At 31.1% G+C, this 70,294-nt stretch overlaps 1 protein-coding gene across 1 annotated transcript; it reads left to right on the top strand.

Moving 5' to 3' along the window:
* The first annotated feature begins 51,013 nt into the window (after positions 1 to 51,013).
* Positions 51,014 to 59,392, top strand: LOC134693330 (G-protein coupled receptor dmsr-1-like). The gene is made up of 2 exons (XM_063554084.1): positions 51,014 to 51,166; positions 57,500 to 59,392. Exon 2 carries the CDS (start codon positions 57,521 to 57,523, stop codon positions 58,595 to 58,597), a length of 1,077 nt encoding a protein of 358 aa, XP_063410154.1. The 5' UTR covers positions 51,014 to 51,166; positions 57,500 to 57,520; the 3' UTR covers positions 58,598 to 59,392.
* The last annotated feature ends 10,902 nt before the right edge of the window (positions 59,393 to 70,294 follow it).

Below are 70,294 nucleotides of genomic sequence, written 5' to 3' on the forward strand. Positions count from 1 at the left end.
ACATTATTTTTAGGCACCTAAAGAGCACAAGTATTCAAAATGTTTGATTCATAGCTACGTTATATGAAGAAGAAAATATCACACAAAAACTGTACTCCGAGGAATTTTTTTAAACGGAAAGTCCTTAATTAATAGCAAAGTCAAAAGCTCAAACAAATCAAACGAATGGATACCAATCGTCATATTCCTGACTTGGTACAAGCCTTTTGTTATGTTGAAAATGGTGGATTCAACCTAGCTTTAAAGCTAGCAAAACCTATGATTTTGTCTTTTACAGACTTTAATATGGCAGATGATAATAGTGTGTGTTAAATTCTTTTAAAAGTTTTCTGGGTTCAGGCTAATATAGATCTTGAAACATTGTAATGCTAATTGAATATAATACTTCCCTTTTCAGTCGATAGGCTTCTCTGTACATGTCTTACTCATGTTACTGAAGCATCAACCAATTTCACAGGTGAGAAGATTGACAGAAGGTATTTTTTATAATCCTGGTACCTTTGATAACTTTTTACAGTGTGAATTCGAGTTGTTAATGGTTTTTTTTCTGTGAAAGTTTTAATCATGCATAATCATTTGATGATATCAAAACTAAAAGGGCAACAAGGCGTTAGAATTACTGCAATTATAGAAAAGTTTATTGTTGTATCTAATGCACTTTTGTAATATATAGAATGTTTTATGGAAATTATAGAAGTGCATGATCATTTTGTTAATAATTTACCATCATGTTTACCGCGTCAAACTATGTACTTTAAGAATAGATTTTTATTTATTTAACTGATGCTTGTGCATTTTTAATATGTTCAGACGTTGTAAATATGATTGAAGTGTATCAATATTTTTTAACGCCCCTTGATATCACCTCCTTATATCGTATCAAAGAATGACGCAAGTCTTATTATTTAAAAGTAGCACCATTCTTAAGAAAATGAATAATTTTCTAGTTTATAAACCAGATTACTGTACTTGACATTCATAAGATTAAAAAAGAATGATTTGCCTTCACCTAAATGTTAATACATAGCCAGTCAGTAAAGATCTAGGTATGCCTTTTACACTTTGGCGTCAATTTGGGCAATTAGACTATTCACTGTGGTACTTTACGGTTATAGAAATACATTTAAGCTGCATACATATAAAATGTCAACGTCATCTGGTCGTCGTGTATCTGAACTTTAACTTATAAAAGGAATATTTCATTATTCTTTTTGTAAACAGCATATAATTTAGACGACATGAATATGAATATCAAATTATGAGTAACATTATACCTGACGAGATTTACAAAATGGGACAGTGGAAACCTAACTTCATTTGTAAACAGCAAAAAAGAAAAACACAACAAATAGTAGGTTCGGACAAAACTGGTGGTTATCATCTGAACACTTTTTAAATCTTCTGTCAATAACTTTTTAGACAAATATGAAACTGTAATTATATTTTTTTATTGGCATTGACCGAAAACTATCTGCATATGGTGTAAGCCATTTATGGGTTAGAGATCAGCAGTATTTAAATTCGAACGCTTTAAAAGAGAAACAGAATGAACAGAACGATGTGATAAGTAATGCATATGAAAAAAAATATTGCTGAGCCGTTGAACGTATTCGATTTCTTTCGATTTTTTTTTATATATACGATTGTGAATAATTAACTTAATTGTTTCTTTCTTAAAGTTAATGAGCAATTTATCAAATAAATAAGACTTTTACTTTTACAATTTAAAAAAAAAATAATTTGATCAAGTGTCTCACATGAGCAACTGGTGTTAAAACATTACAGCCAATGTTTTCATCTTCCAAACATGTGTTCATCCTGATGACCATACGTTTGAACTTCTTGTTAATTTAAATTAAATTAAATTACTGGTAATTTTAAGCGAATTACTTATAGATTTCTAGTGATTTTGATATGATACAAAATCCATGAAACATTTGTGAAACATATGGAATTCTTTATAATCAGTAATTGTTTAAACTCACTGTAACCAAAACATATTTATATAACTACCAATACCTTAAATGATACTAGAAATCGCAGTTATCGGGCAGATATAAATAAAAAATAATAAATAAAAAACAGATTACCATGTGTAAGTGGAAAAACAACTAAAAAAAGGCTGGATTCAGTTACATCAGGAGATTTTCACACTTTCCAGTCCCCCAACTGTGTTTTTCATATACAACAAGCAATAATTTTCGACAATACGTTATACTAAGTCCATAACATCAAAATGAGGACAAAAATATTGAAACAATAAGTAGAATTAATCCGAGTTTTATGACACATATATTTGAAGTTCTTATACTTTTTATAAATGTCTGTATCTGGGAAGTACACATGAAGATTTCAATGTTAAATATTATAACTGCATGAACATAAGCTTCGTACACTTCATGATAAACTGAGTTCATCCTTTGATTAAATCAGGTTAACCTAACTCACTCTCAAGTTTGTGCGTAGTCGTCTTTAAAGGACTAAATTCCTACGTCCTTTCGCCGATTTTGTATTTTTTTGCCAAAAAAATTGTCAGTTTTCTTCAACTTTTACTTATGTCAGACTAATTACCGGGTGTGTATCAACATGATTAGCACATTGGATGCCTATTGTGAAGCAGGATCTGTTTACTCAATTTTAACAACCTAGATCAACCCGGTTGTTTGGTGAGGTTCGTACTGCTCAATTTTAAGTTCTCTATGTTGTGTGTTGTGTACTTTTGTTTGTCTGGTGGTCTTCACTGTTTTACTAATGGCGTTTACAGTTTATTTTCGACTTTATGTGTCTGAATTTCACTTTGGTGTCTTTCGTTCCTTTTTAACAATATTCGTAAATATCTGATTTGGTCCTTCACAACTTTTGGTAATATTTCTTAGATATGGTTGAATAACGATTAATATAGTAATATAGTAATATAGAGCTTGAAATTTTTGTCTGATAATAAGATGTATACAGATATAATATGTCATCTTTTTTCAGTAGATTTGCGGCTGTCTAAGTGAAGAAGCAAACAAAAATGTTATAGGTGAGTGAATATACAGACGTTATCTCATCCTGTGAGAAATTGCGTTGAAAATGTATCTATTCAGTAGAACGAAATATCAAGTGTTCATAATTATTTGATGAATTCAAAACTGAAATGGCTACTAGGCGTTAAAATTACTGGAATACAAAAGTTATTTCTGTACCTAATGCATTATTTTGAAAAATATCAAATGCTTCATGGAAATTAAAGAAGTTCATGATCAAGTTGTGAATAATTTACTGAACAAACAAGGTACTTTAAAAATATAATTGAATTGATAGATCTCGTTGCTATTTTGCTTTATGAAACTTTGAAATACTGCAGGTAACATTTGAACGTACTTTCATTAGTGAACGCTCCCTTCGTATTGTCACTAGTTAGTTTACATATCGTGTATGCATATCAAAGTATAATGTCAGTTGTTGGTTTGAATGTAAGCATCGTTTCTCTCACAACCACATCTTGATCATGTTGATAATGTTCAAAAGTGTATGCATATCAAAAGTGTTGATGTATTTAGAGGTGACAAGGTACTTTACAGCGGGAAAATGAATGTTTTCCCAGTTCTGAAATCAGGTTATTTTACTTGACATTTACAAGATTATGGCATTTTTTTTTAATCCATCTAAATGTAACTGCAAACCAAGCCAGAACAGATCTAAATATGCTTTTTACACTTTGGTTTCAATTTGTGCATTTAGACTGTTCGCTCTGGTAATGAACGGTTGTATAAATGCATTTACGCTGCATATATCTAAATGTCAAGCCGAAAAAAAAGTGATCCAATTGTCGTGTTTCTTAAGTTCTACTTAATGAAGGATTATTTCATTATTTTTTTCTTCATTTAAGGCATACAATACGCCTAGTTTAGACGCCTTGAATAAGAATATAAAATGTGAAGTCACATTATATTATAGCAGATGATATGGACAAATAAGGACAACAAAATCCGGTCCCAATTGTTAAAGAAGGCCGAAATATCAAAACAGATTATTAACATTGGAATAAAAATCAAAGTTGTAATTCGACGGCAAAAAACCCCCCACAAAACGACAAAAAGACAAACAACAGGCAAAACGGTTACCTATGCATACTATAGTTGTTATTTTCATGTCATCTGATATCTAAGTGATGGTTGCTTCAAAGGCAAACATATACCATATCTTCTCCGGAGAGGGAAAATATATCCTGCCTTCCATGTGGCATTCATTGTGTTACTCATTTATAACACACAAGTTGATAAGTTAAGTTTGGTAGTTCACATTTGAGGAACAGAATTCCTATTTCTAGATGCATTTACTATACAATGGCCACCCTTTCGATCGTTTTGCTTTATGCCATTTTGTTAATAATTGATACAACACCTAAGTATATACATTTTGTTTAAGAGCAATGTGTATTTTACATGTCAATTTGAAAAATAAGAAACACTTCTATGGTTTATTTACTTTTTATTAATTGATTGATTTCAAATTACATACTGAAATTATTAGTATTGACGTCATTAACAATTATTAAGCAATGATATCAAGTGTAAAGGTTGAGCATTTGCAGTATGATACCTACGGTATAGTTAATGAATTATTTGTACACACAAACCACATGTGTGACGGAAAGGGGATATTCCTATAAGGCAATACTTATTTCTAAAAAAACAAGACGTAGTTTGATTGTCAACGAGGCAACTCTTCACAAGTGACCAATTGACAGATTAATTAATAACTATAGTCAACGTATTGCCTTCAACAATGAGCAAATCCCATACCACATAGTCAGCTATAACAGGCCGCGAAATGACAAATGCAAAACTATTCAAACGACTTTGAGAATGTGGCGGGGCTAAACATGTAAGCGGAATCAAAACCCTTCCCTAACATGGGACAGTGTTTATTGGCTTATTTGACTCATTTTCTTACTCTTCCGTTCCATATATAGAATAGACTTATTATGCAGGGTATATTGATTTTATTATTGTAACTAAACGAACATTTGTCAAGACTAAATTTGTATGTTGACAAGTCGTATATTGTGTCATTCAGAAATCATTCATTGTTTTCTAATTAATTTTGTATTTTTAAAAAGAGATAAATGACTGGCCATGGTATATGTAGTTGTTTATCCCATTATTACTCACTGGATACTTTACAACTTAATACTTATGTTTAACAACCATGTGATCATATCTAATCAAATCATCCACAAACCTTTTTTTACGACCTCTATGCTTGGGCCATATCTGTATGGCTTCCAATATGTATTGCATTGGTCTTCAAAATCAAAACAGTACCTGAATAAGGTGAAATCAATACTTATTTCACGAGAACTGTTTGTAATAATATATGAACAACACGACGGGTGCATCATGTGGAGCAGGATTGGTTTACCCTTCCGGAGCACATGATAATACCCCCAGCTTTTCGTGGTGTTCGTGTTGCTAAGTCTTCACATTTCTATGTCGCGTTATTTGTACGTTTGTTTCTTTGTCTTTTTACTTTTATAGCCATGATATAGTTAGTTTTTAAATGTCCCTCTGGTTTCTTTTGCCCTTATTTCGTTTCAAAAGAACTTAAATCTCAAAATATAAAATTTATCTCCTATTTTCTCGAGAAAAAGGTCGTCATGTTCCACATATATACAACGACCTTTTGGTGACCGACTTGTTACTATAACAATAACATGTTTACTTATATGTTCCAACAAACCCTAATAACTTGACATTTTGAATTGTTTACTTGATATCAAATGTTAGTATTACTTCTTCCAGCAAAATAAAATTTGTTAATTGATATTACAGAAGCTGCAACATGCTTCGAAAATCGATATCACTCTAGAATGAAAAACAATAAGCGAAAGTGCAAAATGCATTATATCTTTTGTCGTATTCCAATATTATCACTGACACTTTGTCATTAATTTTGCTTTTAACACGACGAGTAAATATGAATGAAATGAATAATTTGATTACCAGATATTCCTTTCAACAGCGTTAAGATAGTTTCACAGAATTTTGTTTTAAAAAATCCAAATGAATGCAAACACGGCGAAAGGATGGTGACACTTGTTATCTATTATGTTTAATCTAGATAAAACAATTTCTATTGTGGTTGGTATATTTGTGAAATTTTTTAAGCCTGGTTATAAATTGTTATAAAAGAGGGTCGAGAGATACCAAAGGGACAGTCAAACCCATAAATCTATAACAAACTGACAACGCCATAGCTAAAAATGAAAAAGACAAACAGACAAACAATAGTACACATGACACAACATAGAAAACTAAAGAATTAACAACACAAACCCCACCAAAAACTAGGGGTATAAGGTGACAAAATGCATTATTGGCTCTTCTATTGTTTCTACTGCACGGTTGAAACGTACTAAAATAAAATTGTCCTGGGTAGCTGTTTTTGATAAACATGTATATATCTATGTCGTGATAACTTTTGGGTCTACCCAAATTTGTTTCACATATCCCAAAATGAACATTTATCGAGTATGACGTAGCATGTTTCAGTATTGTGCTTGTTTCATAAATCATTTAAATTCATTTTAAACATAGAACCCCATTCCTATTTTTAAACATACATCTTCTACCATGTACCGGAACACGATTACATTGTAACAGTTATAATATTTTGGATGACTTGGCCATATCGTAATTGTGTAAAGAAAAACGGTATATATGTATAGTTTTTGAAATGATGCGACCCTTCGCAATTAATTATACATTTGAAGCATATTTTTGGATTAAGGTCGTCCAATAGATGTACTATCATCTCCGCTTTTTCTTTGTTATCTTTAATATTGTTGTACACCATGTAGGATTTGATGCAACGTATGTATCTTATATAGATATAAGAAGATGGGATATGAGTGCCATTGAGAAGATTCTCCATCCAAGTCACAGTTATATAAAGAACATTATATACATTAAATAAAGAATGCAATAGATTATGTATGTGTGTCTTTCTACTTTAAGCACTGTAATTAATAGAGAAATGAACTCAGAGTTTTCAGTAAGGTAACGATTTCAATATTACTTTGTTTGAACTTTAGAGATGGTGTTGTATGAAAATAATTGTGACAAATTAGATCCTACAAAAAACATTGAAAAAAAAGTTATTGCACTAATCGGTTTACATTTTGATATACGTGGGCACATGAATACTAGATTATACAGATATAGTTAAAATAGTTACGGACCTTAACTATCTCGGACGTATAATTAATCAAAATTATAGAACCCCTAATCTATGTCTGAAAGGTAACCATCTCAGAGCCAGATCATATTTCTATCTTATCTAATTTATAAACCATTTGTCATTCAATGAACATCTTGTTTCACAACTTAATCTGCTTAGAGAGTGTCTTTGGAAAGTGAAATTACATTTTGCTTTAAGATTGTACATCAGGGATTAGTCGTATAGTAATATCGCTTGGATCAGCTGATAGATTGTCTTAGTAATCCTGGAATCATTACAGTGTGTGTTTGTTGTTATCTACGTTAACTATGTTATGGCATTGATAAATATCTGATTAAATTCTACCGATGGGAAATTAACGCGACTAAGAGTAAGACAAAAAAATCAATATAAACGTCAGTATTCTATTATAAATCTTTGTAGGATTTTTTATTGGACTTGTTTGTTATTATTCTTTTTCTAACGTCAATTATACAAGATATAAAATGAAGAATGTATAAATATATCAATAAAAGAAGATTTAAGATCAACGTCCGGCAGAGCGACAATAGAGTAAAGCAAAAACGTCACCATACGTTCTATGATAATAGACCAGTGCCCACAGCGTATGACAAGTTTTAAGTAACTTCGTTATTACAATAAATGTGAACTCTTTCAATGGAGTAGGAAGACTAATCATTTTAATATATATATGAAATAGTAGTAGGAAGCGGAAACAATTTCCAATGTAGAAAATTGGTCTGTACATGGTTTGTAATGCGAGTTTGTTTTTTAAGACACTTAGATTTTTTTAAGAACAATATAAGTATACAAATATAAAGTGGTATTGATCTTCCTTAAGAGTTGTTGTGCAGTCATTTTTAAGCTTAAGTAAAGGATTATGAAGTGCAAAGACATATAGCCAGATCTTCTCCACTGAAACTACTAAGCCAAGTTTAACCAAACTTGACCAAATCATCATTGGGGTATTAAGTTTTAAAAAATTTGTCCGATGACACGACCAATTAATCATGATGGCTGCCATGGTTAAAAATAGAACATATAGGTAAAATGTAGCTTTTAGCTTTTATCTCTGAAACCAAAACACTACGGCAAATCTGACATTGAATGAAAGTGTTTATGGCATTTTTAGACAAATCGGACGATTCGTTGTTGGGTTGCTGTCCCCGAATTGGTAATTTTAGGAAATTTACAGATTTGGGTAATTATCTCGATTACTATTATAGATAGAGATAAACGACAATCAGCAATAATGGTCAGCAGATAAAGATCTACTAATAACTCAACATGGCCAAATTGGTTAATTGAACCTAAAAGGAGTTATTGTCCTGTAAACATGGTAAAGTCAAATTTAACAATGATTCGTAAATTTTTGTAATGGCTTACGAAAATGTTTTCCTGAAACAAATAAGACAAATTTAAGCAAACTTGGCCACAATCAGCATTCGAGTATCTAGTTTAACAATGTTTCCGATGACCTAGACTGCCAACAAACATGGCAGACATTGCTAAAATAGGTCACAGGTAGTCAATGCAGTTTTGACTGATATCTCTGAAACTATAACAAAATTATAACTGTGCATCAATTGTAAATAAAAATATCAGGTGAGCGACACAGGCTCCTTGGAGCCTCTAGTTCAATAAACTAAAAAAATATTTATTACGATGGACATTTTCTTTTTATTGATGCATAATTTGCATTGGAGTACCGAACTATTTTATTTCACAAATAAACGACCGCTTCACTTCGTTGTCCCTTTAATTTCAATGAGTTCTTCTAACTAATGCGCGATAAAGCAATATGAATACACTATCATTCTGTATGAAACAAAAAAACCATCTACAGCTTATTATTCTTTACGGATTTCATTAAATCCTAACAATTTAGAATTTTGTTTCATAAATCTGTGTTTTTTTTCTCGTCATCGAATATTAATTAAACGACACAATGGAAGAACATCTTTAAAGGGACAAGTGTTCATGTAATTACAATATGATAAGCTCTAAATCGTTTGGTCCATTTTTGTTCTTGTACATTGTAAAAGGGAAATAACTAATGGAACTATGGACGTAAATGTGCCCGTTGTTTTGCTAGTGGTAGAGACGTATATTGACGTATTACTGGTATCGGATTTTACTGAATGAGATTAAAAGTTAACATGACTATGTATATATATATCGAGATTGATTCATAAAGTATGCATAACGTTAATATACAATACATGACCATGGCATGCATCAACGAACACATATACAAAATGTATCTGCCATACTTAAAATCAGTCAAGTCGACATATCAGTTCCAAAATCTTTTTCATCGCAGTGTTACAAAAACAAATACTAAAGGTACATTCGTACATTATTTGGCTTTTTTTTTAATATTTTTGGATTCGAGCGTCACTGATGAGTCTTTTGTAGACGAAACGCGCGTCTGGCGTGTATACAAAATTTAGTCCTGGTATCTATGATGAGTTTATTTAAACCTTTTTATAGATGGTTGCTCTCTTCAAAAGAGACATTTATTTTTTCCTGGAACATAATACATTGACGGGAATTTTTTCGGTCATAGCTATTACCGGTATTTAAAAAAGGAGATGTGTAACACCATTGTCGATAATTTTCTAATTCGAATAACTCATTCCCGTTCTGTCCATTAACTTCTCTGTGAATATTAATGGAATGACCGTAGCGAGAGGAATATAACGACTAGATTATTCGGAAACATTTATGACAATATAGTAACATTGCTTAAAAAAAATCAAAAATGTAAACATCATGTTTACCACCACCATATTTGACATAAAGAACAAGGAAAGACTGTTAGTATTTACACGGCAATTTAATAACGATATATATCTGTTTATATATATATGATCAGAATACTGCTATGCAGGCTCGAGTTCCTAGTGAATTTTGTAAATACTTTATTGTTTGCATTGTTTGCAAACAAGTTATTCCAATAAACATTATGTGTAATACAACAAAAATGAGAGTATTCACATCCGAACATGACAGTTGTAGGAAATAAGTCCTACGTTCCATTGTAGTAAAATATTTCTCAGTATTAAACAAATAAATTAGGTGTTTCAGAGAATCAAACGTTTTTTATTTTGAGTTTTAATAGAATTTTTAAAAACTACTTGAATTCGCAGTTGAATAGTTACGATATTTTTTAACAGAAAGTAAGAGGTAAATTTGATTGATAACTTCCAGTGATGATGATTATCTTGTTTGCATTAAAAATGTTATGTGAAATTTCGTATGTAGTACTGGACATGATAAATCTTTACTTTGCCACTTTTTTTTTTATATCGAACACAGATAAATTCTGTAAAATTTGTTAAAAGTCCAAATTTAATAAAGGTTAATAGGAGAAAAACAATGAAATTATTACACCATAGAAATATTTTTTACTTTCAATTGGCTTACTTTCTAATTCTACATCACATAACTGGCACTTAACAAGGTCTCGTGACGCAGTTATGCAATGTCAAAGCATAATGTGTCGATTGAGGTTTATAATTGTTTACCAAAATTGATGCGTTTTTAACTAAATAATGCATATGGCATTAGAAATTGATCATTCGAATTTTCAATATAAGATCATCAACTGACATAATTTGATATAAGGATGAAAAATCAAAAGATCGAAATGGCAAAGATAAAAACGCCCATTTTCACTCGGATTTCTACTTCATTTAACTAACGTAAATTAATCAGTCAAGTGGTAAAACTAATACATGCAATATGCATCATTCTATTAAAATTTATGTTTGAACCATAAGTTCGCCGTTGTGTTTTACTGTTTTTCTTTATTTTGTATACATCTAATAATAAAGCATAGGATATTAAAAGTAGTTCATTTTTTTTTATCATATAGTGTTTGTTTCTGTATAAATAAGTAGGAAACCTTATTTTGTTTTTAATCTGACCAAAAGGGGCAAGTAAACAATGTATGAGCTTTCCAATCACGTTGAAATAGGATATTGGTGTCCGTTAAATTTTTCAAATATCTTCTTTTCTGAAACCAATTGACCAAAGTTGTCCAAAACCTCAACTTACAGGGAATTTAGTTATGAGAAATGTACCAGAAATATGACAGCTGTCATCAATTCGTTTGTTTTGTTAGATATTTGATTTTTATCAATTGATTAGGGTCTTTTCATTTTGAATATTCCTCTGAGTTTGGTATGTTTGTAAGTTTTCATTGTTCCGATTATGACGGCCAATGACTTCACTAGAACAATAGGATGAAACTCAAATGTGTTCTTTTATTTTGTTAACCTTATAGCTAGATAGAGAAAATCTGAAAGGGTATCTACTATTCAGTCCAACGGGTTAAATCGGCACTTATCTTCTATATTAGTTATTGTACTTGAAAGAAAACATGCTCCATAATCGTTGTCCCAAGTTTATTTGGCAACAGTGTTGTCAAATGATATACAAAATTTGACACTGCTAATTGTTGATATTGAGGTTGTACAAACTGAAAAAAATAACAGAATGTTTTGTTTTCATTCTTATTAATCTTTTTAGTGTGGAAAGAATTATATTAGGATGATTCTGTATACACGTATGATCGCTGTCAGTTTATTTTCGATTCATGAGTTTGTATGTCGCTCTGGTATCTTTTTTCTCTCTTTTAAAATCAAATAAAATATGGTATAACTGTTCGTGAGACAAACATAAATAGCAGTCAAGGTGGCTCGGGATTATTCGACTGCGCATAATTTCACGCATGAATTACAAAAGTTTTTGTCGTAAATTCGATATATTTTTTTAAAATATTTTGATTGATTAGAAATGTTAAATCATTATAGTTATGTGACTAATATAGTATTTTCTTTATTATCCCTTATCGGTGACCTATGTTTTTTATTTGCTCATTTTTTGAAACCAAAGTTTAGCTCTCTATATTACAGTTTGAACCAAGTGTCATAGAAAGTTTTTTTGATATTCCGATAAAAGTATGTCAACAGCTCTATTTTCCCTACTATTCCATTGAAAAATGGTCACTTTTTCATACCTGTTTAAAGTGAAATTTTGAGCATAAATGGTCCGTGACCTTCTATTTTTTTTCGACCAATTTGATTCAATTTCTATAAAGAATAAAATAGCAAAAAATACGGCGCTTCTGATAGAAACTTCGAATAGGCCCGAGCCACCTTAACATGACGTTGAAGTAAGCAATAAGATATCACAAACGACCTTCAACACTGCATAAACCCCATAATATGATGCACACATAAATGTCTCTACCTAACTTTAAATCATGAATAAGAGCCTTTACATTACAAAATGTGAAAACAAACGACCGATCTATCAAAGTTATTATAAAATAAGAGAGACATGCTTCCAGTTAAACCTACTTTTGTCTCGTTGTGTTAAGAAGTTACAAAACACAATGACTATAATCTATTTTGAACGTTAATTTTTCTTAAAAAAACTACTTTGACCCTTCAACTTAAATATAAAATTTTCAAAAAAATAAGTTTTTAAACAAACATTTATTTTGTCCGTTCATAAGCCTTATATTCCGTGCATAATAGTACGTAATTGAAATGTCCATCAGAGTTTTACATAGTTACCTCCTTGTAGTATTATGTATCACTCTAATTTAATTAGAAAATCCATCAATGGACTGCTACATGACTTTCACCTTGTATGCATTGAACAATGCTATTGAGTCAGTACTATTCCACTAATAGATATAATAAGCTATTATTTGAACTTGAAATTAGTTTAATTATGGAATTTGCTTAATTTCTTGTTATTGAAATTTTTAATAAATTCCATGTTAATTCTGTACTGCAATGTTCTGTGCTGCGCACAACACTTTCTATTACAGATAAAATAGTATATTTTCAATAGAATGTACTGTGCCCCGCACAACACTATCTAAACAAAATGCATTGTATGGAAAGTGTTATTAACCGCTCATAAGATCATAATACCAAATAAACATGGAATTTATTAAAAAAAAAAAAAAAAAGAAATTACGCAAATTCCATAATTAGAATATTTCCAAGTTCAAATACTAGCTTGTTTTATATTGTTTAATTATTTTCAAGACACTGTTGAAGAAGAGTTATTTCCCTTTGTTTCTACCTTAGTGGTCAACATGCAAAAGTTCTTTTACAAACGTAACGTCAGGGACCCAATCATTTCAGGTTGAGGAAAGTTAGACACGACTTAGAGTTGTCAAAATTACTATGCTGTCCCCATACTTCACATGAAAAAAAATATATCATTCCTTTATTTCCAAAAAGTTACAAAGATTAAAATTGTCAATTACAGAAAAAAAATATTGAAAAAGGTAAACGAGCAGAGGTCTTATCATCGTTGGTGTTATATAAGAAATAGACGATGTGCTATGATTATCTACTACAGTAATGAGACGACTGTCGGTTCAATTTCAAATTCACTAGATATTATGAGTTATAGGCAATCGTACAGCCTTCAACAACGACAAAACAATTCCAAATCGCCTTTAACAGGCACTGACTATTGAAATATGAAGCAATTTAATATAGAAAAACGGCCGGTCTAATTTATAACAAACCAATTAACGAAAAACAAATATAACAGATATGAGCAAACGCGTCAACCACTAAACTACATCTCATGACTTGTTTGTTTGTTTGTTTGAATCTATAAATTAGTTCCGTGATCTTAATACATGAACTGTTTTACATCATAATAACAAAACATATATATAAAGAGAGTCGGTCAATCCTATATTAAGTATAATGTGTTTTTATGACAATATAACAGTTAAAAGCAAATACTTGTCAATAAAGCTTTATTTATTACAACGTAAGAACTTACAATGATATTTCTAGACGCATTTCCTTTTTTTATTTCCCATAACACATCTTGTTTTTGTTCTTCTGTCTTGATCGATAAGACCTTTAAAGCCGACTGTAGTGAAGGATGTACGTGAGCCAAATAATTTCCGTCCTTGCTGATAGAATCTTCAGTTTAGCTAGAAGGAATATATAAATAAGCAGCCATGTCAGTAGTTATGATAAATTATGCTCGGTGTTTGGAAAGTCTTATCATGTATTGGAACCTCTAGAAATATAATTCTAAGGGGTCCAATCGGTAGGTAATCTTTTGTTTGGCATGAGTCTTTGAAAGAAATACAAATGAAATAAAAGGCAATGATAACATTTCGGCTTTCAAAAAATAGCAAAATTGTGTCATACACTAGAATGCACATTGCATCTTTTAGAATTTTTGTTTTACAGAATTATTAGTCTTTTAAATATAGCATTTCAATTTCAGATCATCAAAATTGTCATGTGCAGTTGAAATACTTCCTTTGATTCTAGCACTTCAGAGTTTTAACATTCCTAAGTTCATTATTTTTTGTGTACGCAAGACATTTGATGTCCTTAGTATTCTTTTATTGTCATATTCGTAAAAGCTCCTTTTAATGGCCTCAATAAAATGTTATATGATTATAGATTTTGAAGTTAATAGTTTTAGTCTGCACTGATATAGTTGGTCCCAAGGGCAAGATATTCTAAGTAACATATTATCTGTGTGATTAAGTTTGACAGAACTTCTCAGTCCTCCCCATTAAAAGCGTGATGATGATAAAACCGATAATTTTAGAAATGAACCATTTCTTTTTATCGAATCTGTTTGCACTGAACATAAAGTTACTTAACGTGAACTTATTGCTCAAATGAACAATTATCATATGTTTTAATTCAAATATTCAGAATTATAGATATAATTTCAATCACAGTCATGGATGGATATTGATGAATGTTTAGGGTTTTTGAAATACAAATAGTCAAAACGTCCAATTAAGGTAAGAACGCTTAAATCATAACTAGAATAACAAAAATGTGCATTTCGTTTGTCAGAAATATTGTTACGAATATGACAGTTGTTTCCATTTGTTTCAAGAGCACTTACTTGGTGTTGTCAGGTTTTATGGACATCCCAATTTTTATTTTCCCTTAGAGTACTGTCATTTTGTTTTTCTCTTTTAACCATTTTATTGATCGAAAATAACACACTAAAATCTGTAACACATCACCTCAGTGGTTGAAAATTAAGGAACATGGGAGCAAAGAACATTTCAAACCATTGAGACGAAAGTGGTTTGTAAATACTTTCCTATTTACTTTTACACCAAACAGTGAGACCATAATATTAATGCTGCAATAGTCTTTGTTTATCCGTGCTTGAAATGCGAATGTAAAAAAAGTGTTTTTTTTAATTTATTTTCATATATTGTATGTTATATATTTTACGTTAGAACGAGTATGCTGATCATTTCTTGGAATTGTAATATGGTAAGCTGTGTATAAATGACACAAACCAAACTTATGCGCCATTGTTACCCAATGGTCGTACTCCGTAATCTACAGTATGAGTAGATGGGTTAAATCAAAGATATTGTAGTATTGAGATAATATATTAAATGTATTGGATAAATTACTGGCATGACAAATATTATAAATATATCTCCAGTTGGAGGCTTACTCGGACTCTGACATAATGCCGCCCGTGTACATAACCGAAATACATTTTTATGGAATGGTGATATCATCATCTAAACACAAACGAACATGACAATTACCAGTTGTATCTTCTATTTGATTATGGGAGTATGATCAAGTTATAAGTAAAAATACAATGTAATAATTCAATTAAAATATACGTACAAGTAGCTGGCCTCTACATTTTTTTTTTACATTTAAGAATAATTCGAACTGTCCATTGAAGAATACATCAGGTATTATTCAATTAAAACTTAGTTATGCAGTTGCATTGTGGATAAAAGAATAAGAATTTTGTGACCCAAACTTATAAGGACTCACCAGTTAGTAATAATATAACTAGCTATTATATATTCTGTTTATAATATATGATTTTGTTAAATAAATTTACATGTTAAAAGTTTTAAAGATATGATAGTATACCAGTAGAACATTGTAGAATAGTGTGATGAGATTAACGAACAAATGTGTCGTAGGTCAACAAAAAATGGAACTTTAATTTTAAAGCTGGACAATGCAAGTAGTAGTCTGTATCAGATGTTTTTGTTGTTTTTTTAAACGAGTATGTTAACTTAAAATTGTGGGCAGTGTGTAATGCAATTCGAATACAAGCATAATGTTATATACAAATTAATATCAATAACAGAATACCGTCACCAAAAGTGACCAATGTGAGAGTATAAAAATGTTAACTTTTCAACTCTGAGCATGTATGTTTGGTTCTCACTTTATTCATAAGCATTGCATATCAAGATATAGTTACTTTGACTGCACATACCGGAAAGTTATTACTCAAATGAGAAGTGCAGATATCAACGTTATAAATAATTACCTATCAGATACCGCTGAATTAATATTTATGCATTATTATACTAATCGCCTAATACTTCAAGCATGACAGAGAGGCCATCATGCTATTTATCACTTTACTAGATTTATCAATAAACTTATGATGGTTCACTTTTACATCTGAACATTCATCTTTTCATCTGTCTTTCATTGTTGCTTTTTTTGTTCACTTTGTTCGCAGGGCTTCTTGTTAATAGATATAACCACGTAACCTTCTATTGATCAATCATTTTCCTGAGTAATATACAAAAAGAATATTAATTTGTTTCTCGACTTGACACTTTAAACTTTAATTTTCCAGGCTCGTGATTTTTCTACCACACCAGCAGCACCGCAAACAAGGAATGTACTTTCAAAATTATGTATTGTAAAACAGCTTCACACCTACAAGATAATTCTTGCTTGAAACATATGTCCGAAATTAGGATTATTTAGAAAATTTGAGACTAAAGGTTTAGGGAGCAATTAATGTGAAACCTTTGAGATCACAAAATCATCACATTCACAGAACGGTTAAAATTTGTAAACACCAATTAACTCTTGTTGCCTTTAATATAAGATTTAAGTGCTTGAATGTTGTTAATTGATAATAAAATGCAACTAGGAATTCTGGTTTGACTCGAATTGTATTTATTTATTTTGTCGGCGTTGTTTATGTGAAATGCATTAAATATATTTAGCATTTTAGTATACCCATAAGACTGACATTTATTTTCACATATGTAAATGTGTGCTTCCTTTTATTAAAAAAAAATAATGAATATCGACAGTATTTAACTTAATCGAATTTGGCTTGACAAGGGTGGGTTGCATTATTCTGATTGGTTTTAATGTATTTAGTGTACGATAACTGGTTTTCGTTCAAAATTAGATATCAGTGTTAATGTATTACGATTATCAACAGGGAATAGTATTGTGTAAACATGGTTACTGTAATCGTTAGAAAAAAATACAAATATTTCTCCGTGGGTTTCAGAAAATATATCTTTTGAGTATTCGATGCATGCGCCCGTGGTACTTAGACTTACAAATGTAACAACAAATCAATAGTATTTTACATTGATATAGAACTTGAACGAAATAAAGTTTAACGTAAAAAAAACATTCAATGTCCAATAAAGGCAACAGTAGTATACCATCGATTAAATTTAATAAATCGATAAAGAGAAAAAATAAATCAAGGGTTACAAACTAAAACTGAGGGATACGTATCAAGTATAAGAGAACTACGACACAATACCGAAATGTAACACTCACAGAAACAAACTATAATGACACTTATATACCTATATGGAGTTATTTTCTTTCAGAACGTCAGGTCATTCTTTTTCAGAATCAACCCGGACGATACCATGTTTCAATGGTATATGCTCCAAGGCATACAATAATGACCTTTGTAAGGTCATTATTTTCCTACATAAACATGCAATCAATGATTTACTTCAAAATTTTATTCGTCTAATAGTTTTTTGTTGCCGATTGGAAAATTTATTTTCTAAAGTTCAGCCGATGATGGATGTTAAAGAAATCGTCATTGTAGTCCCACAATTTAATTCTAGAAATAAATAACGTGAAGTTTTGTTGATTTATCGCTATAATAAAGAAACATTATGATATATGTCAGATGAATTTTAATGTAGACTTTCATAAAAATAAATCCAGATTTAACATATTCGTGTGTAAGATTTTGAAAATCTTATTGAGTCAAACTGAATAGGTTGATTGATTTTTGGTTGCTTGCTTAACGTCCAGTGGCAAATATTTCATGCATGTTCAGAACGATACACACTGAATAGGAAATCATACTGTGACCTACATGTATTTATATTCGTCTTCGTGTCAGTTCTTAACTTTTTTAAATTTATGTATACCTTTTACTCTATCAAATGATTAACTATTGAAATAATCGTATATTCTATTGAATAACATTAACGTAACTCACGAAAGGGTCGGGTGTGTAGGGTATATAATTTTATCCTGATTATCTTTTAATAAAATGTATTGCTATTCGAAAGACAATCTTTCTGATGTTTTCTTTCGATTCAAGTAAAATGGTTAAATAAATAACAACTTTTTCGCGATAGAAATAACATAACAAATAGAAAAAAAACATACCCCTCCCCCTTTTCCATAAGCTAAGTGGTACAATAAATAACTTACAATGTGTATTGTATTTGTCATACACCGTTATCGGATGGTAACAATATATTTGTCTCTTACTTCATGCAGTTACAGTAATATTTTTATTGTGTATGGATAACAATTTTGAAAAGGTTTATATCTAAATTATTGAGTTTTATTTCACATTCTTAATGAGCCGCAGGGCGTATTAAAACATGAACGCATTAGAAAGGAATATCCCACTTTAGTGTTGTCGGTAAAAAAGGATACTAAATTTTACAAATCTTTATAAAATTAATATTTTTGACGGTATATAAGTCAGATAATGCATATTTTAAGGTTTTCTTGTCGTAGAACACACCTCGGGATGTCAGGATTTGTTCAAAGAAAGACCTCCCTCCGGTCGGTCTTTTCATTTGATCAATCCTGACACCCCTCGGTGTGTTCTACGACAAGAAAAACCTTAAAATATGCATTATCTATAACAGACACACCAGAAGCCTACTGTTGAAACAGTAGATAGTAAAGTACCGAAATAAATTGATGGAGACAAAAAATGATTATACTAAATGAGAATAGAAATTCACCAACATATAATAAAACAAGTCAAATCAATCTAATAAACTATGAGTTTTATTTGTTGAAATAATTCAAAGTTAAGCTGCTTGTTTTGTTATGATCGGCTCAGTTACGTCGTGAAATATCATAATCTTTACAATTAGGTTTTCAAAACCATATCAACACCATGATCATAGCGAATAATACATAATTATTGAATACGTCACGCACAACTGTTGTTTTCAAATTAATCATTTAAATAAAGAGAAACATGTTTTTACTTTGTTTTCTGGTATTTGTCTTGAAATAAGCAATTCATACTGTGGATTCATTATAACAACTTTCGAGTTTGATGCATTTCCGTCAAAAAATTTGGTTTAAGTGAACGTCACTCGTGCGTTTGGGTGCGTTACGACTTCCGTGTCAATGTTTAGCGAGTATTTGAAAAACTATGAAGTAATATTGTCGTGGATTTCGTGCTTACAGTTGAACATCGAAATTCAATGTTCAACAAATGGCAAATGATATATGGGCTTGTATGAAGACTTTTGCAACACCACGAAATCAAATATCAACGATACTGTGAGTTTTCCTTAATTCACAAATATTGGTACCTACGAAAAATAAACGAAAATATAAGAATCCACAGTGTACTATAGTTTTGAGATATTTTATTTCGTATTTGGACATCTAAATCTGCAATCTTTTACTCATCTTAAAGGAATATACTAGTTATTATCTCTTTCTAAGTCAATCAGGAACTATTAGCATATCTTAATAGACAGTTTGTAGAAGAGGTCTTCTGACACCTTTAGAAAAGTGTCTGCTAAATGCGTATCTATCTACCTTTTATACAGTTTTAGCCTATATGTTGCACTTTGTAAATACAGCTGTTTCTCAAACCACGCCTCCTTTGGGGAGATTAAGATTATTCATAGAAAATTAATTTTGCGTACATACTGGTTCCCAGTTATGCTCTCTGTGTTCCATCTCATATAGACATAACTTGGAAATGTTACAATTAAATAAACATGTGTATATTGGTAACATTGAAACATGTGGTAACCCTTCATTCGAGGTAGGGGTAGTCTAGAAAATTAGTGTCAGTTTAAACTCCGAAAAGTTCAGGACATAAAAACGTTGAAAATATGCAGCAAAGTTTTATATATTTACACATTTGAAAACACTTGTAATGCATATACATTTTCAATTCGAGGATAAGATTTTTTTCAAAACTTCATAGTAAAAGTGGTACAGTTTTAGCCGTAAAATTAGTTCCTATGGGAAATTGCATTGTCAATATTTACAGAAATGCAAACTCTAGAACGGTAAGGAAAGTTCAAACCTTTGGGTAAAACTGTCCGCAGAGAAAATAGTTGTTTTTAAAAAAAGAGGATAGACGTTGTCTCTACTGTAGTGTGCACACACACAAAAATTATTATGTCAATTTTATGATAATTAATGCTTATAACATAAGTCTACATATCGTTTGAATGAGTTTAGTTTATGTCCTGGCTTTTTTTCACTCTATTCGGACCTGGTTTTCTTTATAAGTTTATCTGGACTTATTTTACAAAAATTGTCATCCTGCCTTTTTTACCAAGTTGCTCATACTGTGTTTTGTTTTACTCAAAACTCCTTGTTGTATACAAAATAGAATAATTTTTATTTGTTTTTAATATTTTCATTCTTTATTCAATAAAACCGGATTGTTTTTCTTTATTAATTGTAATACACTGTGATATAGCAGTTTTATTTATGACTTTTTAATCAGTTTTAATTTTGGAATATTGAATACTCACAGTTGCAGTCATTCTTTTCTGAAACCTACGTATTTTGCATGATAAGAATTGATAGTTTGCAAAACAACTAACTCATTACTCAGTTTTATTGAATGTCTATACTTATTTCATTTAGATAGTCAACAGTATTCCCGTGCTCGCAATAGTTGTCATTCAACAAATGTATTCTAGATTATAACTTATTGTTATGTATCTTTGTAAATGCAATTGAAATTACTTGCTTGAGCACTTAGTAACTTTGGAGAAATTGCTATTTAAATATCATCCAACATTGTTTTTTCTTCATTGTGTATTCAAATATTATTTTGTCACGGTGTTATCTAGTTAGTCGACTTTAATGTGTATGTGGTTTAATAGTTTTCTCAGTACAACATGCATGCGTATGTAATATAATGAGAGTAATGCAGGCACACATAACATACACAACACAACAGAATGAGCAATACACTCATCATAGATACCAGGATTAACATTTTATAGTTGCGCCTAGTCTCGGCTTCTGGAATTTACAGAGTTATCTCTCTGCAGTTTGATGTACCACCTTAAGATAAAATAAAAAGTACATTTGCACTTGTGCTATATTTTGTCTTTCGCACAAATTATCTTCGACATTAAAGCATGATACATTTGATCAAATTCTTTTTATGAACCATCTGTCATTTGTTCGGTAATTAAAACAATGATTTGGTGCATACAAAAAGGTACTGTTATTATATATGACAGTTTCCGACTTTTGTGGTAATTTTAGATTTTCGTACTATTCATGTGTTTTCTTTGTTATTAATGCACTGGTGGCATGTTTCATTGTATTGTGTAGTGTTAATTGCTTTTTTAAATTGATCTTTATGTTCAAAATGACTAGCTTGAAAACTTAATTATTATGTTTTCAATCAAGAATAAGTTAATATTAGTTTTGACTTTTCATGCCGATAAAACATGTTACAAAGCATGACTTCCATAAGATTGATACTCTTATTTATTGATGAATTTAAAAGTATCCTAAAGTATTTTTATTTAAAGAAATTGTGGAAAAAAATATCGACTACTAAATGATTCTTATAGTTCTAAAGAAGTGAAATAAAATCCTTAAGGTTGTTTTATTTATTTTTCGTGTAATTGTTGACCAATAAAAATTAAGAAAATGGGTTATAGTGTATGTAATCTAATTGACGACAATTGGAATGTAACATTGCAATCAACATTGTGTATAATTGTCAGTTAATTTTAATGTTATTACATTGTAGATCATTTAAATATGTAAATTTTAAAGAATCAACAGAATCGTAAAGTGTTTTTAATAACCATTCATTGAGCCATCATATATGTATATGTATAAAAGGCATACATCGATTGAGAGAAAAGAAATCCGGATTACAAACAAAAATCGAGGGTCAATTATACATAATGTTTTGCATAGAATCATTAATAACCACTCCAACTCAACTGAATAAAATTCATTGGTTCAAAACATATGCAAATCAATATACACCTTTGTCTAGTAATTGTTAAGGGTTCAGGCAAAATTGGCCAACAGTCTATAGTCAGTGCAACAGTACTGAAATAATTTATATTCTTGTTTTAATTTCTCGTTGATAAATTATGACATTATTGAGAAACAAAGATTTAAATTCCCTTGTCCAAATGTATTTGTCTCATCTTTGTATGTGCTATTGGTCATATACCTCCAAACGTATAACTTATTTAAACAGTTTCTGCTTTCAAATGTGGTATCTGAAACTTCTGAAGTGTTTTGCAGGTCTAACCTTCAACCGAATATTCAAACATGGTTGTATCCGTTTATTTTCGATCCTTCGGTATAGTTCTTTGAACAAAACTTTAAACCGTCTTCTTACATCAACTTTCGGCTATAACTTATTTATTTTTTTTCAAATTTAGATACGACTGTTGTTCTTTCGGTAAAAGATTTATCAAAGACAAAAAAATGCAAGACGACACAGCACAGGGTTAGCGTTCATAATTATTTGACATTAATGAAATGTTTGTTTGTCTTATGTATTGATCGCAACAACCCTCAATCAATAAATCATGACAGCAAATATCCGTATGTACGTGATCTTGGAATGTCGCTCATAGAAATCAAAAGTAAACATCGGGATGCTGAAACTATCTCTGTTCTCGTAAAGTTGAGTGTTTACTTGACCCTTATTGACAATTTCTAAAAAATTGAAAACAACACGTTGAATAATTTCTTCTTCCTACGCACTTTTCTGGATTTTACTTCATCAGGAACGCTTAAAGCCAAACATTTGATGACGATTGATAAATATATTATATTTCTGTATGTCCTGAAATGCGTTCTCGGGTGGTCATTTATTTATGTTTTTAATTAATTTGTACTTTTTATTACTATGTCAAAGCCCTGTTCAAAAGAGAATAGTTAATGGAAAAAATTATGTTTTTCATGACAATGTTTTTTTTTCGTAATTTGTGTTGTTTTGAATTGGTTAGTGAGTAGAAGTATATAATGTTACACATTCAACGCCTAGTGGGAGGCAAGCCGAATTCACAATGCCGATTGATAAGCAGATTATGTTTCTTTATGTCTTGAATTTTGTCCCATGGTGGTTACTTGTTTATGTTTTTGATTAATTTGTCCTTCTTATTGCAATGATGCATGCTAATGTTATGTCCACAACGTAAAATAAAACATCACATAAACGTATTTTGATATTCTGTACTTAGAAGTATAACAAGTAGGGGAATTGTTCTATAATAGTCATCAATTATAACATGTATAATGGCTGATTGAAACCATGTCATTGATGACGGTAAAACTAAGTCGGTTATGTCAAAGTAACACATTTACGGATGTTTGTACATGTATCTAACATATGTTATCATTTATTGTGTTTCAAATATACCATCGAGAAATCATAGCTCATATTGGAAATAGTATCATAATTAATTATGTTAAAAAATAAAATCATAAAAATACAGAACGTCGAAGAAAATTCAAAACGGAAATGGGGCAAAATTAAAAGCCCGAACACATTAAAGGAATAAATAACAACTGTCATATTTCACACTTGGTACAGGTTATTTCTTATGTAGAAAATGATGGGTGAATTCTGAATTTATATCTAGCTCAACCACTCACTTGTTTGACAGTCATACAATTCAATTACATTGACAGCGATGTATAAACAAATCAAGCATTATGGTCATAATTATATATATTATTATACTCAATTAATAATAAGAGACATTTTTTTATTATTAAAATTTCTTTTGGATTTGCAAAGGATATTAAATTCCTAGTGGCTGATGGTTTTAAATAATTGATTACACATCACCAGCTGTTTGATAGATAACATTACATTTACAGTAACCGATCTAAATTACAAGTACAATTGACACGAGTTGTTTGTTATCTAATAATTTGATAATTGTGATACTATACCTAGCCTCTAAAACTCTTAAATTCCCTAGAATTCTTTGTATTCAATTTGCTGATATCAAATCATACATGAAATGACAGTATGCCTTCAATTGATTTCGAAAACTCACACGTGGTAATGATTATTCTGTGCTTTCCCGTTTTTGTTAGTTATAACTGTATATATATAAGATTAAGATGGCGATATTATAATGTTTGTATTGTACAGCACGACAAATCAACAAATGTATACCAAGAAACGCTTACCCTGTCTAAGGACCCGGTCATGTTCCTTTTGGAAGTCGTGGGATTCCTTGAATTTTGTTTAACCTTGTTTTGTCTCAATATACGAAATTTGAGCATGGGTGATATACAGTGACTATCCGACTTCATTTACAAATGCTTTTGCATAATTGTTATTGGTGACTGGTTAAATATTACTGAATGTAGCGTTTTGCCCGTGTTTCAGATTTTGAATTAATAAGTAGTAGAGAATAAAAACACATGTTTAGAAAAAAAACTGACATCATCATGAGCAAATTGAATAACAACAGTACTTCAGCTCAACCTTTAACACCACCAACTCACCAAATGTTTATGTTATTATATGTATTTCTTGGTCCTGAATGTTCTTGCATTTATTTGTACTGTGTACCTGTCATATAATGCTGTCATGTTAGCGTTATATTTGACATAACCAAAAAGCGCAAGGTTTGGCTAGCTACACAATACTAGTTTCAACCCACCATTTTCTCTGTACCAAGTCAGGAGTATGGCAGTTGTTATCTAATAGTTCGTTCCTTTCTGTGTTGCATTGTTGTTTGTTTTTGTTGCACTTTGGTGTTTTTGTTGTTTTGTTGTTTTCCTCTGACTTATAATTGATGTGTTTCCCCTCGATTTTAGGTTGTAAAACGGATTGTTTTTTTTTCTCAATTGATTTATGACTTTTGAACAGCGGTACACTGCTATTGTCTTTAGACATTACATGTTTACGTAGTCCGCTACAAGTTAAAAAAATATAGACTTGTCGAAATAAGTTCATTAGAACAGTTTTACGAGTTGCAGTTTTAACAGAATAACCTCATCAAGTACATTGTCTCGAAATATTAAACGTACATGTAGTTTTACTCGAACAAAGAAAGGATTTACATGTTTGGCAAAGTCACGCGTTTGAAAGACTTGTACAAATAAATTTATTTCAAACATACATAGTTCTTCTATATGTATACATGTATGTGTGTATCTAAGATATAACAAATTGGTATGTATTATATAGTACATTATGGTTTAGTACATTTTTCCTTAGACATACCTTGATCAATGGTACTTATAAATTAATGTATTATTATAATATTATAATGTTAAATAATAAGTGGTTTTTTTTGTAAAACAGAAAGGTTTTCAAGGACACACGATATTAAAATCCGAGGACCTTTAACATGATCAAAAAATAAAATACCGACTGTAACATAAAACAGAAGCACAGACCACTATTTATACGCGGACGTATAACTCAAAACTTGAGACACCTACATGTTAATTAAAACAGTTGAATCCTTATAAAATCACTTTCAAAAGACGTGTTACATCCAAGTTAAATTAGTTTCGTATATTCCATATCTCCTTTTATTGAAACAAAACAAAACACGACATGCATGGGAATTGTAGTGGTTAATATCATGGAAAATGTTTATTTCCAAACGGCTTCCACTGTCTATTTGGAAATAAATATATGACAAAAGATTGAGTACAATGCAATAGACAACTTTCGAGTTATTTCTTTCATCGTTAATACAATGTGCACCTTTGTGACATCATTTACCAGATAGGGGGATCGCTGGTGTCTCTGCTTTGTTTTTCATCAAGCGTCTTTGTGGTCGTCATAACAAGAAATAATGTTTTTTTACGTAAGTACGTAATCACAATTTCAAAAATGTAAAAAGGCCAATACCATGGTCTTTATATAACATTCAATTTATATCACTTGTCAAACTTGTCCAGTGATAATCGAACGTTGGAGTGTATGATGTTGAGATAATAATTATCATGTCGAATGGTTTCCTTTGCCTCTAGCTCGGCTTTCAAATTGCATAGATTTATCTTCTAGCAACACTTCCGGTACTATACCATGTAAAGTGAGTTTACATTAACGATATAAAAAAGAGACGTACATATGTATGCAGACTATTTCCCACGAGTTAGTTTCATAGACATCAAAGTGAAATAAATGCAATTTATTCTATAGATTTCGGATTAAAATTTGCAATATACAATGCAGGAATTGTTATGCTGTGTCAACATGTCTTGTGCATATATTTGTACTGCCAGCCATCAACTAAATGAAAACTACGCTTAATAAATATGGCGCGTTAGAGTAGCTAATATGGATTTACTATTAAAAATACTTTGAACTCATGTATATAAAAGTTGTACAAAAACTTTAATATTCATTTTGATAAGTTTTATTTAGTAATATGTGTCATATAAATTTGGCACGTCATGTATGTATTTGATGTTGAACAAGACATAGTTCTATTTTATTTAATAGATATAATTCAGTCATTCGTTGTTCATTGTCAAACTCGCGATAACGATCTAACTTTTTCAGGAAATTGTTATTTCAGAAAAGTTGTTCTCTATATTTGTTATTTTTTTGTATTACAGAAAATGAACATCATATCATACCTCGGAGAAATAAACCCTAAATGTCTGATGAATAAAGGATAATTGCCACTTTTATGTCCTTGTTTGTGTGGTTAATTGGACTTCTTGGCGTTTGTAAGTCTTCGGAGATGACAATCATAGTCTCGTTGTACTTTAGTTACGACTTTCCAATAATATTTTATCATATATTGTGGCAAATATGTAACTAATTTATCTTCATTTTTGATAACGAAGTCATAAAACTGTTGGTACCAGATGCCTTCCGAACTGTAACTTTCATAATTGGGATTAGTTTCGTATCATTTTATATATAAATTGTACTATTGTTCTAATAGTGTCGTAAATATAAGCTGCACTGTATTAGACATGGATATACACAATTAACGAATGAACAAATTGCATGTAAATGTTCCAATAGCGTCATAAATATAGGCTGTACTGTAGTAGACAAGGGTATAAACAATTACCGAACGGATAAATTTCATTTAAAATGTATAATTCATGCTTTGAGTGCCTGACAATAAACAAGAAATTATATTCCGTGTTATCATGGTTATAACTCCTCTTCACATCCGGGTATCAAGATATTTTATCTACTGAAATTAAGATTGAGTGTGGCATTATTTATCAATATATCCAAATTGCTTGACATGCATTATAAAAACAGTTTTACACCTCAAACAAAATTAAATTTTTGACGTTTTGAAGCTGCGAAATAAGTGTTAAAGATAAACACTTTGATGAAAGCGAATTTTGATTTTTGGAAGTGCTGAATAAGATTATTATACACGACTATTGGAATGGCTTTTATTACTGCCTTTAAACATGGAAGTATACTATTTTTAACTTATGATTTTATTTTCCTATTTACAAATGTTGTATAGTTTATAAATTCATTCTAGGTGATTCAAAATAATGTAAATTTTCAGAAAAAAAACCAAAACATGCACAAGCAAACAAAATAGAACAGGAATAACATTCTAATTTGTATAACGCTGGAATGATTTTAAGATAAGCATAAACATGCATTTTATATTAAATTGTTTCCTTGTACAGTTTTATTTTGTGGTGTAGGCCGGACGTTTTCTAAGTAAATAATACGGTGCTATTTTCGTTAAGTTTTGGTACTTCAAATAAACATTATTCACTCTTTTTTTTAACTTTAATTTCCTTTCTCATAAACTTATTTTATGGTTCAAATCCTCCTGACAGATGTTTATCAAACTGTCTTACACAATTTAACTCAATGATATATTTATTAATGTCATTTTGTACTATCATGAGCAACACGGATGTCACATATGGAGCGGGATCTTCTTGCCCTTCCGTATACTATGAGATCACATCCTGTTCATTTGGTGGGGTTCGTGTATCTCAGTCTTTAGTTTTCTATCTTTTGTTTTTTTATCTTTGGTGTTGTCAGTGTATTTAAGACTTATCAGTTTTAATGTCACTAAGGTATCTCCACCCTTTCTGCAAAAAAGCCAATATTCCTGTGAAACAAAAACTTATATCATTAGTAAAAGCATAAATTCCCTTTCAGGTTGTTAACCAACTCAACAGTTTCTTGGTCGAACATATAAAGCTAGTGACATATCGCTTGGTGAATATTGAAAAACAAAATTACCGAACGAAGCTGTAAACGTAATGTGGACTGTTATTGAACATCACGACGGGTGTTACATACGGAGCAGAATCTACCTATCTGTCTGAAGCACTAGCGATCATCTCTGGATTATGATACGGTTCGTGTAAATCAATCTTTTTAAAAACAAGAAAAATGACAATTTGGTGTTTTTTGGGGGGATTTTTTTCTGTATAAGAAATTATGTAAAACAGTACGAGTCAATGCGGTCTTCTGATTTGTAAACCTTCAACTACCAGTAAATCGATGAAAATTTACATGTTTTAAGATTAACAGGTCGAGCGTCGATACTATATCTACTTTACATGTGTTTCACACAAACACTTACGCCCAACTTTAATAATATCGGTCAAAGTTCATCTGTACAAGTGTAAGTGACACCTCTACATATAAGATGTACTCATCATCTTGCACAGAAGCAAAATGCAGGAAAGTATAAAGAGGAGGCAATGAAATTATAAAAGCAAAACTTAGAAAAATCATGACATGACCAAAAGCCATGATTTTTAAGTAAAATATATTTATGTTGTTAAAAATATTTATTTTAATTCTTTAATTAACCGGATTTTAAAAATATTGTATAAATAATCCCGACATTTCACCTTATTTTTATCGTTTTTATTGTTGCAGTAACTAAGAATCGGAAACCTAGTTTTATATTTCCACTTTTAAAAGTGTTATTCTTGTCTGTTTTATTACATTCATGAATATCTGTTCTTCTTTTAGCAAAATAATATCTTTTAACGATCGTGACAAAATGCAGCTATGAAAAATCAACTAAATGAAAATTGTATGAGAATGGTTTTACAACGTGTCAATATCAATTATAGAACTCTAAGAGTACTAATTGCGTATTTAACTCTACTGAGAGGATATTTGACTTTAAGTATAGCATGCATTTAATGTAAAGGTTATTATGTTTAACCTGAACTGTTGCAGCCGATTCAATTTACTGCTTCTCCTCACATTAAATAATTTCCGATATTCTTAAAACATATCTCATTTAATATTCAAATGTTACTCAGCAATATTATTAAAGAATGTTCGCTCCTCTTGTTATTTGTTTGTTACAATAATTTACAGAGTTGATCTTTAGTTTTGCAAAGTTGGAATGACATTGTCATTAATTAAGAACTCATTAAATGCACCTAAACACAATTTGCACTTTAAAGTGATTTCACTAGGGCTATTATTTTTGCAAGATATTTTGTCAAATAATCGAATTAATATTTAACGACCATAATACAAGAGATATGCGTCATAATGGGTAAACACAACGAAGCTACAGTTTTACTGTTGAATGCCCTAATGGTATTTATCATTAAGATTGAAAATGTAATTAAGCTTGTGAAAAAAAAATCCGTTTGTTATAAAACTGATATTCATTTGTTATTTTGTATTACGTAATGTTTCTGAGTATAATTTGATTTTTAAGCTTCCAGTATCGACAGTTTACGAAACGAAACCCGCAAGAATTGTGATTCGTGTAAGAGTTTTAACAAAAAAGAGAACTTTAAATTTTAAAATATTTGTACACAAAAAAGAATATGTGGTATGAGTGCCAATAAGACAACTTTTAATCCAAATCACAACGATTAAAAACTTATTTCAACTAAGAGCTTTGACTCACACTTGGAGGTATTTTTAAGCAGAAAATTGTCCTTAAAAGCCTCTTAGCAAATTGATATTGATGATTTATTGATGGCGTGTGCGAAAGGTTAAAAAGAGCAGAAATTTAATAATAAGACAGAAACTTTTACTTATCCTCAGGATATGCATCAGCTGCTCTATGTGCTGCATTAATTACTCTAGCGTCATTTGAATTTAACTTTTTCACAAGCCAATATTTTTTATTCAAATATAAGAAACGAAAGACACATATACGTCAATGATCAATTTACTTAGGAGAGGGTTGAGTGCTCTTAAATATGTTAATCCGCCTTATTCTGTTTGAGCTTTTTCACAAATCAGGAGCATGTAGTTCGTTGTTTGTCGCTGGTTAATTTCTGTATCATTTATATATTGGTTTGGCTCTTTTCTACAAGAAACTAAAACAAAACATATTAAAAGAGTTTGAAGGAGCTCTTCTCACTTCAGTTGATTTAAAATTAAGTGCGAATCACGCACATATAATCTTAAGAAAGATAGGTATATGATATATTTTACATATCATCCTACGCTGCAATCCTTTTTCATATACATACAATGTAAAAAATTCCCCAAAAATGCAAATTTTGTAAACCTTATATATCATATTTCCGCTTTTTATCGCTACTAGTTTGAATATCTGTTTCCGCTAAAGTTATATAAGTGTCAGGGTAAAGTTCACGAAATAAATCACTCTTTCAGATAAATGTGAAACCTTCATGTTTTGATAGTTATTTTGTGTCAAATTGAAATCCTAAAACCGCTGAGAGAAAACGATGTATTGTCACATGAGATGTATATTGTTTTCTTGAAATAGTTCAGTTCATTCATTTTATATGACGTGGTTATGTACGTATACATCCCGTCAATGTGGTATTTTGTCTAATATGTTAACATTTTTGTTTGTTTTTACAGTGATTAAGATAATAACACATTGTTGAATAATGTACCCCTATTATTGACATTTTTGCCTATTATGTCTGTTCATTGTGGTCACAAATCGTTGTCAATGTAATGTAATTTAATGCGACTGTCATGCAATTGAAAGGTTTAGCTAGCTATAAAACCAGGTTTAATCCACCATTCTCTAAATAAAAAAAGCCTGTACCAATTCAAGAATACAACAGTTGTTATCTATTCGTTTGGTGTGTTAGAGCCTTTGATTTTGCCTTTTGATTACTGTCTTTCCGTTTCAAATTTTCCTCGGAGTTCTGTATTTTTGTGAACTTTCTTTTCAATTGATTTTTTTTTATTTCCAATCTGCATCTTTTCGTATACAGAGGGAGGGATAAATCCTACTTTGTAAAGAGTCACTCTGATTCAAACAAAAAATTCTCTGAAACTGACATTATCAAGATGCTTGATTTCCTGATTGACAACATATTTGTAACGTTCGGAGGACGAGCGTTTCAACAGACTGTCGGGATTCCAATGGGAACAAATTGTGTCCCTCTTTTTGCCGACTTGTTTCTTTATTCTTATAAGGCTGACATCATAATATTTGTTACATACTAGTGTGCTAGTGACCTTATACGGTATATATGGGGTCAGTAAATTCCATATGGGGTGAGAGCGAAACTCGAATCTCCATATGGAATGTACTGACCCCATACATACCGTATTACGTCACTAGCACACCATGTAAACGAATTTATCTTACCGACTATATTAACATAACAAATTAAGACTAGTGACCTATCAAAATGAGCAAGTATTCGATACAGTTAGCATTAACATGATTAAGAAACTACTTCCTTTGGTCCTGCAAAAACAGATGCCAACAATGACAACTTGTTAAATTTAAATGTGTTTTATGTATTTATTACACTTTATCATCACCTTCTTCGTCTGTTGAAACCTTTACGATTTTTTCTCAGTATCGTCTTAGGGACGTAACACCACTACTTACCTTGTATGAAATAATCCCCGCCTCCTTATTGCCTTTAACTCTTCTTTCCGCTATATAGATGATGTTCTGTCACTAATTATATAAATAATTTAAAATTTTGAGACTATGTTGAACGCATCTATCCCATCAAACTAGGGATAAAGAATACTACAGATTCAGTTAAGTCGGCCTCATATCTGGACTTAAATCTAGAAATTGATAGTGAGGGTCGGTTGAAAACAAAACTTTACGGCAAAAGAGATGATTTCAGTTTTCGAATTGTGAACTTGCCATTTCGAAGTAGCAACATTCCAGCAGCACCTGCATACGGGGTATATATTTCCCAATTGATACGATATGCCCGTGCTTAAATTTCCTATCAAGATTATCAAGATAGAGGGTTGCTGCTAACAAGGAAGCTATTAAAGCAAGAGTTCCATATGGGGATGATGAAATCTAACCAGCGTAAATTTTACAGACGCCATCATGAGTTGGTTTACCGTTATGAAGAAACCGTTCCACAAATGATTTCGAATATGTTCCTTACGTCGTAACGACATTCCCCTACCATTTTATGAATGTGACCTACCGAATCAGACTATTTACCGGATTTGTTATCACATAAGCAGCACGACAGGTCCCACATGTGGAGCAAGATCTGCATACCCTTCCGGAGCACCTAAGATCACCCCTAGTTTTTGATGGGTTCGTGTTGCTTATTCTTTAGTTTTTCTTTGTTGTGTCATGTGTACTTTGTTTGTCTTTTTTTAACCATAGCGTTCCTCTTTTCTATGAGGTAATAGTTTTTCCTTTCAGTTTGTTGGTTCTTCTAATATATTCAATGACCAGATCTGGCATATCTCATCGTCTGTTGTTACCATTTATTATGTGACAACCAAACAGGTACTTTATGTGTTAACAAAACCTATAAAAGACACTATATATCAGCTCAAGGTCAATTTGTAATGAAATGCTTTCGTGAAAAGGAAGTTAATAGTGACTGACGCATTATTAATTATATAATTATCAAAAATCGAATGTTATCCATTGTACAAGTATTTTTATCTGCCAATTTATCTATTGGCATGTTCAGAAATGAAAAAAAAAATGTGTATATTTCGAAAAATATATATTCCCTTGATAGTAAAAACAAATCAGAGTTTTAACAATTAATGAGATAAATATTGAGGATTTGATTCAGTCTAAAAGTACAAATTTGCATTATGTATGCACTTTACATTGTGACTTTCATGAATTGAAATTCCATAAAATTAACCATTATATTTATGATTTTTTTAAAGTACAACATTTTACTGATTCTTCGAGATTGCACTTAAATTATTTCTGCAAAAGATACTATCTGCTCAATGTAAATGTGTGATGAAATGCGCTTATGACAAAAGTTAATTAATGACGACCGACTTATCATTGATTATATAATTATCAAAATTCGAATGCTAGCCATCATACCATTGTACAAATATTTTTATCTGCACATTTATCTGTTTGCATGTTCAAAAATAAAAACCAAATATGTTTATATTTCAAAAGTATATTCCCTTGATAGAAAAAAAAAGAACAAGTCAGATTTTTAACAACTAACAAAAGAGCATTAAGCATATAATTCATTATAAAAGTACATATTTGCATTATGTTTACATTTTACGTTATGACTTTCATGAACTGATATTCAATGATATTGTATCTCTCCTCATGATATTTTTAGGAAAATGATGAGCAATCATTATCTGTAATTGGTGTAATGTATATCGGTAAGTTTTGAAGACTAACACTATTATTTAAACATGAGTAATCTTGATTAAAACATGCATATAGGTATTGAGCAGCTAAAAAGTATAAAAAAGATATTGAAACTATTTTATTTGCTTTAGAAATCTCAATACGAGACTACTCAGACATCGATTCCCCCCTCTAAATTTAATAAGCACTTGGCTTGGTGTATTGTCACACATTACTTGTTTAAGACAGAAACTATCAAATTATTAGAAATTAATGCAAGGGTTTAAACACCTTCAGGCAAAGTTAACCTTCGATGAATGTGGCTATTACTTTTTGTTTCCTGTTATTGATATACATTGTAGCCTTTCATCCTTTTTACTTTTTAAACATTATTGGCTTTCACATGTCTAAGCTTTGCACGCTCCAGATGGCGGAAGTTCCAGATAAAAACAATCGAACGCTTAAAATATCTTAATTCGCTTAAACGAAATAAAATATTTATCAAATATTCTAGATTGCACCTAAAAATAGTTCATATTGTTCTTTTTTATTGAGTTCCGATCGACAATTCTGGACAAAATAAAATGAATAACTTACTTCAAACAAGACGGGTTTTTTTGTCTCATCAACACATTCGCTTTTCTGTTTAAAAACATTAAACAAAACTTTGTTATGGCCAGTGAAATCTCAATGATGATGATCAAATATATTATATTATAAATAGCGAATAAGTAGCGTTAAAATTAATACCTTTAAAAAAAATCAATGCAAAAGGCATTGCTATAATTCACATTCGTTAAAACTAGAATACGTCATGTTTGCATAAGAGGTTTATTGTATGTCAACATACCATTCGCATACACATAATTCCTGATCGTAAAATTGCATGGCACTAAACAGTACTATCAAAATCAAACGAAAGAGAAAGCCATTTATTTTGCATTTAAAACGCTTTCCTGTTGATTACTAGTTTTAAATAAACTGATTTTAACATGGTTAACCGAAACGAACACTTACCATTTAGTTGCTAAACCATTTAGGATGCTTGATGGCATTTTATATGCCTTCCAGAGGAAAGTAAATTGCGATGACATGCACAGAATATGTTCTAGCAGATCATTAAATAATTCTTGAGAGAAATACAGATTTACTGATTGTGCTTGAAACAATTTTAACAAGCTTTATAATTAACTAAAACGTAATACAGCACATTGTTTCTTAAGGACAGAGTGTCATAATTGAAAAATTACAAAAAGTCATTTACACGTAACATCTAGGTCATTCCCGTTCTTTCTTTGGTTATATTTATGTAATTTATACTGCACTGTTTGTCTTCAACAACGACGAAGATAACGTAATAAAATGAAGCAGAATGCATGAGAAAAATATAGATATAAACCTTCTGACACTCGCATTTTGATATATAGTGTAGAATTATTGTATTTTAAAACATCTTATATGAGTCGCACTTCGATTAGAAAATTAGTTTAAAAACTTAAGTAAATATAAATAAAATGACCAAAGGACACATATACGTTAATATGGAATCTTTGATCAGTTTGTGCATCTACTTGCTTGCCTTTCTGTTCCCGAGGTTGTCACATCACCAGAAGTCATCACGTCTGTCACGTCAATGTCAAAGATCCGATCATTTTCAGAAAATATTCCTTAAATACATTTTTGATAATTCTACAATTTTATTGTTTTACATGCTATTATCCAAGTTAAAGAAAGTCTGAACTGTATTTGGTAAAGATTCAAAATTTGTTTCTATGCACTTAAAGATCGTATTAAGCTTTCAAACTATTTTGGTACAAGTCTTATGTAAAAGATATTCAGGTCGCGTGTTACAGAGGAAAGAATCGTTACACAAAAAAGCCTGGTATACTTGGTGAACGTAAAATTAAATCTTTATTACATATTCAAAGATTCTTGAAAAAAAGGCTGGAAAACGTGAAAACATGAGTGCATGTAGATGTAATATTGCATGTAAACGTAAAACGGAAATCAACAACACTAGTCTAATTGTAGCCAAAAAGTACAGCCTTCATCGGTTGGAAGAATTTTGATCGAAGTCAATTAATATCTCATCCACATAATAATTGTTTTACAGAACAGCAATAAAACGGAATGTGGGTAAACGACAATAAGAGAGTATAAAGTATGTTTTGCTCTCAATTTGAAGCATATTTGTAGTTTTATTTAGAGCAGGCACAATCTTCTGTGATCGACATTCCCCAAAGAATAAATATGTATAATATTTAAGTACAACGTTAATTTACTCCAATGTTGTTAAGTATCAATTACAAACATTTATTTATCTCGGTATAATTAGCATGTCTCATAGTGATGCGATGATATTTACTGATATAAACTTCAAATATATTTATAACCTATTTGTAGTGATCTTCAGTTGAAATACTAGTACTACTACAAAGTCAATAGGGACGTCACAGATATAATAAATATATAGATGATAGTGAATAATTCCTCCAGTTGATTTATCTTATTTTCGTAAAGCAATTATCGATATGACTATTTAATCTAACTTGTAATAATATAATCTTGACTTTTATGGTATTAATCTATGGTTGGGTCGCAAAGGAAATTGAAATAGAAGTGTGACTGTGAGATACAAATCAAATAATATTACTGTTTGATGACTGACCATCATTGTTTGACCATTATTTATTGATTATACGGGTAGAAATTCGTTATTGATTTGTTTATATTTACGAAAGAGTAGATGTTCTTAATATTAAACAGATCAATCAGAAATACAATTTATAAACGTATCTAAAAATAGATATGATAATTAACAACGACTTGAACAAATACAAATTCAAAATTAAACATACAGACCCAGACTCGAACAGTTTTACACTAGTAATTTTGGGGGATCTTTATAGCTCGTTGTTGATGTGAGCCAAAGGCCGTATCTTGACCTATTATGATTAACTTTTATAAATTGTTACTTGGATGGAGAGTTGTCTCATTGGCACTCATACCACATCTTACTATATCTAGACACAAACACGCGTTTTGTCTACTGAAGACTTATCATTGATATTGACTGTCGAATAAAATAGTTAAATGCCGAACAAAGTACAAACTTGAAGTGCATTGTGAATCCAATATTCTGAAAGGTTTTGCTAATGCAGCCAAGATTCTGTATTAATTCCTGTATACGGATTTTCAAGTAGAAAAAAATAATATATCCGATTCAGAATCATACAGATAAATTGAAGTGGAAACAACATCATGTATGTAAATGCATTTTCTTATGTACAGATATATTTTTCTCTTGAGTTTTTGTAATTCCTGTCGATCATAATACAGTGAAACTCGTATTTCAAAATTAAATTTTTATTTCGTAATGAGGTCATAAATTAGCAACATACCAGCAGCGCCTTCGTTCGGAGTATATATATAAATACCCTTTCACTTTTTTGGTCTTTTGGAAAATGTTGTTTGTGCTGTTTCTAGACCCTTCTACAACGAAATTTTTTTTACATGCACACGTATATAAGTTGCGGTTTTTATCCAACGCAATACTAGGTTTGAACGTAGTTTTCAAATAGACTTGTTTATATTTTTTCGTTGGGGCTTTTATGATATTCTCCCTACGGTTTATATGATCCGTTCATCCTTTTGACTCCTAAAGTTCAAGAGTCTATCTAAAAATTAGGGTACATTATGTATGGCCTTCCAAATACCATTTCGATCCCTAACATCACTGAAGAGACATTTATTGCCGAAATCCGGATCTGGTGTACCAAAAAATATCAACACTTCATGTTTGTGGCATAACATCTTAGCCACTAATTAATTGTTTTCTATTTAGTATTAAAGTTAGTTTTAGATCCATTTTGTTACATCTTCTGATCAATTTTATTTGGCAATCGCCAATGGCAGTCAGCAGGGTTAAAGAACATCAGTTGTTCGACCTGTTTGTCAAATGCGTTTTGTTTAAATATACTTTTTCGCTTTTTTGGTCTTTGGAAAATGTTGTTTGCGCTGTGTTAAGAGCCTTCTACATTGGATTTTTTTTTACATGCACACGTATAAAAATTGCGGTTTTTATCCAACGCATTTATAGGTTTGAACGTGGTTTTTAATTTAGACTTGTTTATATATATATTTACATCAGAGTGAATACGATATTTCAAGACTTTCTTGATAAAGGGTTGCTGATCACATAAAACTATTAAAAAAAGAGTTCTGGGTGTTGAAGTTTAAATCATTATCTCGTACATGTTACAGACGCAATCATGACTTGGTTGAGTGTTATGGGATATCTGTCACAGATGACGAAGGATAAATTCTTAACATCGTTATTACAATCCCCTCACCTTTTCCCAAAAATGTCCTCAAAAATTAGACTTATTTCCGGGTTAGTGCTTACATGAGCAAGACGATGGTTGCAATGATTATAACAGGATCTCCTTACCAATGTGAATCACTTAATACCACATCCCCAGTGTTAAGGGGGATTCGAGTTGCTGAGTGTTTAGTTTTCTTTGTTTGTTGGGATCTTATAAAAAGTTAAAAGAGTCGAGCTAGTATGATGAGCTTTCTGTAGACCGGACGTTTGTCATCCGTACAGCATGGAGAATCCTGGTATCTAAGATGCATGAATAAATAGTAGAACGAGGTCTATCTTGTAAATCAGAGTTTTGAAAACATGTTTTTAATAGAATATTTTCACGAACGTCGGGTTTTTACAGTATTATCATGGAAAGTGTAACATTTTATTACTTTATACCTCCTTAAAATATTTTTGTTTAATACTACTGTCCCTTTAATTTGGTAACATTACCGGTATATTTTAAATTCTGTACTAAGTATGATATTATCAGTAACATTCAGAAGATAACAAACTACACACAATTTATTATATTTGTTTGTTTACTAGAATGTTCAGTTTCATTACAATTGTTTGACGTCGTCCTGATACCATAGGTGTTAATAATTGCACAATAAAATAATAGAATTTCTCATTGAAAAGAAAGATAAAATCATTAACTCAGCACATATTCTCCAATGAGTTTGTTAGGTGAAGTTTCTGTAGAGAACAAAAGTCTCGAAAGGTTTCCTGCGGAAAGGAACGTGACAAGAAGGTGTAATGAAGTCATTCGGAACAAATCAGTTTTCATATTGTATTTAACAATAGCGTGACAATAGAAATAAGTTTCTTTTTGAAGTGTTAAGACTTGGATATTATTGCATTTTGATGGATGCAGATATGTTTAATGTGAAGAATAAACTATCAATTTGTGCAGGATCGAGGTAGAGTGAAAATTGTACGTATCGAAATTTCACTTTTAAAAATATTCTTCATAGTATGATATAATTTAACATAGGAACTAATCATTTCGTTACCTAAAAACATGTTTTGAAAGTAAATGTTATTGCCAGTATCGGAAGTTGTAACATTCGTGTGTCAAGATCTGCTTTTGATGATTTTTCCATCTTCCAAAATGTGTGTTTTGTCCATTTTCTTCCACCTTCTATTGCTTTTGTTATTGTGATTGCGAGGTTAACTAATCTCAGTAATGTAATGGTGATGATAAAGATAAAAGTGATAATGAGGATGATGACAAGAAGGAAAGAGAAAAGGAACTTATAATGAGGACATTTGTACAAGTATATTATTGGCTTTGCTTTAAGATCAAATTGTCTGTTTCCAACCAAAGTTATTTTGTCAATCCTAAGTAGTGTATTTCATGTTTGTGTATTTTTATTTTTTTCATTTAGGTCAAGGAAGCTATCTTGATCTATTAAGACAGTGACCGATTAGTTGTTACTGATGTGTGAAAACATCTTTGTTTCATTTAAGTTGTATTAACTTATTTTGAAGTTGTTATAAAAACATGAATGATTCAGCACTATAACCAGATAACGAGGATGACCAAAGATGGTCAGTCTATCGGCAAGCATCCTATATATGATTCCGTTTCCTTCCATATATGATCAAAGGTACAGATTCGGCCAAGTGATGATACACGCTGGTCCAGTGAGACCCGCTTAAACTAGCGATATTCATCGTTTTTCTCATATCTTTAAATATTTTTCATGAGTACTAGTAATTCTTTTTTAATGTGTTTTTCATGTGAAATTCACATGAGTTTCACATGAGATTTATGTGACACTCACAAATACTGATTTCACGTGAGTTTCACGTATAAGCTCGTTTGGGGTCTTATGAATTTCACCGGAGATTCACATGAATTTAAATTCACGTAAAATTGATGTGAGTAAAATTTGTAATATATCTTTGAACTTGTTATAAGATAGGATATCTAAAAACGTCGTGGTTGTTCCGCTTATGTATCGTTAGCTTGGGTAGCAATACACAGTTAGGAAAAAAACTTAAAATTGACACTCATAATTTTTAAACACCCCCTTTCCCCTCCTGTCTAACAAAGAAGGCTTTATATGTGTGTTATGCATTATATACTTGTAGAAAGAGAATCTTCCATAGATTTGATTTCTAATGGTCATAAGGGTGAAATATAATCCCTTTTGGGTGTAACCATGGCAACAATCTGCATTTCTTAGATACAAAATTTAGCAAAAAAGGGGGGTGAACATGTCACAAAAGTCTCCAAAATTTGGTCTAAAGGAAAATTTCAATGAATTACAGTGATACATGTACCTTTCCTGAATCCATAGGTTTATATCTATCAAGTGGTCCAAAAAAATTCATATGTCTTCCTGCTCGTTTTTCCATAAAATTGAATTGAAAAGATCGAGCGCAAAATCTTTGTTGATAAACATTACAATAATTTATGGACCTATGAACGGTACGGATAGGAAAATACGGACTGTCAATCATTGAAATGGCCTATAAAACATGTTAAAATCAATCTAAATGTTCATATCAACCCACTAAGAAGGCTATATTATTCTTCAATTACCAAAAAATCAATTTTATTGTACAAAACTTTCATATTTAAAAAATTCACAGGGGCCATAATGCGAAACTAAACTTCTAACTGTGTATTGCTACCTTAAGGATTAACATTTTTTTTCCCAATTCCACTTTAAATGGATTTCTGTTTTCTACTAGTTAAAACGAGCATTTTCGCCTGCTAGTTTTGAAAATCGGTTCAGAAATAAATATTTTATGAAGGTTAGCAGTTGACACTGAAATGCAACAAAAAAGTGATTTTATGAAACATGCCATGTCAAAGTGCATTTTCTCCTTTTTTAGTCAATTTTCTAAAACTATACCTTCTAAGCCTGTCTTTCCTTGTTTAAAAACCTAAATTAACCTTAACAGTAGACAACTTTTACAAGTTAAAGCTATTTTAAAGCTCTAGAATGTCAATTTTGTTGTGTATTACCATACCAAGGCCTTGGTTAAAATTTAGTCAATACTGAATTTATTTAAAACAGCGGGGAAAAAATTGGGCTTAATTCATGCTAACTTGTGACTTTATACTTGCTAAAATAATAAATTTGATTTAGTCGCATGAAAAAATATAAAGCGTTCCCTTCTAAGGTTTCTACATAACGCGCAATCTTCTTTTCCAAGGGGTAGCCAATAAAGTATCAATTAATAACGGAACCAAGTCTATGTGTCAAAATGTCTATATTGGTTGCTAAGGACAATAAACAATAAAACTAACATACATTGTCATACTAAAGGTTGGTTCTTCCTTATAATTGTATCTATAACCTAAATATCAATAGTTTTGTGGTATGTTTGTCTGAAAAAAAGGCAATTATTTGCTTTGTCAAATGCCATAAGGTAGCAATACACAGTTAGGAAAAAAACTTAAAATTGACACTCATAATTTTTAAACACCCCCTTTCCCCTCCTGTCTAACAAAGAAGGCTTTATATGTGTGTTATGCATGTATATACTTGTAGAAAGAGAATCTTCCATAGATTTGATTTCTAATGGTCATAAGGGTGAAATATAATCCCTTTTGGTGTAACCATGGCAACAATCTGCATTTCTTAGATACAAAATATAGCAAAAAAGGGGGGTGAACATGTCACAAAAGTCTCCAAAATTTGGTCTAAAGGAACATTTCAATGAATTACAGTGATACCTTTCCTGAATCCATAGGTTTATATCTATCAAGTGGTCCAAAAAAAATCATATGTCTTCCTGCTCGTTTTTTCCATAAAATTGAATTGAAAAGATCGAGCGCAAAATCTTTGTTGATAAACACAACAATAATTTATGGACCTATGAACGGTACGGATAGGAAAATACGGACTGTCAATCATTGAAACGGCCTATAAAACATGTTAAAATCAATCTAAATGTTCATATCAACCCACTAAGAAGGCTATATTATTCTTCAATTACCTAAAAATCAATTTTATTGTACAAAAACTTTCATATTTAAAAAATTCACAGGGGCCATAATGCGAAACTAAATTTCTAACTGTGTATTGCTACCTTGGGTCCACCATAGACGCACATAAAGATTTGACGTCCTAACCTCTGTTCTAGAACAACTTTAATTAGATAAGTCATTCAATATGTTTTTAGAGATGCTTATAACGAAATTTATTCAAATGTATACATTAACAGTTATCAAAGGTACCAGGATTATAATTCAGTACGGAAGACGCGCGTTTCGTCTACATAAAAGTTGTGCCAAGTACGGCTAAGGTAATCTATGCCTGGGATAAGAAAATCCTTAGTTTTTCAAAAAATTCAAAGTTTGATAAACAGGATTTTTATAAAAATGACGTCCACAAGCAGAGGCATCGACCCAGTGGTGTAAACAGTTATCAAAGGTACCAGGATTATAATTCAGTACGCAAGACGCGCGTTTGGTCTACATAAGACTCATCAGTGATGCTCATATCAATATAGTTATTAAGCCAAACAAATACAAAGTTGAAGAGCATTGAGGATAAAAAATTCCCAAAAGTTGTGCCAACAGAGAATTAAAAGAGTATTCATGTAATGTGATCCATTTATTTGGCCTTTGTTAGGTCATGTATGTTTCTTTTTTCTTTTCTTTTTTCATTTCATTTTTGTGTTTCGGAGCTTAGTATTTTTTCCATGTTTCCTGTACTAGTACACAATGTGGTTTAGCATCCACCTGAAGACCGCCTCCATGTGCCGGACGCTCTTGCTGGTTGTCCCCATGTCTGTTCTTAATTGTATTTAAAATATTATATTTAGAACAACCCTAGCTGTTTTTTTTTCGGATTACTGAAATCCACAATTTTGAACACGCAATAATTCATCCTATTCTATTAGATATGGTGTTTTATAGATCGCGAGGAGATACACTCAAAACACCGTATAGCAATTGTAAGACATTCAAAGGATAATGTCAATAACTCATTCTAGTAGGATATGACATAAAGTTTCACAAATAACTTAATATATAACAGGAAACAGAGTAAAACTAAATAAATAGGTCATAGAATTCGTGTCTTTAATATCAACCATGTCAGATTAAAAGTCTTGATAATAAGTCCAATGAGGAAATATTCAATAAAATGTGTTCAGTTTAATTTTGTTCCAATTTAATATATATTTCGATCACGGACAATATATGTTTGCGATGGTAGGTATTAGTAGTTAATTCGATGATTCCCGTGCATGTTTAACACAAATGATAAGGTTCCATGTGATTTGAAAGAAAATTCTCGGGGTATTTGAAAAATGATCATCTAAAACATGTACACTTGTAAGAGAGAAATTAGAGTTTGAATTTGTTAATTGTTAAGTCTGTTTAGACACAATACTATTCATACTATATTATTTACTAGTCAGTTCAGTAACGGCACTAACATTTCATTCTTTTAACTGAAAAGCTAGTGCGTTCACCAAAAAATAATTTGTAAGTTTACCTAGTTATTTCTACAAGTAGATATAGGAAGATGTGGTGTGAGTGCCAATGAGACAACTCTCCATCCAAATAACAATTTAAAAATTAAACCATTATAGGTTAAAGTAAGGTCTATCTAATGTGACATTTACCATACGACGAAACTAATAAATCAAACACACCTATGATATGAATGTATTTCGCAATTTTGCAATTGAAAGATTACAGAGTAGTCGGATTAAACGATTATCGAAAGCCGCGCTGAATCTCTATGTATTGTATTATCTAACAATATTAATTACTGACATGTTTTTAAACATTTATACAGTACGACACAGAGAGAAACGAAAAATACCAGAGGGACATCACAACAACTCCGAAAATCAACTGACAACCCAAATAGATAAGAATGAAAAAGACAAAAATAAAAACAATAGTTGAGGATGTAAATTTCAAGTCATCAAATCATGATTAAATAAAAGCAAAAGTTCATAAATATAATGTATCCGAGGTGCCGATTAATAAACAAAAATGATGAATTATAACTAATAAGACATTCATATCAGCTATCAGCTAAGGTCAACTTTCATTTTCTTAATGATATTTAAATGCGAATGACAACTATGATGTACAACGAAAGACTAAGAAAGCATTCGGATCTGACGGTAAAAGAATTTTATGACATTTCATTAAAAAAAAGCAGTAATACTGGTCCGCATATTGCATTCATTGGTCGTTAATGGAAATATCAGATTTATTCCAACAGAAAAAAATCTAATATTGAAGGAAATTGATAAGAACTTAAAATTGTACATTGTCAAGTCAAATGCCTTGAATGTATTGAACACAGTAAGAAAGCATTTGACTCAGTTGTAGCAAATCAAATGGAAAACCATGTATACTGTTCTATTAGCATTTGGAAAGTTATAAAATGTTTTATCTATTGACTGGAAGTTATTTGATCTGATGTTTATTCAAAAGGATTGGATAGAGTTATGTGAGACGATTTTTCACATCAGCATTACTGGAATAAGTAAAACCAATTTATCTTTAAACATGGTCATAGGATTGTCGATATAAGGATAATTTGAATAAATAAAATGTGCTATTAGACTATTATTGTTATCAAGTACTAATCCTACGCTGAATACCTTTGCTTACATGAGAGATATATAATAGTTGTAAAGTAATTTGTGGCAACAAATTTACATACTTAATGCATCAATAATTCATATCTTGTAATGTTATAGTTATCATAGACAAATTATACGTGTCTATATCGAAAAAATTGTTGTAAACGTTATAGTATACGGTAATTGAGGAAAATGTTTATAGTGAAAAATCTTGATCTGTAAATCAAAAATTATTTCCCCAAAGGATATTGGACATGTTATTGTCGGAAACGGTATAGCGCTTTATTTTTATTGTAAAAGGGCGTAACATGACACAACCATGTACTATAATTGCTGTGAAAACAAATCGAATTCAACAAAAACGTAACAAATTCTTTATGTTACAAAACAATAATTAGACAGTACTGAACTTCTGCCTCTATATTTCGCAGAAAATAAATGGATTGACAAAATTAACAAAGTATTTGTCTTTTGTAGCAACTTAACGTCTAAGGTAAGATAATTGTGTTATATTTTCTATTTTCTTTCTTTCATGTTGTTGATTTTTTTAAGTTTTCTAATCTCTAATACAATTCATTGTCAAATTCACGAATCAATTTGTAGTTTTTGTCAAAAGCATTTCCTAAGGCGAGTGAGATTTCATATAGTATTGCTCTCATCGTACAGATGAAAAATAATGATTAAGTTTATCAACATTTAAATGCTGCATATAAACACTACATTTGAAAATATAATGAAACGGAAATTTTTTATTAAAAGCTGTTAAGTAATTTCGAAATAGTTTAAAATTGAAAAAAAAAGTGTTTATATCTTTATTCTTATGCTAAGGTTGAGTTCTGGGTTCTATAATCAGCACAAGAACGTAGGCATAACATTTGGACTGTCCAGATGTTTGATCTCACGTTTGATTTAAGAGACATCAATAGAGTCTGGTGAAGCAACACTAGTACTGCTTATTTAAGTCAGTTGTGTATTGATCGACAAATTGCTTAATTTCTATAATAGACATTTTTCACTTTGTTTTCTTTCGTCAATCCAAAACTAATATCAAATTCGAGTATTATATTTTCTCTTGATCAAAAGTGAAACAATATAATAAAATCTCAATAAACATAAAAAATACATTGGGTGATCAATTAGTTGAGTAGAAACTTGGGATACTGAATGCTTCGCAAAAGTTTTCTTGATTTTTTTTTTGAAAAACTGAACTCTGCTAAACTTTGATTGTATCCTGTCACAAAATAAATTCCTAATATATAACATATTAATGTCAAGCTGTCATCAACATAGTTGTTGAAACTATTTAATGATCGGAAATATGCAAAACGAAAAGTCCAGGATAATTTCATCTTCAGATGCCTTGTATGAGGTCTGTAGTTTTAATTGGATGGTCATACACGTGAGAGGTTTGGCTAGCTATAAAACAAGGTTTAATCCATAATTTTCAACATAAAAAAATGCCTGTATCAAGTCAAGAATATGAGAGATGTTATTTATTCGTATGATGTGTTCGAGCTTTTGATTTTGTCAATTGTTTAGGGACTTTTCGTTTCGAGTTTTCCTCGGAGTTCATATTTTTGTGATTTTACTTTTTTCATATATGAGGTTTTATTTAAGCGAAACAGTATGATTTTATAATCTGCAATATACAGATATATACTACGCTTGATTGAAAGTACTAACGCGGGAGATTAAACGTGTGATGGTTTAATTATTTTCAATATATTTTTTATTAATATAGTGATCTGTTTTGTAGCTCCCACTTGCGATTCAACAAAACAGTACAATATTCATCATCGGATATCGGGGACATTAATATACAATAGATATCAATAATGCCATACTTAATCGGTTTCAACATATTACTGCTGTTTGCTTTATTAATGAAATAATAACTAAATGTTTACTTAGTTAATGACACAATACGTACAAGATCAGTTCAAATCAATAATTTCTTTGTTTACATTTGAACTACAAGATTGCAATTAATTTGTGTCATAAATCTTTAAAAAAAAAACAATTTGATATCATTTAATACTTACATATAGATTGACAATGCGTCGGGAGTTTGCAAATTTGATTTGAAAAATTGAAGGATTTTGTTGATAGACATTTTTAGTAAACAAAGCATGAGGTAGATAAAATCAAAGAAAGCCTCAAAAAAACGAAGACTGATGTATAAACGAGTTAATCAAAACCTAGAATTATAAATTGTGCAAATAGAATTAATTAATGATTCTAATGTGTAATACACGCATCGGCTATTCTTAAAGTGTTATCATTTACAATATCGTCTGAAACGTTTCTTTAACATAATTTGAATGTGTCACATGAATTTCCATCTCCCTAGTCAAAATTACAAAACACAAACCAAATGGCGAACTCCATTAGGAAAGCGCCTGTATTTGGTCCAGGGTTTCAGATTCCTATAATGGCCAACTGGATACAGGTCTACACGGACGACATTTAAACAATCTAAAACCTTGATATCACTGTTATGCAGAATCTGCTTTACAGAATACTTGGATATGTAAAGTAACTTGCTCTTAAAAAGTCCCTGAACATGTGTTTGTTGTTTGACGGTTTTGTGTTGATCAGGCTTAATTTTTCTATGTCGCTTTTTACTTTTAAAATGTCTTGTAATAGCCAATAGGCATTTTATCAAATGTTTTGTCCGTTTATTTAAAATTATAATCATAGTTTTAATCTTAGCTCTAAAACAGTATGCACAACAAACTCAAAGTAAGCAGTTCTTAATCGCTTCACTTATACGAACATGTTGCGTAGTTGCGTAACGCCCTGATTTTTAATACTGGAGATATAAACCATTATTTACTTTAATTAATCTTAAAAAATCCAAAAAAAAATCTGTGCGTATATGCTTACAAAAATGGTCGTCATATTATTTACAATTGAACTATATTTGTTATCTATTAACACTTTTACAATTGCTCTCCTTGTGCATTAATATTTAAAAATTAAATGTTTTATTCTTTAGACATTCATTCCCCATTATCAATTCAAATAAATTAAGTGTTGTTTGAGAACTCAAATTAACGTTCAAATAGTTGTATTTCTCATTGTGATCATGCATCATTTGTGCAGTATCATTTAACAAAATGGTCTACATCTCTGACATTTGTAGTGCGCATTATATCATTATTTCGTAGATACAGGTAAAAGGAGCTATTGAACTAAGAATTCCAAATGGTTTTTAAAATTTCGAAAAGGCCGTTATAATTCGTGGACAATTATTGAATATATGAAACAAAGATACTAGTTCAAGTGATCGTAGTCAATTGCATTTTTCTCGATTGCTTTATTAATAAATGCTGTTCTTAATCAAATGCCACTTGCAATATGTAACAAAATCATGACAATAATGCACTCCATCAGTGGAACAGAAATCTTAGTATTCTATATTTTGTAGATTATCGTTTGTGTTTTCGTCATTCTGATTATATCTTTGATATAGTTATATTGTTCGACTTCATGTTTTCGAATGCCCTCATGAAATCTTTTTGATATTTGTTTTGTCCCCCATAGGATTATGTAAGAACGAGGTCTTGTAATAGACAGCATCCTGTTGAGAGAAAACTAAACACTTGAAGTACAGGTGCAAGTCGTCTTGTAGAAATCCAATTATATGATTACATGAATAATAAAATGATAAGTGTTTCATGCGAAGAAATTGCATTTACAAAATGTCCCATGCTGATAACACTGGTTTTGATTGATGATTATTAAATGCAAATAGCAAGAACATAATGAGTTGTCAAAAAAAATTATTATTGGAAAATAGGTTGTCATGTAGTGGAAAATACATTAAGTCGTTGTCTGATGCGTATTGTGTTGAATTGTATCCTATTTTAGGCCAAGAGAAAGATAAATAGAGTACAAATGAAGTGTTCGTCCTGATAAAATAGTAGTTATGTTATGTTCGTGTCGCTAGTTTTAGTCATATTATAAACAATCAAATGTCCGCATAACTGCAAACAACATGCGTGATATTTAAATTTCTGATAAAAAGGTTTTTGTCAAAATTTGCTTAACCTCCCGAAGCACATGAGAAGGAATTCGTGTAGCTCATGACTAAGTTAAAATAATCTTCTTTGTGAACTTTATTTTTTGATTTTTTGTCGATCATTTGTCATGAAAAAGGTTATTCTATATAGCTAGTTCCAATTTTGCAGATTCTTTCAGGTGTTTGGGTGAGTACATTTGCTTTACCAATTGATTATGGTGATGTTTTAGTGTTGAGTAGGGGTAAATTACCAATTGTAATGCTTTATCACTTGATGATAAACACCTTATGTAATATATAAAACAAAAATATCTCTTTGTATTGTGCGTGTGTGTTTTGTTTGTGAGATAGAAAAAGAGAAAAAACAAACATCGTGACTATTCTCTGTAAGATTTCTTTGTTTATACAAAATGCGACAGACTTAAAATCTATTACCTTCTTTTGTATACATGTTGTTTTCTGAATTGCTCTCGACAGATTTTTCCAGGTTTATGATTTACTACCAACCAGTTGCCATGGATTTACCATAAGTTCCATGTTTAAACTAATGGAATATGCATTTTCTCTCCAGTAATCTTCTCGAATCTTGCTATCTAATTTCAACAATTCTTCTCGAAATGGAATGATTAATTGCAATAATATAAACGTTTTGATTCAAATATGCACATATCCGTTTTTGTTAGATTTAATGTTCTAATATAGTCGGTACGCACTTTGATTTCATGTTTATTTTGGTACATGTATCTATATTTTTAGCACATTTTTACTTTCCTGACAATTCCGATCCACTTTCATATGTTTTCCACATTTGTAAGTACATCCAACAGTATTTCGAGATTGGATTTTTAGAATTCCAAGTCACTTTGTTCGCAAGCATCATATGGTACCTTTTTTTTTATATAATTGAGTAACAAACACTTTAATTGTATTTTTTTGTTTTTTATTTAATATTACAATTTACTAAGACAAAAGTGTGTAAATGCCCGTTATTATTTTGATATTCTTAACAGGTTCCTGATCTAATATTTATTTCTTCAGTACGTGTTTGTGCATCAAAGGGCTTGTCTTGGTATAGTTTCATCTGGAACACTCACAAAAAACAAGTTTGAAGTCCTCAGATTTATAAGATCTAAACATATAGAGACTTTCCCGACTAGTAGCCTTAAGATGCCAAATGCATATAAAAAAAACTGTGACTTAATTGGAATCTTATTCAATCCTCGTTTAATATATCAACGCATTATGTATGTTTTATAATATAAGATAATACGATTATAGGTAGGTAAATTTCATTTCTAGTCGGGCATGATATGTATAATTCATTATGTCTATCAGGGAATAGTTCATTGTGCATAACTTTTCTTTGTGTAAAACTGAAAATATATATATTATTGTACACATTAATGAAAAAAAGATGGCACAGTTAAAGCTATATTTTCAAGATATTAACCGTTGGAAACTCACAAATCAATTTTAGATTTTCAAAAATAGTTTCACTCGATAATGATATATTCAAATAATAGTCTTGATTACAAAACATCCAAACTGAAAACAACTGTGCAATACTTTTAAATTACAAAGTATCATGTTGACATTCCCTATGCTGATTGATGTACAATTTTGCAAATATATCAGAATTTAAAAATAATTATGCGTATAACAAGATAAGTCATTGGACTTGAAAATCGATCACTGTATTGTAATTGGTTTAGATGCTGGTTATATATAACAGACTTTGTAATCGTTTCATTAAATATTGTGGGTACGCTAATAGAATTATTTGCATAAAATATATGTGGATCGCTATAAATGATGATAACTTTAATGAGCACGATGTGAGACCAAAAAAGGCTTTATTTTTTGTTACCTTTCTGTCATTTACAAATATGCATTGAAATGATAAAACGTCGTTCGGAAAGTGAAGTTTAAAAAATTAAATGTTGAATAATCAAAATTAGTTTTCCTTCTTTTACTACAGAAACGTGTTAACAGTTGCGAAGTTGATACATTATAAAAGACAATCAGCAGTAGAATAGACATCTCTTACACAAATTGATGATCATGGCAAATCGATGTTATTAGTTAGGTTCACATTTCCTAGGTGGAAGATGTACTAAAATTTGAATTTCAAAATTTACAGGTAAGAAAGTGATTACTTTTATTTTTATATTTATATTACAACACTAAATAATTGAAAACGTTTTGATAATTCATTTTCTAATTGAAACCGGGAAAATGAATGGTTTTAGTGTCATGCATTTCTTATGGTACGAAACTATTTGTATATCGTTTTAGTTGATAATGAGGTAACGACGTTTTAAAATAGCTTTTTTGGCTTATTTTTTGTTATCGAAGGGTTTCTTTTTTTATTGTATGAAATGTAGTAAATATACTGAACAAATTATATACATTGTACTGAGTGTATATATAAAAAAAAGATATGGTATGATTGGTAATGAGACAACTCTCCATTAGAGACAAAATGACACACAAAGAAACCAACTATATGCCCCAAGGTCCAAAGCAGATCCAACCGATGCATTAAACAACTGATTAGTGTCAAACGGTATTGTATATTTTAGTTTAAAACTTTTAAAGTTCAATAGTTACGATAGGTTTTTTTCTGAGGTTGTATGAAGCCGTAATTTTTCCAAGGACTGCAGTACAAAGTACTGTGGATATATTATTATTCGTTGAATACCAGTTTTCGTTATGATTTTTGTTTGGTTACAGAATTTGACAAAAAACACAAATTTAAATTTCCAGGAAAAATAAGATTTCCTTAATCGATGAAAATTGAAAGCCACGAAAATAAATACAAATATTCAGTCTATAGTAGTCAAAACGGCCGTATAAATAAAGACAACAGTAGTATATCGCTGTTCAAAACTCGTAAATCGATGGACAAAAATAAAATCGGGGTAACAAACTAAAACCGAGTGAAACACATTAAATATAAAAGGAGAACAACGACACAACATTAAAATGTAACACACACAGAAACGGACTATAATATAACAATGGCCATATTCCTGAATTGGTACAGGACATTTTTTAAATAGAAAATAATGGTAGGCTGAACCTGGTTTTGCGTCATGCCAAACCACCCGCTGTAATGGCAATGTTTAATATAACATTAAAATGACAACATAACATTACAGGAATTAGACAAAGAACCACATGCATATTAACTTACAAAGGGCACCAGGTTTAAAATTCAATACGTCAGAAGCGCGCCTCGTCCACACAAGACACACCAGTGACGTCCAGATATAAAAGTTTGAAAGTCAACACAAGTACAAAAGTGTACAGCACTGAGGACCAAAGGTCCAAAAAGGTTGTGCCAAATACGGCTAGGGTTTTCTGCTTGGGATGAGAACATCCTTATTATCTGGAACAATTTTTGATATTGCAAATACCTGTAGTAAATTTTATGAAATGAATATAAAAGATATACATGATAAAACTGAAGTATTAACTAATTACTGAAAACAAAAACCGAATACAGTAAATAAACCAACTAAAAAAATAGACATATCCGACTTAGTTAAGGGCTCAACGCAAAAAGTGACAAAAATTACGTCACACACGAAGTGGTCAAAAGGCACACACAATGACGTCATATTTGAAATTCTAAATCCGCACCTAAAACAAATGACATACAAAAATATAAATTTGGTTTATTTGAAGATTTGTTTTTCTTTCAAAGCATTTGACTCATGATCATATAGTACTGTTATTGATCGTTCTTTGATTGACAATAGGACTGAAAAATAAATGTATATAATTGCAAGTCGTCGTAGATCCCTGATAATACGATAACCAATAATGAAATTTCGGATTTAAAGGTCACCGAATGCCAATTTCTGATTTAAAGGTCAGCGAATGACAACATTTAACATTTGCTCCAGAAAGCTTACGATTTTATATATACTATATTGATAACGGAAACAATCTGACAGTCTTCTTAAAAAAACACCCACTGGATTAAACATGCTATTGTTTGGATATTAATAACTCATATTATCTGCGTTGCATTTTCTACGCTATCATATTTTGAGTTTGAAAGTAAATTTATAAAATGCCATGTTTAATGTAGTTTTACCAAGGAATCGGTATCGAGTGTCGTATATGATGTACAGTAAATCCTAATGCAGATATAATTCAAAATACTTCTTAAATGATGTTCGCTTCTTTTGTTTTTGATTGTTTTCAAGATATTTGAAACCCTGTGGTTTTATTAAGGTAGTGCCATAGTAATGTTTTCCAGCTAACCTCTTCTTTTCTTTTCATAATTTGAAAACATATAGTTTAAAAACCACAAAATCTTTGTTATTTCTTCATATTTTTTTTTAAAGAAAATTGGTGCCAATGTTAAATGTATGGAAAGTCAAAAGAAAATTATTTCTCTTAAAATTTTAGTAAGTTTTGTCTCTAAAACAAGCTCGCAGTCATTATTTTTTTCAGATTGTTTTTATTTCCTTTATTTATAAACTATCAATTTATAACAATCTTTGAAAAAGCTTGTTATTTTGAAACAGATCTAGTAGCAAACATCCTTAAATACAATCTTTCATTTACTTCAAACATGTGTGGCAATACATGCTAAAGATTATGTAATTTAAATACAAACGTAAAAAACAATATGACAGTTTTGATTTCCTTTACCTTCCACCTCCAAAACGCACGTCATCAAAATGTGACAATATCGAGTCACGAAATTCTTTTGATAACAAAACATGGTCTTCCTTAACCATGATGTAAACTATGTAATAAATCAGACGTTGCTGTTTAATTTCCTGTCTTATCTCGTAGACTTGGTCAGATAATTACAAAACTCGCAGTAAATCGTGATCTATATTTATATTTCCCTACAGAAGAGTATCATGAAATGTCTACAGGAAATCTTTGCGGTAATGCAAACAAAATGAAGTGTATATATGGTAGAGTAATGAAGAAGTGTTTCATCATTTTGTTTAAAGACGTTATTTAAATATAGTTTGACATGACACACTATGCTTCTGGTGTTCCTTCAAAAATATTATCAAACTAAGAAAAACTAATACGAGGACCCATCAAGTCATTTCCGCAGGATGTGTAATTAGATACGACCTAATACATACTTTCCCATTGCCAATCATACTACTTATACCTTTTTTTCGTATATAGAATGATTAAGTTTTGCTTGATCAAATATTGTTTTTTTTTGGTGTTGTGATATCCTACAGGTCACTTTATTTTTACTTCACAAATTTTTATATTTTGACATTTGTTTAAATCATGTTAAACGAGTGTTATGTTTTGGAAAATTCTTAATGCAGATCCACTTTATTGTGTCTTTTTGAAACAATCTAAACGGTTTATTTCTGGATACTTCTTTGAAATTGGAATTATTTGATTTCACTCTTTGTTCGATTAATGTACATGATGTATATGATTACAGAATAAGGCTTCCAACATGGGTTTACTACAAGGAATGATTTTTTTCTAAATCAAAGGATTGTAAAAACTTTCAAAATCTTCTGAGATAGAACCCAATATTTCAAGTAAAATTTCCACAATTATTTTTTTTTTAGATTTGATGTTCATTCATTTTATGTTCTATTGAATTATAGAATCAATACGATTAAAAGATTCTGTAGAAAAAAAAATGTAATTTTATATTTTTAGATATCAAGTTTAGATCTAGTTTTTTGTTGTTGTTATGTCCCTTAATTAAACTAAGTAAAAACGTACATCAAGCAGAACCTATATGATTTCCTGTAACAACTTTATACTAAATTTACAGAAAATCTCAATACAATTTAAATTTACAATTGTAACAGATCGTAGCTGGCCTTAATTAACACCTACGTAATGGTAAGGAATGATCGAGTGTTGAATTTTCGACTGCAATCAGTATACGGCTTAAGGTTTTGAAAAACATAGATGTCAATCTGTTACATAGACGATTGCCAAATTGTTTCACCAACACTCTGTTCCAGATACTTCGAATTAATTCAAAAAGGGAGGCAAAAGATACCTGAGAGACAGTAAAACTTGTAGTTTGAAAAACAACTGACAACGTCATGGCTAAAAAAAAAGACAAATAATAGCACATAGGACACAACATAGAAAACAAAAACAATACGTTCTGACTTAAATTGTATTATGTACTCCGTACATTGAAGGCCGTACGGTGACCTATAGTTGTTATATTTGTGTCATTTTGGTCTTTTGTGGATAGTTGTCTCATTGGCAATCATACCACATCTTCTTTTTCATATATCGTATACTACATGTATTATACCGTTTTGATAATTTGAATAATCATGTAGATAAAGGCAACAGTAGTAAACTGGTGTTCAAAAGTAATACGAAGTAAAATCGATTGAGATCATAAACAAATACGGATTACAAACTAAAATTGAGAGAAACACATCAACTATAAAAGGAAAACAAAGGAACAACAGGAACACTGAAGTGCTACAGAAAATTAAAATGTAAACATACAAAAAACGAACTATATGAAAACAGCTGCCATATTCCTGACTTGGTACACTGTCATGACATTTTTAAGAAAAGATGGTGGGTTGAATCTAGTTTGTGGCTAGGCAAACCTCACACTTTATGGCAATGATAGATATAACGCTAACATTACCATGCTTACATGACGGGAATGCAGTACGATATGGATATTTATGGTTTACTTTTATAAATTGTTACATGAATGGAGAGTTGTCTCATTGGCACTCATACCACATCTTCTTATATCTATTTAAAACAATCAGTACGTTAAAACATTTAATTTCTGAACATCCTTTAAATCTGATATTTCCTACACAAACGCTGTAGTTATCCAGTCAATAGATAACTTACTGAAAGAACTAATTGCATTTAATGTCCTATCGGTATCTTGATTATTTAATTGTTCGCCACCCTACAGTGTGTCTAGAATCATCCCAAAGATGATATCTATTGTAAGGATTTCCTCTAGTTTGTTTGTTTTCAAAAGGACAAAAAATAACAGAGGCCATTAATTCCAATTCCATTTAAAGGTTCTGAAGTCAAACATTATTATATGGGCATAAAAAGTGGGATGCATACTACATTAAAATGAAACAGGAATGATGAGTATTGTTTAAGCAAGTGGCATATCCGTTATATTGAAAGCGTTTTCGTGTTTGTCGTCACTGTTATGGCATATTTTAGCCATAAAAAGAAATTGCGTATTTTATTTCCAATTTCTGTCAAGAAATGATTATCCGTGGTAACGAAGAATAATAACTAACAGTGAGGAAAAACAATTTAAAATGTCATTTATAGACGTATTATTATTGTATAGTATAGCAAAACACAATTTGTCAAATTATCAAACTATCAAAACTAGTAGGGCGACATGATATCGACCGGAAGAAGAAGACAAAAAGACAAAAGAATTGTCTAGTATTCAAAAATTATAAATATTCAATACTGTCACATCAGTCCTTATGAACTCGATTAGTTTTCTATAAAATATTTTTTTTTTGTCAAGCTGACAATATTCTGTATGACTCATCTTCGTAGTACTTCACATGATTGTATGATTACCGAAGAACTCAATGATGCTAACTTTTTTATATGATTTTTCACACTTTACAAATATAGTTGAATATGTTTTATATACCTAAATTGTGAGTTTTTCTTATGAATGTCCTGATATTGAATGGCTGTCTTCCGGTACTGTAACTCGCTGTTAGCTCTATGCTATGCAGTAACTTAACCACAAAACCTCTTTTTATCTTTTTTCGGAATCGCAAAGCGCAAGTTCTAAGGAAAAATAATGGTAAAAAAGGTCAAAATATCCAAATGTTAGTTATACCTAAAATAATATATTTCATAACGATGTAGGATTTTTATAGCCTGCAGAAATGAACTTAAGGTATTCCGAATAATCTCTATTTTCCAAAATAACACTGTATTGCACTCGTATCATAGAGTCAGTGCACTCTTATCACAGATACCAAACTCCACCATAAAAGACTGATAAAGTTTTTATCTACGCACTTTTTTCTATCATTTATAGATTTAAAAAAGACATTCAAATTGAAGACAGTTTGTATAACAGTATACATCATTTCAGCATGACCTTTCATAAACAGTGTTAATGCACATGTTTGAAAAAATGTTTTTGCTGTGTACGATATAAACAATCAATGTATTATAAAGACATCAAATTATATTTATTTTTGAATTTGAAATGCAAATTCATTCAAATGGCAGTGGTAAAACAAGGGTTTTCAAATGAGAATACACACTTTTATAAAATGTTAATACCCTATCACTAAAAGTAAGTTCAAATTCTTTAAAAAAAAAGATAATTCAGATATACACCAATGAAACAGCAACTTAGAGTAACAAATGACCAATATGACATGTAAAACGTCTGGTGGTTCTCATTGAATTTAAACAAACTTTCCAATACTTAAATGCAAATTTGTTTTCTCAATTATAGGGGACGACTAAGACGATCAACATGAACAACACAACGTCGAATGTCTCTAACTTGGGCCAATGTGATCAACCAATCAATGAGTTGTTTGCGTATGCATGCGTATATTATACATTGCATGGTTACCTAAGCTTGGCAATTTGCTGTTTCGGAGTTCCTACAAATTTGGTGAACATTATAATACTTACTAGAAAGAGCATGCGTAACCCAATCAATAATATCTTAACCGGCATTGCAATCTCAGACGCCATAACAATGATGTCATACATACCATTTGCAATTCATTTTTATATACAACACGGCCTTGAACGAACACCAGCCAAATACACATTCGAATGGACTTGGTTTCTTGCCTTACATGTTAACGTGAGTGTTACCACACACATGATTTCAATATGGCTAGGAGTGTGCATGTCAATTGTGCGATATATCTACATAAAATCTATGGGAATAGGAAAAATAAATATCGACCAAGCAAAATCGGTTATACTAGTGGTCATGGTATTCCTTATATCCATATTGTTTTGTATACCAAATTATTATATCACAAAAGTACGTATAACTGCAGGATCGGATAATGTGTACATGCTTGAAAATTTACGTTTAGGGGAAAAGGATATGCCTTGGATAGAAGCTTTAGCTGCTTGGATATTTATTTTGATGGGTAAAATAGGACCTTGTATACTTATAACAATATCCGGAAGTCTTCTTTTGTACACATTGCACATAAGTCAAGAACGAACCAAAGCACTGAAAGGAGCAAGAGTTGAAGAACGCATGCGCACTCACCGACGGACAACAATTATGCTGCTGGCTATTATTTGTATGTTCATTGTGGCTGAGCTTCCACAGTCAATCTTACTTTTGATTGGCATTTTCAAAGAAAATTTCTTCAAAGTGGAATATGCTTTGTTAGCAGATACAATTGATATTTTAGCACTTATCAATAACGCAACTAACTTTATTATGTATTGTGCTATGAGTAGACAATTTCGTGATATACTCTTTGAAATGACATGCAAATATTTACATAATGGCGAAGATGCCTCTTACAGTCACGTTAAAGCAATTCAGACAAAAACGTCGCATGTTCATGTGTAAAGTAAACGGTTCTGAGAATGCAAGATATACTCGCCATTTTCACTAATAGGGACTTTCATTCAACAAGTCAAGATTTAAAAGTGAAGGAATTGTAGATTAACATATACATATTAATTTGACGATATTTAGATTCTACCACAAACACTGAAATGTGATACAAATTAAGAAGCAAATATTCTATCGTGCAACCAACAATTTGAACACGTGATTATCTTCTACACATTGCACATAATCAATGCAGGAAGGCAAGGATGTAAAGTACGTATTAGCAAGGATTTTTCGACACAACTGATTACAAATGATGCAGCTTTTACACCGATTAAACATACTATAGACCTAAACGTCAGCAGAAACTTTTTTCATGATGAAGCATTATGTTCCGATATTATTAATGTCTTTGATTCATACGGATAAAATTGTCAATCACTACAACACACCTTTAACTATTTTACAGTTTCAAGGCACACGATCTTCCGAGTTGTGTTGTTCGTTATGACTTATAGATAACAATCTTGAGACATAATGACATAATGAATGAAATATTAGAGGGTTCGTTGAACTAGAAAGTTTATATCATTAGTTAAATTCAATTTTTTAGTCCACAAACACGTTACATAAATTTTGTTGTTTACATTGTTTCGTCTCATTTGCTTCAATGATTTTCATTTAAGGTGGTACCTAACACTACAGGGATATAACTCTGAAAAAGCTGCTGAACGCTTTAGTGACGTTGTGTTGTAAAGGGAAAATTAAGCATCTCAATGATCAAAATTAGTGTTTGTCAAACTGCTATATAACCAGTGTAATTTTTCTGATAAAACAATTGGTTCAATTTTTTAGACATTTTTATTTTTTTGTCAAAGGGTCAAATTGAATACTTTACCAAAATTTTATGAATATTAAACGAGTCAAATTAAGTAAGGTAGGGTAACTCGGGCCACACATATATTTTAATTTGACTTTAAAAAAAACAACAGCAGTTAAATTTAAAATATCATATACCAATATAAAACAAGTTTGAATGAACACTGACAAGATAACAAAATAGAAACGAACAATTTACAAACATATAGGACTATATGCTTACATATAATATTGAAATGTGATTGGTCGACGCTTTAATTTATAAATGATTAGAATAAGGAGAGCACAAAATATAATAAGGAAAACAAAGTTGACTACCACCTTTGATATTCTAGATACCACGTTTAACTTATTATTATTATTTCTTAGACTGTTGTCAAAATGCAAGTGCCAATCAATCTCGCAGTTGTGGAAACATGATAAACAAACAAAAATTAAAGTTACCATTAAAGCATGTTTAAAATGTATAATGGTGCACAACATAACATTCGTTCCCTTTTCTTGATTTGGTAATTCAAGATATAATTTGATTGAAATTGACTAGAAATAACCAATTAAGGGGAACTAAGTCCAAACCTCAACCAAAAGTTGTCTAGAGATTTCACCAATTACAAGACATGCAGAAACGAAGGACCATTTCTAACTCAGAAAGAGGGTATCTTAAAGTAAGATGGTTAGATTGGTGTTATTGTTTTTTGGGCCATAAATTGATTTTTGTTCAATTTGCCTGATTCTTAAAAGAGACTGGTTCTTAAGATCAGTGTAAGAAACGATAAACAATATCAAAGATCTCGCTACAAATTTAAATTGATTTCACATTTCTTGTTGGTTACAAAACTAATAAATTGCATATTGGTTTAGAATTAGCTTCTCTTATTAGATACAAAAGGACCACATAACATTCTTTATTCTTAAAAAGAATCATCGGTCTTCAACAGAGTAAATCGGACAAGATAATCAGTCGTTTACGGACTTATTAATTTTCGATGGGGCATGGTTTCTCTGTTCATGACATATGGGGCATGGTTTCTCTGTTCATGCAAATGGGGCATGGTTTCTCTGTTCATGACATATGGGGCGTGGTTTCTATGTTTTGAGAGATATTCTTTTAATAAAACATTTTTCCTTTTTTTCAATTTTGTCTTTAAGTTGTTTGATTCTTTACCATGTGTTTTCGTAAATTATCAAATTGTAGAAAACTTTAGTATTCATATACTGAAAAATTGCAATTCAATGAATGTTAGTGACTTTAGTATATTAACTTGGAAAACACGTGTAAGTTTAACTACTGTGGACTGAAAAAAACAAAACAAAAAAAACAGGATTTATAAGGAGATTGGTATCGCACGAAAATAAGCCAGCAATATAAATTGATCATAGAAACGGCAAAAGTGTCATAGAGACAAAAGATTTGGTTTGACTGTCAATGAGTCTACTTATTATTATAAATAAATGCATACCAAGTTTAAACATTTTACTACTACTAAGTATAAATAATTGTAAAAAAAAGTTCGCTATGTTTAACTACTACTATGTATACATTTTGTACTATTAACTGTATGCACGTTCAACTAATGTTTTTCGCTTCAAGGTTCAATTGAATGTTGTATCTTACATCCGACACATGCTAAGTATGCGAAAAATCATTAACGAGAAAATGCAAAGTACTACAAAACGATTCAGAACGCAATCAAATGTTAAACAAATACATATAATGGCATACAAGCGCAACTAAAATATTAAACAATTCTGTTGAAGTAATCTTAGATTGAGATGATAAGATGCTACAACAGTGCAAACTAGAGATCATGAACCTCATTTATAATAAAACACAATCCTTGAAGTGACAGAACGTAATAGTAAAATCATTGCCAATAAATCATTGATCAGAATATTAGTAAAACAAACTACATGCCTAAATCTAGTTAAACGAAAAGTTAAAAAATATTGTTTCTATAGCCATTAATTGATTAATTTTGTGTTCAATTATGTAATATAAAAACAAAACGTAATCGACATCGGAACCGCTGATGACCATCCGACATGTCCTGTACCACATTATCTTTAAGGACGTGTAGCTAAGTATTATTAAAAGAGAAGGACCATAATCTAATAACTGGCATGAGATTACAATGAAAGATGTCAAGAATAAGAGAGTCATTTAAAAGATTGAAATAGTGTCACACTGTCTTAAATGCGGCACACACACAGTGCCGATCGTGGATCCCGTTTGAGCTCAGACAGCGAGAAAACACGAAAAATTAAAAAGTCGGATTACTATACTAATTGATTAAAAGTCGTATATGTTCGTAACAGATTCCTACGAATCAAGAATGGTCCAGAGAGGTCGGACAGGCACTTCTGCATTTCGGTTTGTCCCATCACATTCGGGGAAACTCAGCCGATTTTGTTCAGTTGGTATACAATCGTGACTATGTCGTGTCTGGTTCTAATGTATCGGAGTAAAACTATTCTGTGTTTTCTGAACGTTGTCCTCTGGAACGTGCATGATCTGAAAAAAAATGACACTGCTGTTTTCTTTGCCGATTGAGTCCAGATTGAATCCAGGTCTTTCCGAAACCCTTCCGAAATAGTCCGAGAACAGGATAATCGGGACAAATTCAATTTTTGTAACAGCTGAATTTGGACGTTTCCTGATTAATATATGATTGTTGTCGTGATTAAAAAAAAATTAAATAAAGTTTGATTATTCAGCCACAGTTCACAAGATCTTGATCAGACTTTTAACTTTTAATCGGTAAAGGTCAATTAAGGACTGCATTAAAGTTGTGAATGTTTTATCCCAGCTAAAAGCTGTTTACAGTTTTTGTTGTCAAGTAGTAACAATTCACAGATTCACTTATGTATGAGGACTAAACAAACATGACAAAACAATTATATTAAAAAACACAGTAGTTTGCACTCGTAGTAGTATAATGCAGTTAAACATAGTACGATCTTCGTGTAAACTCTGCTATTCTTTGTACATGCTGATATAATTAAATTTAAAAATTGTATTACAGTACTAATACATTACTTCAAGATTTAAATATAATATGAAATGTGACTATCTAACTGCGGCAAGTAACAATTCACAAACTATATAGATATCTATGCGTTAATGTAAGTAATAGCTGTTTGTTGTTTTTCTTTCTATACGTAATTTCGAATCCCATATTATATGTTAAATTATAAAATTATTAAGAATGATATACCAAAGATCAAATACAAAATCATATATTAAAAAAGACTAATTGATTAATTTATTGGTGATGAATACCACTTTCAGCACTTTTAACTATTTTTCAGACATGCGAAGCACTGAATGTGTTTTTATTTTGATAGATGCTTTTATGCTCTTTTGTTAGATTGTTTGTTTTAAAATTATACAGTGATGACTGCTTAACCTATAGCTTGAATTATTTTAAGTCTGTTTTGTTAACGTGATTAGGTGAGACTGTCGTACAATTTAGATGTTCAATCAACCATTATCTACATCTGAAAATGTCTCTACCAAGTCAGGTACATGACAGTTGTTGTCTATTCTTTTGATGTGTTTCGTCATTTGATTTTTCCATGTGATTAGGGACTTTCAGACTGAATTTTCGTCGGAGTTCAGTATTTTTGTGATTTTTCTTTTTATTATATGGGTTTTCAAAACTTTTGATTTCGAGCTGGTCAGATTAAGCTCTTCCTTTTAGAATGTAACGTGACCAATTGAATAGATATACATGTGTGTGCGTGTATTAAGATGTGGAACATCATTTAAAAACTCTTCCGGAACGACTGAGATCACACCTGTTTTGATAGGCTTCTTGTTGCTTTGTCTTATGGTTTTCCAAGATATGTCTTTTTAAAAAATTGTTTTTCGACTTTTTGTTATTTTCATTTTTTTGCTTGTACTAAGGGTTCGTCAGTGTGTCTTTGTTAGTGTGTCTTTATCAGTGTGTCTTTGTCAGTGTGTCCTTGTCATTGTGTCCTTGATAGTGCGTCTTTGTCAGTGTGTCTTTGTCAGTGTGTCTTTGTAAGTGTGCCTTTGTTAGTGTGTCTTTATCAGTGTGTCTTTGTCATTTTAATTTGTTGCTTGTAGTAAGGGTTTGTCAGTATATCTTTGTCAGTGTGCCTTAGAAAGTGTGTCTTTATCAGGGTGTCTTTGTCAGTGTGTCTTTGTTAGTGTGTCTTTGTCAGTGTGTCTTTGTCAGTGTGTCTTTGTCAGTGTGTCTTTGTTAGAATGTCTTTGTCAGTGTGTCTTTGTTAATGTGTCTTCGTCAGTGTGTCTTTGTCAGTGTGTATGTGCTAGTGTGTCTTTGTCAGTGTCTTTGTCAGTGTCTTTGTTAGTGTGTCTTTGTCAGTGTTTCTTTGTTAGTGTGTTTTTGTCAGTGTGTCTTTGTTAGTGTGTCAGAAATATGTTAGTGTGTCTTTGTTAGTGTGTTTTTGTCAGTGAGTCTTTGTTTTGTACGTTTGGCATACTTGTAGATTCTTCCGCCTCTGTTTTAAAAGATAGTTAAGATATTTTTTCAGTAAAGGATCAAAGATATGAGTGTCAGGATGGTATTTACATAATATAAAACAAAGTGTCAAATCTATAGAAAAACGGACAAGAACATACAGAACACAGACAACAAAAAAATAAGTACAAAAAAAAGAATAGAGCATAACGGCTATTTGGAGAATTAAAATTTTAAAAAAATGTAAAAAAAAATATAAAGAGCAGAAAAAATTACTAAGAAAATTAAAAGCAATTACAGAAATATGATGAACACTATCCTTACCTGCTGCGGGCCTCAGATATGATGTTACAATTCAATTGGATAGTTACTGAAACCACTAATACTTTCTAACATTGTAGCATGCATATCGGGAAGACTACACTTTTGCAATACTTAGGCTGGTATAAGGCATTACTGTTGCTGTAGTAGAAACGAGATGGGATTAATTAACACTTAATAAGAAGTGTTTGCATTTTTTAATAAAGAAAAAGAAGTAACAATACAATATAAAAAACATCTAAATGAAAACAAATTGAAGAACAATAATACAATTTTACATATTTTCTTTTAATTTAATTATTTCTAAAACTACTTTAGATCAATTTTATAATTTCTATTATTTATCAAAGTTTTATTCACCTTATAAAAGTCTGGAACATAGATATAAGAAGATGGGGCATAAGTGCCAATTAGACAGCTTTCCATTCAAGTCATAATTTGTAAAAATAAACCATTTTATAGTTCAAAATACGGTCTTCAACACAAAAACTTAGCTCACATCGAACAGTAAGCTATAAAGGGCACTATTCAAACGGGAACCCAACGGTCTAATCTTTATAAAAAAAAAAGAAACGAGAAACACTTATAAACAAAATCAACAAACGACAACCACTGAATATTATATTCCTGACTTACATATATGACAGGTGCAAACAAATGCAGCGAGTTTAAACGTTTTAGAGGTACAAAACTTCACCCTTAAGGTCTTAGTAATATTCATGTAGTGAAACTTATACAATATAAATTGACAATATGCTTGTATGTGTGCTTGAACTCCAAGTTTAAAGGAGAGAGGGCAAGCGCTTACACAAATGTTTTAAAATACTGTAACGTGTACACAGGGTTAGCGTGTCTGTTTCTAGAATGAGTCCGTTACCAGTTTGATACTGGATCCAAAATTGTTCTATTTACAAAATATATAACAAATAATCTTTATTCAAATATTAACGTCAATGAACCAAAATATGTACATCTGCTCTTTGCAATCTTTAATAAAATATCTATAAATATTCTACTCAAAATATATACACTGGTACAAATTTGTACTCTAACAAAATTTTAATGTCCTGGGTCAGGAACAAACTTGTCCTCCTGGTACAATAATGTACCCTACAAGTTTACACACTTGTCTTTGTTTCTCTTGTACAATTATGTACTTTACAAGGTGGTCACACAGACGCACACTTGTCCTATACGGTACAATACGGTTCCGCTTGTAAATGTAAAAGTCCGTATTTATAACAGGCACCAACCTGTTCTTTATTACACTTAGTAAAAATAACACAATATATACGAGCGAGCGATCTCGAATATCAATGTACCGTGGTCTTATGTCTCTGAAGACTTTATGACAATCGACCCTGAGCTAGGAATCTCTCCTGCTTATATACCCCGATGATAGCCGTACCATTCTTGAAGGACTGGTGTTCTACCAAAGTGCCTCGTTACTCGTATCTGAGTTTCCTATGGAACACCCCTTTACATTGAACCTGACCCAAAGTTTACCCGCGAAACATCTTACTCTTTTCTATGTTTATTAAAGTATTATACAAATGCATTAAATAAGGCTTCTACGGAACAGTTACTAATATAAACAATCTAGCCTTAGATACAAAATCATCACAATACTATTGCGACTGTATTCCAGTGGTTTTCATTAGATTTGTTTGCCATATTAGTTTATCGGAACTATCTTATACACATGTACATGTATCTATGCAATTAAACGAGAACTACCCATTTTGTGTGTCGACGAGAAGACCTCGTTTTGTGTGTCGCTTCTCTTCCTTCCACAGTACATAAACCATAATGCCTCTGTGTCCTTTGTGTAACATGCATTGTTTAGTGGACCGTGAGCTTGGGTAATATCTCTAATTTGGGATTAAAATTAGAAAGATCATATCATAGAGAACATATCTACTAAGTTGTGAGTTCAGGTGACTTCAACTTCATAAAATAACCAACTCGACAAAAACTTTAACCTGAGGCGGGACAGACGGACGGACGAACGAAAGAACGGACGAACAGACTAGAAAACATAATTGCAATAAATGGGGCATAAACATTTATTTGTCAAAAAGCAAAAGTAGTGATTTGGCAAAAATGAAGTAAGGTAGAGATTAGAGTGAGGCGGGACTTATTCGGGACGACGGGATCGGGTGTTTTTAAGCTCGGCATTTCGAGATTGATCTTAATTACGGAATTCGGGAATTTTTTTTCTTATTTCGGGATGTCTGGATATGAATTGCGTTAAAATACAAAAAATCATCCTACAACAGTTTACAAGCCCGCGATTTCGCGGGTGTGTTCTAGTAAATATTAAAGACCGTTAGTTTTCAAGTTTAAATTGTTTACATTTTTCTCATTGTGACCTTTCATAGTCGATTATACCGGATGGGATTTTTATCACAGTTTAAAGCCGTCCGGTTGCATGTGATTGCTTGTAAACATTCACCGCTTTTGGACTCTATTGAATAGTTGTCCCTTTGGCAAACATACCAAATCTATAAATAAAAAAATACATTATACTCCAAAAGGGATATCACAAATAATACACATCTGTCATTTAATAAAGGTTTGACGGCATTCGGGCTAATCCAGAAGACAAATATCGTCGATGTGGAATCTTTTATTGTGATGTCAGTTTGATGAACAGACTTCTATTTGAGACTGTTCAGAGTTTATTATATATTATTACTGTAACAATAAATAATCAATAAAAGCGGCTCTATCAAAAGCAAATTAGAAACCTTTTGCATTGTCCAAAAAATATTCGCTGCTGAAATGATCTTAATGAAAGTATGATACATGCGAAATATACGTCAATGTGAAAGTAAGAAGTGAGGCAAAATATTATACTTAGGCAAAGCGAGACAACTTCAATTTATTACAACGAATTGACAACGGAGTAATTTAGTATGCAAAATTTGGAACAATACGACTTTAAATCAGTTTTCGGTAATTATTCTTTTAAATGTATAGCTAATCAAAAGTGATATGATCTTTATTTTTCGAAACATTTATTTTGATTTACATCGTTCCAAATCGGTCACGTCCATCAAATTTTTGGACGGCAAAAGGAGTGTTCCAGGAACAACATTCATTTTCACTTGCTGTTGCTAGTTTGGTTATTTTCCCGCGCTTTTATGAACAGACATTTTCTGCGTTTGATGTGCAACTTTAACTTTTTCATCATGTCATTTTGAAACATTTGGTACTGTTGATTCAATAATATTCGTTATCTAATTTTCGTGGATTTCGTGGGTACAGGTAAACCATGAAATTAATGTTCAATGAATGACAAATAGTATATAGGCTTGTATGCCACTGGTGGTAAGCGGATGGTTGGGTCGTAACTAATATGCAGACCTCGGCGAAAACCATGAAATTAAATATCCACGAACATACATTTTTTCATTTATCCAAGAAAACTGATACCCACGAAAATATTTCAATCCACTGTACTATATTGACTTTTGACTTTTTTTATTTGCGCGTCAATGACTCACTGATTAATACTACACGACTATTTACGTAATAATCTTTATTTGCAAAACATACAAAAACCAATTATGGTTGTGGCAAATACATTGACAAACAAACATAATGAAACATAATGAAAACTCGACAATATTATAAGAAATTAATAATTATGTTGGCTTATATAGTAACTATAATTTGTTATAGTGTAAAGCGGATGAAGAGGGTGTACAACAAACAGAGATCCCAATAGCGTAAACTTATTTGCTTTAAAACCACTCGTTGTATAATATAGCGCCTATCAGCCATCAATATCTCTTAGATTGGAAAATGGAAAGCAGCGAATGCAACCTCGAGTCGCACCAAAATCTATAGAGAAAGACGTTATGACAAAGCTACTGCGAGCCTCTCAAATAATCTTCCTAGCCATCTCAGACATGAACACTCACTCGAACTTCTTAAGAAAAAATTGAAAACCAATTATTTTAGACTCGCTTTTAGTGATAACATTTAACTTTTATACTGACAATGACTTTAAAACTTTGAAATGGTTCTTTTCGTTGTAGTATACATGTAACATGCCTTTTAAATATGATTATTTATATTTTTTTAACTATTCTGTTCTTTTTGTTTTCTATATGAGTTCAACATTTTATTTCATTCTTATTGCATTCATTGTGTTAATGTGTAATACCTCTTTTTACTGCATTGATTGTTTTATGTTAAGCGCTTAGAGTAATTTCAATTAATGCGCTATGTAAATATTGATAATAATAAAGTATAGTATACATAATAATAAAATGCCAAGTGCGGTAGCAATTTGGTGTATTGCTTGTATACTGGTTTGTTGCTTTGTAAGTGTTTGTGTTCTGAGTTACTTAAGATTGGTAACTAAACACCATTCTGTTATAAACTTCCTCTCAATAGCTCAGTTGTCAAACATGAAAAAATTATTTAATTATGGGTTATGACACGTACCTCCTCTAGATCCATTAACTTAAAACATGTAATAGCAAAAAGACTTAACTACTGGAATCTGCTCATTTCTAGACCCGATTTGTTTTCATACAAGATCAAAAACAAAGACGAAAATTTATGAACATTTCATCATAAAAAGTAAAATATAGACAACATTACACCTGAATGAAGGAATCAGAGTATTAGATTAATTACAGCCGAATACAACGGGTGTGTATTTAAAGGTAATTTCTTTGGTCAGCTTGCTTGCTAGCTGAACCGTGAAGTCATTGTTAGGTAAGGAATACTACCATCCTTTCGAGGTAGCTTAGTTCTAAAGACAGATATTGGTTATCTGTCGGACTAGTCTACTCTTAAAGGAGAGTAGTTTACCTAACCGAACAATTACTTATCGGTTAAGCTAGCAAGCAAGCTAACCAAAGTTATTACATTTGCCTACACATTCATTGAAATCGGCTGTAAATGTGCATCAGATATAAGCTTTCTATAGTGTCACAAGTTAAGATTCCCTAAAGAACTCACCTTAGGGTCACAAAAGGGCAAATATTGCAATGATGACATTAACAAATCTACGCTGGGTCGATGCCTATGCTGGTAGACTGTTAGTCCTCGAGGGTATTATCAGACCAGTAGCCAGCGCTTCGGTTCTGGTATGAAAATACGGATTTTGTTTGTGTTATTAAAATTTGCTGTTATTTTGGCCACGAGCATCACTGAAGATACATGTATTGTCGAAATGCTCATCTGGTGCAGGAAAATTGGTATCGTTAATGTTATTACTACCATTGAGTCGATGCCTATTCTGGTGGACTGTTAGTCCACGAGGGTATCACCAGGCCAGTAGATAATACTTCGGTACTGGCATGAAATACGGATTTTTTGTGTTATTAAAAGTTGCTGTTACAAAATGTTATAAATTATTATAAATTAAGGAAGGTATCTCCCTTACGCAAAGCTCTGATTCCTTTCACGGATTTGGCTACACTTTTTGGACCTTTTGGATTGTAGCTCTTCACCTTACATATAAGCTTTGGATTTCAAATATGTTGGCCACGAGCATCACTGAAGAGACATGTATTGTCGAAATGCGCATCTGGTGAAGGAACATTGGTACCGTCAATGTTTCTACACCGAATACCGAAAAACTGGCAAAACTTGATCTAGATAATCGAAAGATATATATAAAAAAGAAGATGTGGTATGATTGCCAATGAGACAACTCTCCACAAGAGATCAAAATGACACAGAAATTAACAACTATAGGTCACCGTACGGCCTTCAACAATGATCAAAGCCCAAACCGCATAGTCAGCTATAAAAGGTCCCGAAATGACAATGTAAAACAATTAAACCGAGAAAACCAACGGCCTTATTTATGTACAAAAAATGAACGAAGAACAAATATGTAACTAATAAACAATTAAACGACAACCACTGTTTTACAGGTTCCTGACTTGGACAGGCAAATACAAAACGTTTAGGAATTTTGTCTGTATTCTCTTCTATTTCGTACATTATTTGTCCTTTTAAACTTTTTTGAATTCGAGTGTCACTGATGAGTCTTCTGTAGACGAATCGTGCCCCTGTCGTTAATAGTAAATTTAAT

The sequence above is a fragment of the Mytilus trossulus genome, chromosome 12 (genome assembly GCF_036588685.1).
Source record: "Mytilus trossulus isolate FHL-02 chromosome 12, PNRI_Mtr1.1.1.hap1, whole genome shotgun sequence".
Classification (NCBI taxonomy): domain Eukaryota; kingdom Metazoa; phylum Mollusca; class Bivalvia; order Mytilida; family Mytilidae; genus Mytilus; species Mytilus trossulus.

What these genes read in the sequence shown, in the direction of transcription:
- LOC134693330 (XM_063554084.1), top strand. Translation starts at nt 57,521, where the DNA reads ATGAACAACACAACGTCGAATGTCTCTAACTTGGGCCAATGTGATCAA.